Source organism: Trachypithecus francoisi, unplaced genomic scaffold, assembly GCF_009764315.1.
Source record: "Trachypithecus francoisi isolate TF-2019V2 unplaced genomic scaffold, Tfra_2.0 Lachesis_group17, whole genome shotgun sequence".
Classification (NCBI taxonomy): Eukaryota; Metazoa; Chordata; class Mammalia; order Primates; family Cercopithecidae; genus Trachypithecus; species Trachypithecus francoisi.
In genome coordinates, this window is record NW_022681462.1 from 20,464,041 (window position 1) to 20,524,988 (window position 60,948).

The 60,948-nt window shown below is 45.0% G+C and overlaps 2 protein-coding genes and 1 long non-coding RNA gene across 13 annotated transcripts; 2 read left to right on the forward strand and 1 right to left on the reverse strand.

Annotated features, from left to right (window-relative positions):
- Positions 1-18,086: 18,086 nt before the first annotated feature.
- Positions 18,087-58,364, reverse strand: LOC117099799. 11 transcript variants are annotated; one of them, XR_004444008.1, is made up of 6 exons: positions 56,945-58,364; positions 54,931-55,111; positions 28,767-28,843; positions 28,506-28,542; positions 19,436-19,538; positions 18,087-18,147 (listed from the first exon to the last, which is right to left on the reverse strand). It is a non-coding gene; the product is annotated as an uncharacterized LOC117099799 (long non-coding RNA). The 11 variants fall into 11 exon arrangements; XR_004444011.1 differs by lacking the exons at positions 28,506-28,542; positions 28,767-28,843 and having other exon boundaries at positions 54,962-55,111; positions 56,945-57,026; positions 57,212-58,364; XR_004444013.1 differs by lacking the exons at positions 28,506-28,542; positions 28,767-28,843 and having other exon boundaries at positions 56,945-57,026; positions 57,212-58,364.
- On the forward strand, positions 31,744-32,271 carry LOC117099798 (protein S100-A11). The gene has a single exon (XM_033239330.1). The coding sequence runs from the start codon at positions 31,797-31,799 to the stop codon at positions 32,112-32,114; it is 318 nt and encodes a 105-aa protein (XP_033095221.1). The 5' UTR covers positions 31,744-31,796; the 3' UTR covers positions 32,115-32,271.
- Positions 58,365-58,854: 490 nt separating the features above from the next.
- PCBP1 (poly(rC) binding protein 1) lies at positions 58,855-60,593 on the forward strand. The gene is given in 3 exon segments (XM_033239329.1): positions 58,855-59,171; positions 59,174-59,227; positions 59,230-60,593. Coding segments are annotated over 3 exon segments (1,065 nt in total). The 5' UTR covers positions 58,855-59,140; the 3' UTR covers positions 60,210-60,593.
- Positions 60,594-60,948: the final 355 nt, after the last annotated feature.

Sequence of the window (60,948 nt, forward strand, 5' to 3'; positions counted from 1 at the left end):
AGTGCTAGATTATAGGCGTGAGCCACCACACCCAGCCAATAATTTTTAATACTATGAATGATAATAGATTCTCCTTTGTATTAATGCTACCTCTGACCACAGTATAAGCAAAACTGTTTAAAGTGTTCTTTAAAACAATCCTGTTTTCACAAAACTCACCTAGCTCTCTCAATTTAAAAGCTGGAAACAATCTCTCCTCCCTCTGAATTCCCACAGATTAATCTGTATCTGTCACATCCTAACACTCTATCTACAATTAAAATTATTTTTATACTGAACAAAAGTTCCTCAAAAGCAGGCTCAATTCAAGTTATCACAGAACTCTCTGCAGTTAAAAAACATTTGAGGCCGGGCACGGTGGCTCAAGCCTGTAATCCCAGCACTTTGGGAGGCCGAGACGGGCGGATCACGAGGTCAGGAGATCGAGTCCATCCTGGCTAACACGGTGAAACCCCGTCTCTACTAAAAATACAAAAAACTAGCCGGGCGAGGTGGCGGGCGCCTGTAGTCCCAGCTACGTGGGAGGCTGAGGCCGGAGAATGGCGTGAACCCAGGAGGCGGAGCTTGCAGTAAGCTGAGATCTGGCCACTGTACTCCAGCCTGGGTGGCAGAGCGAGACTCCGTCTCAAAAAAAAAAAAAAAAAAAAAAAAAAAAAAAAAAACATTTGAAAATGAATAAATGGACTTTATAAACACCTGTTACAGAAGGGCTAATTTTAATTATAAATCAGTCTAATCAACTCATTAAATCAGGCCACCTGAAAAACCTCCACTGTCATTTTGCTAACTTAATGTTAGTTTTCCTTATGTATTGAAGCTAATAAAGTTGCATTCACTCATTCATATCCTATAATTTAGGCTTTCACTCATTGAAACATGCCTTGAAAAGTCTCAAACACTGACACTCATGATACTGTGTCATTTTGGTTTTAGTCTGGAATAACTAGGATAAGTCAGTGAGGTCAGCATTACCCAGCCTGAAAGGGATGAGCAGGGCATTCCTAGGGGAAGAATGCATTTGCCTCCTCCCTCACCCAAAAAATACCCTAGGAAATGCTCCCCCAGGAAAGACTGAGAATTACTCTCAGGCAGTGCCTGCTCCCGTCTGCTTCAATTCCTTTCATATAAGCTGAGTGGCAGCTCCTCATCATGGACGTGGCTTTGCCACTAGCTGGACCTTCCTAGGGTTGCTCATTTCTGAAACAATAAAATTTGCCTTGGGGACCTCAAGTGTTTTTTTGTTTCGTTTTGTTTTTAATAGAGATGGGGTCTATGTTGCTGGAGCTGGTCTCCAAGTTCTGGGCTCAAGTGAACCTCCTGCCTCAGCCTCTCAAAGTACTGGGATAATATAGGTATGAGCCACTACACCCAACCCCTCAAACTTTTTCATGCTGATATTCTGTGAATAATCATAAATTATTTACCCATTTGAAAATCAGATTTCAGGCTGGGCGCGGCAGCTCATGCCTATAATCCCAGCACTTTGGGGGGCCGAGGCAGGCAGAACACCTGAGGTCAGGAGTTCAAGACCAGCCTGGCCAACATGGTGAAACCCCTGTCTCTACTAAAAATACAAAAAGTTAGCCAGGCATGGTGGCGCGTGCCTGTAGTCCCAGCTATTCGGGAGGCTGAGGCAGGAGAATTGCTTGAACCTGGGAGGCGGAGGTTGCAGTGAGTGGAGATGGCGCCACTGCACTTGAGCCTGGGCGACAGAGCGAGACTTTGTCTCAAAAAAAAAAGAAAGAAAATCAGATTTTATTTTGAAAAGCAGGTCCAATACTTAAAGAACCTGATGGGAAATCCTTTCGTGATATGAATACCACTGCCCACAGACACCTCCAATATAACTGTTAGATCATCCATATGAGACCAACAATTCTCCCAAAGGCAGAATGTGGCAGTTGCTATCAGGAGCTTCTTCCAAACCACTGACATTCCCGCCCCCACAGACCCTCTGAAGAAGGTAGTTTCTTCTAATCCTTACCCAGGCAGAATTATGGGCTTGGAGTTGGTGTGTTAAGGGTAAAAAGGTGGCCAGGAATACTGAACAGGAAACACAGGCAGGCCAGGTGACAGGCCCCAGTCCCCAGTCCCTCTGGAGCCAGAACCAGCACCTCCCAGTTTGCTTTACCCTTGTAGAGAGTGTAATTTCCAGCAGGGCTAAAAATCACGAATGGCATACAGCCAGAGGGCAGGGCCAGGCTGTGTAAGCAAAAACCAGAGATGGGTCAGAGAGGTTCCGGATTTAGAATTCAAGCAATGAGAAGGAAGGGAGGTGAAGAGCCTCCTACAGCAGACCTATAAAGTAGGGGCCCTCTTTGGGCGAGATCCAGGTTGCCAGTAGGAAATCTCCTACCTCCATGACCCTCCTCAATTGTTCCAGGGACTCTCAGCAGCCTGATCTTCTAGGAGGAGAGATCCAATGACTGGGACTCAAGTGATACCAGCTTACCAGTTTTGAAAACACTCCTTCTTTGTGGAATTACCAGCTCATAGAGCAGAAAAGTCCTATGGTGCCTCCATGTCCTCCCTCTCACTATAAAATCTAAGCAACATGATTTGTCCCTAAACAACCCAGCAAAACTACAGTGTGAGGTTGTGGGAAGACTTTCACACAGCTCAACATGCCTCAAGGAGAAAGATTCCACTAGTTCTTCACTCACTCACTCATTTACTGGACCATCATTTTCTGACTGCCCACAATGCACCAAGCACTGAGGTGCAAGATGCCTTGCAGGATTCTTAGCAGACACCAGTCTAGCAACTGCAGGAGAATTTCTGTTAACACTGACCCTGTTGATTCTGAACTCCTCATAGGAGATAATTACATTCTGTATTTATGCTATCTGAATGAGTCAGTTAAATAATTTAATCCCATAAGTATGACTGCCAGTTGGAAAACTGAAGTGACTTAAGGGACTCCTGATTTTCTACTCATTAAAGCAGCTCCCCTCAGGATCTCTGTCAGCTAACGAATACACAAGTGGAGGTACCATGGAATTCCAAAAATAAACCTAATGATTTCACAAATTTTTTTTCTCATTTAACTAACTCAAAAAAGCCCTTCTGTCACTGGTCTAAGTCAAGATGCTTTTACTGTATTACTTTCAAAGAAATGAAGCCAGAATTCAATAAAGAAATGAGAAATGAACTTTGAGGCTGAATATCTGAGTTTGAATCCTAATTCTGCATTCTCAGATATATTCAGCCTCAAAGTTCATTTCTCATTTCTCCACTCCCTGTCTCTTAGAGATGAATTTTCCAAGGAGGGACAGACAGAGCAAAAGCTGCTGCCTGGAGCTAGGAGCAGTGAAGAGGTGGGCAGAAGAAGAGACAACTGTTACTTGAATGTGGTGGGTGAGCTGAAACCAGACAAAATTATTTTACCTTGGTGGGCTTGGTAATGAAGAGCCATTGTAGGCTCTTGAACAGACAGTGGTGATAAAAGCAGTGATCAGCGCAGGTTTTATGGTGTAGCATGCAAAACGAATGAAGCAGAAAATGAGATTAGAGAAACCAGTTAGTAAGCTATAATGGCAATACAAGTCTGAAATAATAAGGTAGCAACTAGGGTGGGCAGTGGGATTACAAATAAATGGATCAATCTTAAGACACTTTATAGAGTAAGCGCTGATTTGACAGTCTCTCAGGTAGGAAGAGAAGAACAGAGTAACAAATCACTGATAACACCAAGGTGTTTGTCTACACCAAAATTGGAAGGTTACCTATCAGTGTACATACAAACAAAAAACAAAAAAAAGCAATAATCCAAAATACACAGGATTCTGTTACCTAAGTCACTATAATGTCACATTGTAATTTTTATTTTTTTCTGAGACAGGGACTCACTCTGTCACCCAGGCTGGAGTGCAGTGGCACGATCATGGCTCACTGCAGCCTCGAACTCCTAGGCTCAAGGGATCCTCCCACCTCAGCCTCCCAAAGTGCTGGGATTACAGGCATAAGCCACTGTGCCCAGCCTAAAGTAATTTTTAAATGCTGTTGTGGCTGTTGTTTATGATTACTGCCCACTCCTACCTCTCCCCAGTCTCTACTCTTCAGGTTCTAATTGAGACCACACACTCCTCTCCAGTGTCTCTCAAGGAGACTTCCGGCAGGAAGGGAAGAACCAAAATACCACCTCCCCTCCAAGCCTGTCAAGGGTGCCAAATCTAGGGAGTCTCCACTCCCACCTACTGTTTCTACTTTAGAAGTAATTTTTTTCTCTAAATGGAAATCTCCAGCCTATAGAACATTTCCTCTTGGATGTACCTCTAGCTCTTCAAATTCAACCCCAGGAAACAAATCCATCTTCCCCTTCCAGAGGAGTGGCTCCCCTTTCCAGTTAGCCCCATTTCTATCACAACAGGTAACCTTCCAATTTTGGTGTAGACCAACACCTTGGCATTATCAGTGACTTGTTACTCTGCTCTCCTCAAACTCCTGAGCTCAAGCAATCTGCCTGCCTCAATCTCCCAAAGTGCTGGGATTACAGGAATGATGAGCCACTGCACCTAGCCTATTTCCTTTGGTTTTTTTTTTTTGAGACAGAGTCTTGCTCTGTCACCCAGGCTGGAGGGCAGTGGCGTGATCTCAGCTCACTACAACCTCCGCCTCCTGCGTTCAGGCCATTCTTGTGCCTCAGCCTCCTGAGCTACTGCTGGGACTACAGGTGTGCACTACCACTCCTGGCTAATTTATTTTTGTAGAAACCTCCCAAAGTGTTGGGATTACAGGCAGAAGCCACTGCGCCTGGCTGAAATAGCATTTTCTACATGCTTTGTTAGTCACATTTGATTTCATTCTTCTATGACTGTGGTCTATTTTTTTGTGGTATTTGCTTTTTTTCCTATTAATGTGTAAAAGCTCTGTGTACATTAGAGATATGTTGAAAATTGTTTTTAACCAGTTTGCCATCGACTTTTAATTTTGCTTATGCTGTTACTTTTTTTTAGCTATTTCATCACACATTTTCCTTTATAGTTTCTACCTTTAGTGCCATACTTTTAAAAAAATTATCTTCTAGTACATTTATTACTTTATTTTTTATGTAAAAACTTGTAATCCATCTAGAATTAATTTTGCTATATGGTGACAGAAATTTTTTTTCTTGTCAGCCAGTTGTCCTATATCATTTGTCCTAACACTATCCTTCCCTGCTGAAACCTAGGTCTGTTTCTGAACTTTCTAATCTATTCTGAGCTGTCCTCCTTGACACGAATCCTTCTTCCCAGTTGGACTAGTTTTTCATTTATCCACAACAGGTTTTATGAAGGTTGCTGCTTTTATTGTTGCCTTTACCTAGAATATCCTCCTATTTTTCCTCCATAGATCCTTCAATGTAAAACCATTATGAGGATAAGCAGTAAGTGCTATTCAAAACAAGAAATACCTTCAAAAGAGGGAAGATAATGGAAAAGTAAACATCAGAGGGTCTACAGATTATTCTTTGTGTAGCTAAAGAAATATTCATGAAGGCTGGACAGAGTGGCTCATGCTTGTATTCCCAACACTTTGGGAGGCCAAGGAAGTTGAACTGCTTGAGGCCAGTGGCCAGTTCGAGACCAGCCTGGGCAACATACCAAGACCCTGTCACTAAAAGACAAAAAAAAAATAGCCAGGTCTGGTGGTGAGCACCTGTAAGTGCTAGTTACTCAGGGGGCTAAGGTGGGAGGATTGCCTGAGGCCAGGAGTTTGAGGTTACAATGAGCTATGATCACATCATAGCACTTCACTCCAGCCTTGGCAACAGAACAAAACCATGTCTCAAAAAAAAAAAAAAAAAAAGCGTATGAAGCTCTTTATTCCCCTTGGTGGGCTCTGGACATACAGAAGTGAACCCAGAAGTGATTTTAGGATGAAGAGTTTGAGAGAGTTAAATTGCTTGCAAAATAGAATGAGAGAAGTATTTGGAGTTCTAGTGGTAATATGCTAAGGAGAGTTTGCAGAGGAAAGAAAGATAAGATTATAAAAGGCCAAAGGCCGGCAGGGTGAGGTGGCTCACGCCTGTAATCCCAGCACTTTGGGAAGCCGAGGTGGGCAGATCACCTGAGGCTGGGAGTTCGAGACGAGCCTGACCAACAGGGAGAAACCCTGTCTCTACCAAAAATACAAAAATTAGCCAGGCGTGGTAGCGCATGTCTGTAATCCCAGCTACTTGGGAGGCTGAGGTAGGAGAATCACTTGAACCTGGGAGGCAAAAGTTGCAGTGAGCCGAGAACGTGCCATTGCACTCCAGCCTGGGCAATAAGAGCAAAACTCCACCTCAGGAAAAAAAAACAAAAAAACAAAAAACACAAGGCCAACATATGTGGGTGATATGAGTAATGACAAATCCCTACTGGAGGGGTGGGCAAAAGTACTCTGAGGAACAGGAATAACCAGTATTAGAATTCAAGTTGCTTACTTTGTTGCTATGTTCAATGTTCAATTCTCTCCATTATCCCAAACCTTTGATAAAAGTCTGCAACACATATAAAGGCTTTAGCTGTGAGTTCTACATCTGTATCAATGTGGATGGAAACAAGGACAGTGTACTTGATCTAGTAAACTATCCATAATCTGAACAAATTCAGAGGAAGCAAGAGCTCAAAATCAGAGCACCTGGGAATTTGAAGAAATCTGAAGAAGGAATCAGGACAATTCCTGCTGTAAGTTGAAGAATGACATTTTAAGCCAAAACTTTAAGGAGAAGGATGACTCCAGCTAGCTGATGGGTTACACTAGGATGCTGAATCCTTAGACTCTTAAACCAAATTACATGAGGTTCCACAGTGATTTACAGAAACAGCCAGCAGGGGAGGTGCCAATTACTTTGCTTGCACAATAAACAAACTGAGGATCATACACCCCACCTCTTCTCCATTCTGCATGCTCCTAAAGAGGTCTTCTGGCCCCTACTGCACCTAAGGGTGGCCTTAGTCAACTCTCAAGTTTTCTCTCAAGGTTCTAGCCCTCAGATGCTTCCTCTCCAGGACTTCCATTTTACTTCAGAGTCTGAATCTCGGCTTAACCTTTAATTGTTCTTGAATAAGAAAAGAAAGAACCACATCCTAGACATCTTACATTACAACCGGAGCCTATTAAATTCCCAGTGGGGGAATGGAAGACAGTGATGTTAAAGCACGTTAAATGACCCTAGTCGGTGATGCTCCTAAATCAAGGAAATGAGGAGGAGGAGGAGGTTTGGAATGGGGAAAAAGAATGGTTTGATGAAGAATATAATTTGGCTTGAGACATGTTGAGTTTAAGATGCTTAAGAACTATCCAGGTTACAATGCCAATAGTGTTTGGCTATTATGAGTAAGAAGCTCAGAAGAGAGAGAAATCTAGGTGGGGGATGATAGTATTAAAGCACTTGATGTATTAGTGGTAGCTGAACCAATAAATATAGATGGCATCATCTAGAGACAGTACATAGAGGGAGTAGAAACAGTTGGGCATAGTGGCACCCACCTATGTAATCTCAGCTACTCAGGGAGGCTGAGACAGGAGGATTGCTTGAGCACAGGAGTTTGAGGCTGCAGGGAACTGTGATCACACCACTGCATTCTAGCCTGGGTAACAGAGCAAGACTTTGTCTCTTTATTCATTTTTAAAATTTTTATTTATTTATTTTGAGATGGAGTCTTGCTCTGTCGCCCAGGCCGGAGTGCAGTGGCATGATCTCAGCTCACTGCAACCTAAGACTTTCCCTAACAGCCTTCCTAAAGCTGCTAACAAGTTTTCCACAGTTGTAGGCCAATTAATACTTAGCAAATACCAGCTGGGCACAGTGGCTCATGCCCGTAATCCCAGCACTTTGGGAGGCCGAGGCGGGTGGATCATGAGGTCAAAAGTTCAAGACCAGCCTGGCCAAGATGGTGAAACCTCGTCTCTACTAAAAGGACAAAAATTAGCTGGGTGCATTGGCAGGCACTTGTAATCCCAGCTACTTGGGAGGCTGAAGCAGAAGAATCACTTGAACCCGGGAGGTGGAGGTTTCAGTGAGCCGAAATTGCGCCACTGCATTCCAGCCTGAGTGACAGAGTGAGACTCTGACTCAAAAACAAAATAAAATAAAATAACATGGCAAATACCTATAGACCAAAGAAACTACAAGCTCTATTTAAGATCTTTGAGGCTGGGTACGGTGGCTCAAGCCTGTAATCCCAGCACTTTGGGACGCCGAGATGGGCGGATCACGAGGTCAGGAGATCGAGACCATCCTGGCTAACGCAGTGAAACCCCATCTCTACTAAAAATACAAAAACTAGCCGGGCGAGGTGGTGGGCGCCTGTAGTCCCAGCTACTCGGGAGGCTGAGGCAGGAGAATGGCGTAAACCCGGGAGGCGGAGCTTGCAGTGAGCTGAGATCTGGCCACTGCACTCCAGTCCGGGCGACAGAGCGAGACTCCACCTCAAAAAAAAAAAAAAAAGATCTTTGAATGCCCATTTCAAGCCTTCTTCCCACTTTCCTATAAGCGAGCTGACTCCCTGGTCTTCAATTAAAACCATAGTCTTTCAGAAGAAGTGGCAAAAATAGACAAATGCCACAGGCTAAGGCCCCAAGGGTGGGGCTTGTATATGCAGAATGCTGCTTACTGGATATTCAAAGAATATACCTAAGGACATGGTCCATCCATATCTAATGTCATGGTCAAAGCTGAGCCTTCCATCTAGTTTGTCTTATGATTAGCTAAGCCAACTATTTGAGTTGAGATCAGCCAACTAATGATCTCACGACAATAAAGACACATACATGAGGGTCTCAAGAGGACCCAGTAATTTCTTTTTTTTTTTTTAAGAGACAGAGTCTCGCTCTGTCGCCCTGGCTGGAGGCGGTGGCCGCATCTCGGCTCACTGCAAGCTCCGCCTTTCAGGTTTACGCCATTCTCCTGCCTCAGCCTCCTGAGTAGCTGGGACTACAGGCGCCTGCCACCTCGCCCGGCTAGTTTTTTTGTATTTTTTAGTAGACATGGGGTTTCACCGGTTAGCCAGGATGGTCTCAATCTCCTGACCTTGTGATCGGCCCATTTCGGCCTCCCAAAGTGCTGGGATTACAGGCTTGAGCCACCGCGCCCGGCAGGACCCAGTAATTCATCAGAAGTCTTAGAGATTTCTTTCAGGTGATCTTTCCCTAGCTGTGCTGGTTAGGAATGGCATGCAGGGGAAGTAACTGGCTTGCTCTTTGGTTACTAGCTATGCCAGCTTCAATTCCTGGTACTTGGTCACCCACCCAGTCAGATTTAAATGGCAACCCACCTGTAACACCACCCTGCCCACAGAGCATGAGCTTATCTCCATTCAAGGATTGAAAAAAATATTATAGTCTAGACTGCCCACAAGATATAGAAGAGAAATTTAATAGGGAAGGTAGAAAATTTATGTCATATCCATTCCATAAAAATGAGCTACTTCCCATTTGGCACTGATCCCCATGTGTAACGTCAAAATCCTGAACTAGCATTAAGACTTGAGACTGATGCTGAGATCTATATAGTCCCAGAGCAGAAGGAAGTGTGCTCAGAAGTGCTCTAGAGAAATTCTGACGGAGGTCCAACCTAGGGAAGACAGCCTCAGAGAAGCCTTCCTATCTTGTATCCAGAAGCCAGTGATGGCCATGGCCATGATGGCACCATAGCATTTACCACTTCCTGTTTCCACTGGGATGGAGAAGAGGATTCAAAGTTGAAAAAAGAATGCAGAAGGCCGAGACGGGCGGATCACGAGGTCAGGAGATCGAGACCATCCTGGCTAACACGGTGAAACCCCGTCTCTACTAAAAAATACAAAAAACTAGCCGGGCGAGGTGGCGGGCGCCTGTAGTCCCAGCTACTCGGGAGGCTGAGGCAGGAGAATGGCGTAAACTCAGGAGGCGGAGCTTGCAGTGAGCTGAGATCCGGCCACTGGACTCCAGCCTGGGCGACAGAGCAAGACTCCGTCTCAAAAAAAAAAAAAAAAAAAAAAGAATGCAGAATTCTTCCTTCCTCCCCATTTCAGAGTACCACTGTGGATTAGAGCTATCTATCCTTTTGCAGACACACAGGAAATAGTGATTATTATCTTCATCTGGAATTTCAGATGAAGGTAATAGTAACATTATCTTCATCTGGAATTACTTTATTTGATATCCATTCCTTTGGAATAAAGATTCACTCTTTCCAAAACTGTATTCCACCAAACACATATTCTGTAAGATTTTAATAAATATTCCTTCAGGAAAAAAAAAATGGATCTCTAGTTAAATACGTTTGAAAAATGTTACATATTCTAATTCCCTTTTGGAGTTTTACAATGCATATTAAAAGCTCTTTTTGAGGTGGAGGCAGCTGGACAACTAACATGAAATCCAGGGCAAGAGCTCAACGAAGCTAAGAGCCTTGTTCCAGAAGGCAGCGGGACAGACTGGTATGACATCTAATTAGCCCAAAGAGTAGGTGGCAAAGTTCAAGGTGGTCAACACAGGGAGATCTGTGCATGGACAGAACTCTACCTACTAAAGCCTAGATGCAAGAAAAGGCTCTAGTATCAGATAAGTGACCTGGCCAGGGGAAGGGTGGAAAGTCCCTGGTGAGGGACTGACAGCAGGGCTTTAGTCCTGGACAGGGTTAGGAAGTCCAGGCAGAGAAACAAGACAACGCTTGTATTTCTAGGTAAAAGTCAAAATAAAGGTGAGATGGCAGGAAAGCAGAAACTAATAGGCAGAGAGCTGTCATTCAGGGCACAGAACACATGCCCAGTTCCTCCCTACTGGAGACACTGGTTCTAATATCCTAGTGATCAGCAGATCCTGCTTTCCACTAGACCTCATGTATGAGGCTGCAGGGGTTGAAAGGAGAGGAAATGGTGTGGGAGGTTCAGAAATTTCGAGTAGTGCTGATTCCATTAAGGTAGGAGGTACAGACCTTGCCAAACTTGAGGGATAGGGAGGAGAGGCCATTCCTAGGCTGCCCACTAGGGAAATGTGTCCAAAAAAATTAGCTACAACCCAAGAGTCCTCAGTAAAGCCAAAAGTCTGGATCATAAATAAAGTGCTCTAGACTTAGGATAGGAATATGGACAGTGAAATTGAACCTCGGGGTGGAGGCATCTATAAACCCAATTGTAAGGAGCTCAGAAAGGCACTGAGATTTGAGTTGCCTCTGCAAAATATGCCCTTAGGGGAGAAAATGCTGTGAGAATTCTAATCATAAAGACAGAGAGCACTGGTGAATGAAAGATGATGCCAAGTCAACTAGGAAGGGTCTCTCTTTGGCAGAACTCAGGCCAATAAAGTCGTATGCCTTCTTTGGGAGGCCAAGGTGGGTGTATCACCTGAGGCCAGGAGTTCAAGACCAGCCTGGCCAACAAGGTGAAACCCCATCTCTACTAAAAATACAAAAATTACCTGGGTGTGGTGGTGCGCACCTGTAATCCCAGCTACTTGGGATGCTAAGGAGAATCACTTGAACCCAGGAGGCGGAAGTTGCAGTGAGCCAAGATTGCTCTACTGCACTCCAGCCTGGGTGGCAGAGTGAGACTCTGTCTCAAAAAAAAAAAAAAAAGTTGTATGTCTTAATCACAGGGACTATCTTCACAGCTTCTGGATCAGCTATTTTGGCTCCACAAAATTAGTGCATGAGGAACCGTACCTTTGCATGGACACCTCAAGTGCTTTGTCATTGCTTTTCGCACGGCTTATTTTGCTTTCTGGTAAAGCTCTTAGCATAGCTCATTGGGAAATTGAGACCAGAAGTTGTCCGTGACCACCAGCCACGAAGGAAATGCCCTGCCCTTGTTGCCACTGGTGGCCTCTTTTGCGCCACCATTTTGCATCATTTCTCGGAAGCTGTGCCTCCCCACTTCTAAGATCTGTGACAGTCTTGTCTGAGGACATCACAGTAAACCACAGACCCAAAGGTCCAGCACTCCTGGTTACATTCTAGCTGTCAGCTGCTCTCCACACAACACTGTGCCTCCATCTGAACATGCTGGTGGGAAATCTACCCACCCAGCACACCCTGTTTGGGGGTCACGGGCCTCCATAATAACCATCCTCAGCTGCTTGTTTTTTCTCAGACAAAACTGCGAAGGAAACCAAGTATTTCTTTACGGACCCAGCATCTCTCTTCAAAGCCTTTATCTCAAACTCATTGACGTCTCCTTCCTGTCCCTACAACTAGGAGCACAGTGCCTTCTCCTCTCTATCCCTTCCTCAGTCTAGTTCTCAGAAATCAATCTTATAAACTCATTCACACTTCCACTTAACATGACCAAGATGTTTCACAATCAAAACTCTTCCTAGAGTCTCTTCATTTTTAACAGGGTCTCAAAGATTTAAATCAAGAAAAATAAATTTCAATTGTGGGATTCCAAACAATAGCAAACAGCTAGGGCAAGTTTTTGAGGGGCAAGACACATTCTTGGTGCCCTGAAATTATACTACTTGACAGACCAGCTCTTTGTATTCCATCACCTGACACCTTCAAGCCATCTCTTCTGCTAGCCCAGGGGCCAGGATCCCTGAATGTGTGCCAGCACCCACTGCTATCTGGTCTCCCTTGGAAAAGAAAAAAAGAGACACACATAATTTTTTGTTTGTTTGTTTTTTGAGATGGAGTTTCACTCTTGTTGCCCAGGCTAGAGTGCAATGACACGATCTCGGCTCACGGCAACCACTGCCTCCCAGGTTCAGGCGATTCTCCTGCCACAGCCTCCCAAGTGGCTAGGATTACAGACATGAGCCACCACGTCCAGCTAATTTTGTATTTTTAGTAGAGACAGAGTTTCTCCATGTCGGTCAGGCTCATCTCAAAGTACCGACATCAGGTAATCCGCCTGCCTCGACCTCCCAAAGTGCTGGGATTACAGGTGTGAGCCACGGCGCCTGGCCAAGACACCTCTTATTTACTCACTAATCATTCAGTGTTAATAGTCACACAACAGGTGCCACTAGCTCCAGTACATGCAATAACACACCACACCCTCACCTCTAGCCCCATCACAGCTGACTTTGTGAGCCACATCAACAGATTTTATGTAGATGATAGGACAGAGCCACTTTAGTAGTAAACCAATTACCAGTGGTGTTTTGACACGTGTGGCCTACACTGTGATGAAGAACAAAGACTTCTTGAAATCCTCACCTACAGCCAATTGGTATCTTTCCCACATACGTTGTTGCAGCATCTCTATATATAGAATCTAGGACTCTGTAAACAATGTTCTAGCTAAACACGTACCAACAAGTAAAATCGCGAGGTAGATAAAGATGGCATCTCATCTCCCTTCTTTCTCCCACCCTTTCAGAAAAGCTCTGTGAAAACAGCATGGGTTTTGGCGTTGTACAGACTTGAGGAGAAATAAATCCTAGCTCAGCCCTTTTATTTAGCTGTGTGACCTTGGACAAGCCATGTAACTTCTTTGACTTTTAGCTTGCTTATGTGCAAAAAATGGGAATACTTTATTGGTTTGTACTACAACTAAATTATATATGAAAGCATCTAATACATGCCTGGCTCTCAACGGACACAAGTTTCTGTTATCCATCTAAATTACCATGTTACCTGGTATCCTCAAGCTATCAAAGTCAACGTGTGTGCCCCACACACTTTCCTTTTCTTTCCTAAACCCTATTGAAGCTGCCATCCCCTATAAAGAGCTGATATAATCACACTGTTAAAAGGAATGTAATTCTGATGAAATGAATTCAAGTAAAACATAAACAACATTGCTGGGTTTCTATATTAACTCTGGGTTGGGGGATATTTCTGCATTTAAAAAAGAAGCCTGGTTGGGAGGCCAAGGCAGGTGGATCAATTGAGGTCAGGAGTTCGAGACAAGCCTGTCCAACATGGTGAAACCCCATCTCTACTAAAAAAACAATTAGCCAGGCATGATGGCACGCACCTATAATTTCAGCTACTTGGGAGGCTGAGGTGAGAGAATCACTTAAACCCAGAGGCAGAGGTTGCAGTGAGCCAAGATTACAACACTGCACTCCAAGCTGGGCGAGAGAGCAAGACTCTAAAAAAGAAGCCTGGAAATTCAAATGAGAGGCAGGATGTGTAATGGTGAGGCTCTCCTAAAGGACAAGAGACCAGTATTCACCTTTTCCACTGCAAGCACAGCCTCTTTTCACTCTCTCTGTGGAAGATGAGAAACCAATCCGAGCTACAGAACATCAGCTCAGATTGCTGAATGTCACACCTCAAATCAACAGCAGGTCCAGAATAGAACTTGGAGCCTTGGCTACCCCTCCTGCTCTAGTCAGCACATGTCACTTCCTTACCCAGGAAGTTATGGTGTTGTTGTTTTTTTGTTTTCCCTAGGAGGTTTCCAACACTATTTTAAACTCTTTGGACTCAAGCAACAAGATTTGACTATGGTCACAGCCTTGAAACAGTGTGTGGGAGGCCTGGACCTTCTAGCATCACACCTTTTTTAAATGGTCTCAACAAGGCCCAGATTAATACAGGTGGTACAATGAACCTATGTCTTGACTTGTCTCTTAGTGATCCAGGAAGGAGGATCACAGAGAAATTTCTAGGTTTTCCACATACAGGATCACAGAAGCAGATTATTCGGGCTAAAATCAGCCTAAGTATAATCACCTGACACATGTGCTATGCTGACTATAAATCACAATTCAGCATGGGAATTCTCATTATTAGGTACTCTTTGGCAGTATGTATGTTCTCCTTTGACTTTCCTGGCAAGACCCTAGTAAGCCAACGGCACTAGCTCAGGCTAGGGTCTGAGAAGCCAAACACCCCTGGGGGAGGGAGGGTGGTGGAAAAGGCTGGCTGGCAGCTTCAGCAGGTGGTATAAAGGGGAACTGAAGGTGAAGTCTAGGGTAAGGGGAACTGAAGGTGAAGTCTAGGGTGAGAGAAGGACTGGTCCAGGCAGGATTACTCAACAGCATGTGCTCAGGGAACTGGCAAAACAAGTACAACAACAACAAATATTTTAAGTTATTTTGTATTTATCAAAGTGGTAACCATGGTAAAAATCAGAATTTTGCTGCATTTTCTTTACATTTTGCTAGGTTTCTTTATACTTATTTTGCACTTACAGAGTTTTTAAAATACATACTGAGGGGTGAAAGTATGAGGGACATCATAATTTTTCTATTGCTTAAGACTGTTAAACAAATTCTTAATCTGGCCTCTAACTTTAGGAACAAGAAAGGAAAACCAAGAGTTTGAACTTTCCAGGTCAATATTCATCTCTTCATTCAATAAATATTTCTTGAGGGATTAGTAAGTATCAGGCCTTTGCTCAGTCCTGGGATGCAGCAGCAAACAAAAGAGATGTGGTTCCTGGAGTTCAGTTTAGTGAGAGTGGGTAAGAACAAGAACAGAATCTAAAGCCAAAAGTCTTATTGGAAAAGAGGCAAGATTCCACAGCCAGCAATGAAATGCCAACAGAAAAGCCCAGGGGCAGGCAAGAAGCTATTCAGGGAGATGAGCTGGTTCAGAAAATGCTCTCATCCCCTCACTCACTTTGACAGGGGAGACAGCCACTGTGCTGGGTTGAATTCATCAATGTAAGTGCCCTCACAGCCAATGCCACCATGAAACTGCCCCTTCTCTGTTCACAGCCATGTAACTATAAGCTATGTGCAAGATCCTGAAAGCTCCAAAGAAAAACACAAGATTTGAACTGTCTACTGACAGAAATTCTAGAAGGTATACCACGCCAGAAGTGGGAAGTATAAAACCAACTGCCAGAGGCAACTGGGGGATCCTCCCTGGACATTGTCACTACACTTCTCTGACACTGCACGAAAAGTAAAAATAAAGACAGAATAGGAAAGGGAAAATAAAGGGGAGCGGGTAAGAGGGATCGAAGAAGAGATCGGGTGAGATGGTCAGGCTACAGTCAGAAGCCTCCTGAGAGGAGTTTCTGATTTACAGTATGAAGCAGGCAAGACATGAAGAAAGGCTATGGCCTGATGTTAGAAAAATGAGTCACGGGCCAGGTGTGGTGGCTCATGCCTGTAATCCCAGCACTTTGGGAGGCCGAGGCAGGTGGATCACAAGGTCAAGAGATCGAGACCATCCTGGCCAATACAGTGAAATGCCATCTCTACTAAAAATACAAAACTTAGGTGGGCATGGCGGCGTGTGCCTGTAATCCCAGCTACTCAAGAGGCTGAGTCAGGAGAATTGCTTAAACCCGGGAGGCGGAGGTTGCAGTGAGCCGAGATTGCACCACAGCACTCCAGCCTGGTGACAGAACGAGACTCTATCTCCAAAAAAAAAAGGGGGCTGAGCAGGGTTGCTCATCCCTGTAATCCCAGCACTTTGGGAGGCCGAGGTGGGTGGATCACGAAGTCAGGAGATTGGGACCACCCTGGCTAACACGTTGAAACCCCATCTCCACTAAAAAAGCCAGGCGTGGTGGCAGGCGCCTGTAGTCCCATCGGGAGGCCGAGGCAGGAGAATGGCGTGAACCCAGGAGGCAGAGGTTGCAGTGAGCTGAGATAGTGCCACTGCACTCCAGCCTGGGCAACAGTGCGAAACTCTGTCTCAAAAAAAAAAAGAAAAGAAAAAAGAAAAACGAGTCATTCCGGCAGCTCAGCTACAGCACGGTCAGAAGGTGATGGCCATGGTAAAGGTGGAGAGCCAACAACAGCAACAGCAGGAGGTACAGAATCTATGCACAGCCAGCACAGTAGGGGCCTACAGAGATCTCAAAGTATTTGACTTCTCTGGGCCTCAGTTTCCTCTATCTGAAAATGAAGATGGTAACAGTGTACATTAATTACCTAGGACTGCCATAACAAAATTACCACAAACTACATGGCTTAAAACAACAGAAATTTATTCTCTCACAGTTCAGGAAGCTACAAGTCTGAAATCCAGGTGTCAGTAGGGCCATGTTCCCTCTGAAGGCCCTAGGGAAGAATCCTTCCTTGTCTCTTCTAGTTTCTGGTGGTCGCTGGCAATCCTTAGAGGGCTGCAGCCATTCCTTAGTTGGCAGCAACATAACTGCAATCTCTGCCTCCATCTTCATGTGGCCATCTTCCTCTGTGTCTCTCTCTTCTTATGACAACACCAGTCACTAGACTAGGACTTTCCAGTTAAACTTCATCTCAACTTGAGTATATGTGCAAGGACCATATTTCTAAGTAAGATCACATTCATAGGTTCTGGAGCAACATGAATTTTGGGGGATACTATTCAATTCGGTACAGAGCACCAACCTTATAAGAAGTTTATACATGTAAGGTATTATACTTAGGACCATGACTGGCACACAATATGTGCTGTGTAAAGGTTGGCTACTCTTCTTCAACATCTCTGGCAAGTAGCTGTTGCCAAAAGGGTATGTGGGTGTGTTCTGTTATGTTAAGAATCACCCTCCCTCCATTTTGAGTCAGAGGCAAGAAACTGAATGAAACTAGAGTTCTGAAATAAGCCGATTAGGGCAGAGCTAGAGCATATGTTTATTACCATTCAGTACCCCTTATCAATATCCTAGCAATATTCTCAGGTTGGAGTGAAAAAAATACCCGCTACAAGCACTTGTTTTTTGAACAACATAGACTTTATCATTCCAAATGAACAATGGCCCTTCAAAGCAGTCCCCTTGTTAAGATCTGCCTTGGAAGAGCCTTCAGAGCCAGCCAAGAAGCTGCAGCAGAGAGACAGCAGTCTCGTCACTTACAATTCAGACTGTGAGTTCTGATCCCAAACTGTTTTACATGGTATATTCACCCTATGGTTTGGTAATGAAATGACCTTTGGCTGTATCCAAACATTAAATCCATTCTCTGAGATGGAGATTTGCTATTTCTGAGGATGTGATATTCAAAATAACAAGCCACTTTCAAATTAGGGAAGAGAAGAACAGATTAAAGGCTACTGCTCTTGCTTCTCCTTCTTTAATGAATGAATTTGGGACAGCTACCCAACTGAAAAAAAAATACAAGGCGGGGCGCGGTGGCTCACGCCTGTAATCCCAGCACTTTCCGAGGCCAAGGCGGGCAGATCAGAAGGTCAGAAGTTCGAGACCAGCCTAGCCAACATAGTGAAACCCAGTCTCTACTAAAAATACAAAAGTTAGCCTGGAATGGTGGCATGTGCCTGTAGTCCCAGGTACTTGGAAGGCTGAGGCAGGAGAATCGCTTGAACCCAGGAAGCAGAGGTGGTGAGCTGAGAACACGTCATTGCACTCCAGCCTAGGCAACAGTGAGTGAGATTTCGTCAAAAAAAAAAGAAAAGAAAAAAGAAATACAGCCAGATCCCAACCACTCTGTTCATATCAAAATAAATCCCAGATGGATCAAAGATTTAAATTTAAAGATAAAAGACTTAAACACACACAGTACTCAAAAAGAACAAGTAACTATTTTTATAATTTTGAGGTGGGGAAGCATGCTTTTTCTAAACATTAGTCTAGTAGCAGAAAAAATTATAAGGGAAGAGATTTTCTGACTACCTAAAAACGTAAAATTTGCATACAGAAAAAAAGCTGCATAAACAAAGTTGAAAGGAAATGACAAAATGGGAACAATTATGTATTATATATGATAGTTGACAAGTTAAGTCTTACAAATAAAAAAAAATGGCCGGGCGCGGTGGCTCAAGCCTGTAATCCCAGCACTTTGGGAGGCCGAGACGGGCGGATCACGAGGTCAGGAGATCGAGACCATCCTGGCTAACATGGTGAAACCCTGTCTCTACTAAAAATACAAAAACTAGCCGGGCGAGGTGGCGGGCGCCTGTAGTCCCAGCTACTCGGGAGGCTGAGGCAGGAGAATGGCGTAAACCCGGGAGGCGGAGCTTGCAGTGAGCTGAGATCCGGCCACTGCACTCCAGTCCGGGCGACAGAGTGAGACTCCGCCTCAAAAAAAAAAAAAAAAAAAAAATTATTGGAAAAAATGTGCAGGCAAGGTGCAATGCTTTACACCTGTAACCCCCAATGCTTTGGGAGGCCAAGGCGGGAGGAGCACTTCAGTCTAAAGTTCAAGATCAGTCTGGGCTGCAAGAACCCATCTCTAAAAAAAATAAAAAATTAGCTGGGTGTGGCAGCAGGCACCTGTAGTCCCAGCTACTCACGAGGCTGAGGCAGGAGGATCTCTTGAGCCCAGGAGTTCAAGGCTACAGTGAGCTATGATTGCACCACTGCACTCCAGCCTAGACAACAAACCAAGACCCTGTCTCTAAGAGAGAAAAAAAAAAAATTCAAGAGTCATGAATAACTGATTTAAAGAAAAAATAGAAAGGTCCAAAATACATCTGAAAATTCAACCTTTAATATTCAAATAAATGAAAATTAAATCATACTTATTGAGTGCTATGTTTCAGTTACTATTTATTCTAAGCATTTTACTTGGATTTATTCCTCACAATAACCCTATAAAATAAGTGCTATCATTACCTCACAATAACCCTATAAAATAGGTGCTATCATTATGCCTACTTTACCACAATGAAATTGAAGGACAGAGAAGGTAAATGACTTACCTAAGGTCACCCAGTTAGTAAATGGCTGAGTCAGAATTCATCCCTTAGCAGGCTGGCTCCAAAGTCACATTCTTAACCACTGTGTTACAAGACCATGTCTCACCTGTTAGATGAAGAAGACAAAAAATACAACACCCAACGTTATCAAAAGCATGGGAAAACAGGCAATCTCATGTGCTGCTAATATAAGTTTACATTCTTAAGGGTAGTTTGGCTCCATGACTTGACATTTTAAATATGCATACCTTTTAACTCGGCAGGTGAATTTCTTGGAATTTATCCTGAAGAGATAGTGCACAAGCATGCAAAGATGTATGTATCAAGTGTTTACCACAGAATGCTCACAATAATCAAAATATTGCAAATAAAAAGCCAGTAAGTATACCAAATGTCCAACAAATTCATTCACTCAACAAATATTTATTGAGCATCAATGATGTACCAGGAACTGTTCTCAATACCAGGTACAGAGCATGGATAAAAGAAAAAAGGGCCAGGCATGATGGTTGACGCCTGTAATCCCAGCACTTTGAGAGGCTGAGGAGGGAGGATTGCCTGAACCTAGGAGTTTGAGACCAGCCTGGGCAACAGAGTGAGACCCCTATCATTAGAAAACATTTTTTAAAATAGCTGGGTGAAGCAGCACATGCCTGTAGTCCCAATTACTTGAGAGGCTGAGGTAAGAGGATCACTTAAGCTCAGGAGATGGAAGTTGCACTGAGTCGAGATCATGCCACTGCACTCTGGCGTGGGTGAGAGTGAGACCCTGTTTCCAAAAAAAGGGGGAGAAACACTCATTCTATGATACAGAATGGGATGCTGCCTGATTCTAGCATAATAAAACAATCTTTAAAAGAAAAATCCCCATCTTCATGGAGCTTATATTCTAATGGAGGGAAGTTAGGCAATAAGCAAATAAATGAGAAGAGTATATATCAGGTGATGCTAAATGCTATAGAGAAAAATACAGAAGGGAAGAGAGATAGGGAAGAAAGGGGGATTGTTATCTTGTTAAGGGAGTCAAAGAAGACCCCATTGATAACAGATAAAATAAATGGATTAAATATTAGAGAATAGCAGTATGATATATCCACTCACTGAACTATAATTCAGCCCTTTATTCTGTATTTATTGACATGAAAATGTCCTCAATCAAGTGAAATCAAGTGAAAAAAGATGATAAAACAGTAACAAGGCATGACTCCACTGATATAAAATTACACGTATATATATGCTCATATTCCAACTGGGAGAGTGGACCAACATCTAACAAGATTAATACTGAGTAAGGGTCCAGGCTGAGTGCCAGGCAACAGGATAAGCAGTATGTTTGTTCACACACCCATTCACTGATCCTCCTCCCAATACCTATACCTTGCTCCAGAAAGAATTTAAGGACAGCATAATCCCAGCACTTTAGGAAGCCAAGCAGCAGGATCATTTGAGCCCAGGAGTCCAAGGCTGCAGTGAGCTGTGAGCATACCCCTGCACTCCAGCCTGTGTGAAAGAGCCAGACCCTGTCCCAAAAAAACAATAAAAACCAAAACTTGGCCCTTGTGAACCCTCCCTTCCCCCCTCCCCCCCAAAAAAAGAAAACAACAAAACACAAAAAATAAACGTTTGTTCCAGGGCAATCTGGAAAAAAAAAAAAAAAAAGAATTTAAGGACAGCAAATCTACACACCTCCTCAAGTTCTTTATTTCTCTCATCCTTTCTCTCTTCTTCCCAGAAGCCAAGCCAGTGACAGTGTGAAAAAGGTACATAAAAAGGATGGAAGGAAACCTCTACAGAATCTGAATGGGATTTCTCTTATTTCAACACATAGGAAACAGGTCCTGGGAAGCACAACTCCTCCCTGCACACCTGCAGGATTTGAAGCAAGGCTACCTGACTCAGACTCCCTATTTTATCCCCTCCCTACTAAACCCAAGATGCCCTGCAGGGACAGATGGGAGCAATCCTGGCTCATCATATGGAGGTGACAGGCCACAGGAGGCCAGAGCTCTACCTTTGGTACACAAGGCCTGTATCTTTCTATGAGCAGAAATGACAGAGTCAAACCGTTTTTGGCCCCTACCCTGTCCTCTTATCCATGCCTGTACTCATAAGCTATCCTGGCTAAGTTAATTCATGCTCAACCCCCCCATATCCACCGCCTTGCCCAGTTACCCCAGAGATTCACAGATTTCCCCAGTAAGAGACTAAGTCCCTACCAAGAAAGCTGCCTAGAGTGACCAGACATGTTAGTTTGATTCAAACATTTCCAGTCTCGGGTGAGGGTAGCCAGGGTTCAGATCTATCTGCTCTTAGATATGTAGGAGCAGACTACACTTCTTGTTTGACCATAAAGCCACAAACAAGGAACTGGAAACTTCCCAAAGGTGAAATCCACATTGTTGTTGCCTGTATCTTTAGCCTGGGGTGGGGGGTATAGGCTCATGAGTGGAGGCAGGGCACTCAGGGAGAGACTCAACTACTTCAAAACATTTCTCACATACTCTCTGTCACCTTTTGGACACCAACTATAAGTCAGGCACTGTGTTAAGTGCTTTCATATACTACTGACAAAAAAAGCAAAATCACTTTTATCAAATATTCCTACTATGTGCTACTGAATTTAAGACGCCAAAAGCACATTCAGGTCCAGCTGCCCTGCTGATAGTTAAATATTCAGACTTGATGTTAAGCAGAGGATAGAAACCTGAGATTCTCTCCTCAGGGTTATCACAGAAGTGTACATACTATCAAGTCAGATTCTTCAGGCTCCAATCTGGCTTCGGCTCTCTTACCTGTGCTTTCAGCAGGAAACATCACAAACACTCATGTACACATCTCAAGTCCCCAACACACTTGGTCTGCAAGTGGAAGAAATTCCCTGCTAGAAATGGGTACCACATGAGGTAGAAAAAACCAAAAGTAGGCCGGGCGCGGTGGCTCAAGCCTGTAATCCCAGCACTTTGGGAGGCCGAGACGGGCGGATCACGAGGTCAGGAGATCGAGACCATCCTGGCTAACATGGTGAAACCCCATCTCTACTAAAAAATACAAAAAACTAGCCGGGCGACATGGCGGGCGCCTGTAGTCCCAGCTGCTTGGGAGGCTGAGGCAGGAGAATGGCGTAAACCCAGGAGGCGGAGCTTGCAGTGAGCTGAGACCCGGCCACTGCACTCCAGCCTGGGCGGCAGAGCGAGACTCCGTCTCAAAAAAAAAAAAAAAAAAAAAAAAAGAAAAAACCAAAAGTAATCACACTTCTTCAGCAGAGGAACCTCTTTCTCTCTCCACTTCCATCTTTGCCAAATACGTATTTATTAAATAACTCATATTGTGCTCATCACTACAGGATATAAGAGATGCCTCCTGCCTTCAAAAATTTACTCCATTAGGGAAAACAAAATCAACACATAGGAAGCACGTTATAAAAATAAGAGGACTCACCGGGCACAGTGGCTCATGCCTGTAATCCCAGCACTTTGGGAAGCTGAGGCGGCTGGATCACAAGGTCAGGAGTTCAAGATCAGCCTGGCCAAAATGGTGAAACCTCATCTCTACTAAATATACAAAAATTAGCCAGGCATGGTGGCAGGCACCTGTAATCCCAGCTACTCAGGAGGCTGAGGCAGGAGAATCGCTTGAACCTGGGAGATGGAGGTTGCAGTGAGCCGATATCGTGCCACTGCACTACAGCCTGGGTGACAGAGTGAGACGTCGTCTCAAAAAAATAAATAAAAAAAATAAGAGGGCTCAGGATTTCTAGTGCATGGAACAGGAAAAAAGAGATGCTGGTAAAACAAATGGAAAAGTATGTAAAGTAAGACAAATGGTGGGATGTCCTGGTATATATAGCTATCTTCAATTTCAAATAACCATATCTCCCCTTTTTGGTTCCATTCCTAGTAGAGTGATATTTTACTTCAAGAAAAATCTCCAATACAAACATCTGAGACATAAAGTTGGGGATCATTCACAAGGCAAAAAGGAGTCTCCTCTTTGCTGTAAAGTTAACTAAGATATGATTTAACCACCCCTCAAACTATCCCTGTATCATACATACATACATATACATACAATGTTTATACCCAACTTTTCAGGATCACATTTATAAGGTGAAGCAAAGTAGTTTTAAAAAGTATTGAGGACAGGCGAGGTGGCTCACGCCTATAATCCCAGCACTTTGGGAGGCCGAGACAGGTGGATCATCTGAGGTCAGGAGTTTGAGACCAGCCTGGCCAACATGGTGAAACCCTGTCTCTATTAAAAATATGAAAATTAGCCAGGCATGGTGGCGCACGCCTGTAATTCCAGCTACTCAGGAGGCTGAGGCAGGAGAATCACTGCAACCTGGGAGGCAGAGACTGCAGTGAGCAGAGATCACACCACTGAACCCTGAATGCCACTGGGCAACAGAGCAAGACTACGTCTCAAAAAAAAGAAAAAGACACATGCACACGTATGTTTACTGCAGCACTATTTACAATAGCAAAGACATGGAACCAACACAAATACCCATCAATGATAGACTGGATAAAGAAAATATGGTACATATACACCATGGAATACTATGCAGCCATAAAAAGGAATGAGATCATGTCCTTTGCAGGGGCATGGATGAAGTTGGAAGTCATCATCCTCAGCAAACTAACACAAGAACATAATACCAAACACCGCATGTTCTCACTCATAAGTGGGAGCTGAACATTGAGAACACATGGACACAGAGAGGGGAGTAACACACACCAGGGCTCTTGGGGGGTGGGAGGTGGGGGGTGAAGGGAGGGAACTTAGAGGACAGGTCAATAGGTGCAGCAAACCACCATGGCACACATACACCTATGTAACAAACCTGCACGTTCTGCACATGTATCCAGTTTTGTTTTTTTTGTTTTTTAGAATAAAGAAAAAAAATTTTGGCTGGGCGTGGTGGCTCACGCCTGTAATCCCAGCACTTTGGGAGGCCGAGACGGGTGGATCCTGAGGTCAGGAGATTGAGACCATCCTGGCTAACACAGTGAAACCCCGTCTCTACTAAAACTACATTTAAAAACAATGAGCCGGGCACGGTGGCACGCGCCTATAGTCCCAGCTACATGGGAGGCTGAGGCAGGAGAATGGTGTGAACCTGGGAAGCGGAGCTTGCAGTGAGTGGAGATCGCGCCACTGCACTCCAGCCTGGGTGACAGAGCAAGACTCCATCTCAAGAAAAAAAAAAAAAAAAAGAAAAAAAATTTTATAAAGGCAATGTATCAGGTTGGGTGTGATAGCACATGCCTATAATCCTGACACTTGGGAGGCCAAGATGGGAGGATTGCTTGAGGCGAGGAGTTCAAGACCAGCCTGGGCAACATAGCAAGAAGATTCTGTCTCTACAAAAAAATTAAAAATTAAAAAATAAAATATTTAAAAAGGCAATGTATTGATGAAGAATGGCTAAACTATGATGCATACATAAAACGGAATATTATTCAGCCTTAAACTGGAAAGAAATTCTATCACATGCTACAACATGGATGAACTCTAACACACTATGCTAAGTAAAATAAGCCCATCACACACACAAAAATACTGTATGACTCTATTTATATGAGGTAGTGAAGTATTCAAATTCATAGAAACAGAAAGTAGAATGGTGGTACCAGAGAGAAAGGAGGGGCAGGGCAAGTAGAGTTGCTGTTTAATGGGTACAGAGTTTCAGTTTTGCAAGATGAAGAAGTTCTGGAGATCTGTTGCACAAAATGTGAATATACCTAAGACTACTAAAACGTAAAGACTTAAAAATGGTTAAAATGGCAAATTTTATGTTTGTTTTTTACAATTTCTCATACACTTAAAAATGGTTAGATGGTAAATTTTATGTGTGTTTTTTACCACAACTGCTTTTTTTTTTTTTTTTTTTTATTGAGATGGAGTCTTGCTCTGTCACACAGGCTGGAGTGCAGTGGCGCGATCTCAGCTCCCTGCCACTGCAACCTTCACCTCCTGGGTTCAAGTGATTCTCCTGTCTCAGCCTCCCAAGTAGCTGGGATTATAGGTGTGTGCCACCTCACCCAACTAATTTTTTTTGTATTTTTAGTAGCAACTGGGTTTTGTCATGTTGGGCAGGCTGGTCTCGAACTCCTGACAAGGTGATCCACCCGCCTCAGCCTCCCAAAGTGCTAGGATTACAGGCATAAGCCATCGCGCCCAGCTCACAATTACTCTTTTTAAAAAGGTAATGTTCATATGGTGAAAAAAAAAATTCAGCAACAGAGAAGGATATTAAAAAACAAAAAGGCCAGGCATGGTTGCTCATGCCTATAATCCAAGCACTTTGGGAGGACAAGACAGGTGGATTGCTTGAGTTCACGTGTTCTAGACCAGCCTGGGCAACATGGCGAAACCCCGTATCTATTGAAAAAAAAAAAAAAAGAAAGAAGGAAAAAGAAAACTTTCAGAAACAGTATGGGTATATAACATGTATACAGAGTTTCTCCTCTTTTTACATACAAATGCTAACACTAGTACACTAGCCATAAAAACTATTCTGCACATTAGTTTTCTCTTAATGACAGATCTTGGAGATCGTTCCATACCAGTGTGTTTGTGTATATCTGTGCAATTTTTCTTTTTCCTGCAACCAACCATCCATCCTTTTTTTTTTTTTTGAGACAGGATCTTGCTCTGTTGCCCGGGCTGGAGTGCAATGGGATGATCTTGGCTCACTGCAACCTCCGCCTCCCAGGTTCCAGCAACTCTCTTGCTTCAGCCTCCCAAGTAGCTGGGATTACAGGCATGCACCACCACGTCGAGCTAATTACCGTATTTTTAGTAGAGATGGGGTTTCACCATGTTGGCCAGGCTGGTCTTGAACTCCTGACCTCAAGTGATTCACCAGCCTTGGCCTCCCAAAATGTTGGGATTATAGGCATGAGCCACTGCACCCAGCCAGTAAAAAGGTTTTTTTTTTGTTTTTGTTTTTTGTTTTTAGAGGGAGTCCCACTCTGTGACCAGGCTGAAGTGCAGTGGCACAATCTTGGCTCACTGCAACCTCTGCCTCAAGTTCAAGCAATTCTCCTGCCTCAGCCTCCCGAGTAGCTGGGACTACAGGTGAGTGCCACCACACCCAGCTAATTTTTTGTATTTTTAGTAGAGACAGGGTTTCACCATGTTGGCCAGGATGGTCTTGACCTCTTGACCTCGTGATCTGCCCGCCTCAGCCTCCAAAAGTGCTGTGATTACAGGCGTGAGCCACCATGGCCGGCTAGTAAAATGTATTTTTAAAGCAAAACATATGAAGGACTTTGCAGATCAATTTTGCACAGCTTTTCCCTCAACAAATATGTTCAGGCCAGGCATGGTGGCTCATGCCTGTAATCCCAGCACTCTGAGAGACCGAGGCGAGAGGACTGCTTGAGCCCAGTTCAAGACCAACGTGGGCAACATAGATCCCACCTCTGCAAAAAAAGAAATTAGCCAGGCATGGTGGCTCAAGCCTGCAGTCCTAGCAACATGGGAGGGTGAGGTGGGAGGATTACTGCCGCTTGGGAGGTTGAGGCTGCAGTGAGTGGAGACTGCACCACTGCACTCCAGCCTGGGTGACAGTGCTAGCTAGACCCTGACTCAAAAAAAAAAAAAGTTCAGATTTCACTCTTTATATATCCTCCAGGAAAACTGAGTTAATGATTGATATTTTCTTTGGTTTGACTTGAGTAACATTTTCACCTCGGCTCATTTCTTTTTTTTTTTTTCCTTCTTTTGAGACGGGGTCTCGCTCTGTCGTCCAGCCTGGAGTACAGTGGTACCACCTCTGCTGTCCTGGTATCCCAAAGTGCTGGGATTACAGGTATCAGCCAACGCACCTGGCCAAGCTTATTTCTACTAGGCTGTATGTGTTGGCTTTATCAGTACCACAAGGAATCAGGGATACGATCAAGGAAATACATGAAATACACATCATCCTCTCAATGCTATGGTCACCCTTTACACTCTGCTGTCTTTATCAATGGCTTGTCAAAAGTATTCATTTTATTGTGTTTAGCTCTGAGGAAATTGAGTCTCACTCTGTCACCCACGCTGCAGTTAACCTTCACCTCTTGGGTTCAAGCAACCTTTACCTCCCAGGTTCAAGCAATTCTCCTGCCTCAGCCTCCCAAGTAGCTGGGACTACAGGCACGTGGCACTGCACCCAGCTAATTTTTGTATTTTTTGTAGAGAGAGTGTTTTGCCATGTGGGCCAGGCTGGTCTGGAACTCTTGGCCTCAAGTGATCGCCTGTGTCAGCCTACCAAAGTGCTACAATTACAGGTGTAAGCCACTGTGCCCGGACTCTGCAGAAATTTTTTTTTGAGACAAAGTCTTGCTCTTGTCTCCCAGGCTGGAGTGCAGTGGCATGATCTTGGCTCATTGCAACCTCCACCTCCCAGGTTCAAGTGATTCTCCTGCCTCAGCCTCCTGAGTAGCTGGGATTACAGGCGCCTGCCACCATGCCCGGCTAATTTTTGTATTTGTAGTAGAGACGGGGTTTCACCATGTTGGCCAGGCTGGTCTTGAATTCCTGACCCCAGGTGATCTGCCCGCCTCGGCCTCCCAAAATGCTGGGATTACAGGCATGAGCCACCACACCTGACTAGAAATTTTTTTTTAAGTTTTATTACCCAACTAATTTTTTTTTAAAGCACCTCTTCACTTCAGTATCTCTCAGTCTGCTGACTGGTTTTCTCTTTTTTTTATGGTAAATTGAATTTTTTTCTTTTTAAATTATACTTTAAGTTCTGGGATACATGTGCAGAACATGCAGGTTTGTTGCCTAGGTACACACGCTGGTTTTCTTAGAGGGAGCATAGTGAGGTAGAAATGAGGGCTCCTTAGATACACTGGGGTTCAAATATCAGTTCTGCCATTTCCAAGTTAATTAATCTCTTAAGAGTAGCCATCCCCAACCTTTTTGGCATCAGGAACCCATTTCACGAAAGACAATTTTTCCATGGACAAAGGGGAGGGAATGGTCTTAGGATGATTCAAATACATTACATTTATTGTGCACTTTATCTCTATTATTATTATGTTGTAATATGTAACAAAATAATTATACAACTCACCATAATGTACAACCAGTGGGGGCCCTGAGCTTGTTTTCTTGCAATTAGATGAGATGGGAGACAGTGACAGATCATCAGGCATTAGATTCTCATAAGGAGCATGCAACCTAGATCCCTCACTTCCTCAGGTCACAATAGAGTTCCCGCTCCTAAGAGAATCTAACACTGCCACTGATCTGACAGGAGGCAGAGCTCTGGCAGCAATGCGAGTGATGATTGTAAAAATACAGACGAAGCTTTGCTCACTTGCCCACCACTTACCTCCTGCTGTGCAACCTGTTCCTAATGAGCCACAGACTAGGGTTGGGGACCCCTTTCTTAGAGCCTCTGGTTGTCACCTGTAAAAGAGAGGCACTACCATCTATCTCTTACACAGGTGAAATCACAACATATGGCTGAAAAGCCTATTAGAATGCTAGGTGTGCTGGCTCATGACTGTAATCCCAGCACTTTGGAAGGCCAAAGCAGGTGGATCACCTGAGCTCAGGAAATCGAGACCAGCCTGGCCAACATGGTAAAACCCATGTTCACTAAAAATACAAAAATTAGCCAGGTGTGGTGGCACACATCTGTAATTCCAGCTACTTGGGAGGCTGAGGCATGAGAACTGCTTGAACTCAGGAGGTGAAGGTTGCAGTAAGCCAAGATCACACCACCGTGCTCCAGCCTGGGCAACAGAGTGAGACTACCAAAAAAAAAAAAAAAGCCTATTAAAGAGGAAACAGTGCTGTGTCTGTTGAACCAGCACTGTCTCAGAAGTCAAAGAAATGCTTAAAGAAGTAGTAAAGGACAAGAAGGAATCTGCCAAGTTGACATGAGAAAGGGTGTTTCTGGAAGAGGCAACAATACATACAAAGGGCAAGAGTTGGGCAGAGCCACCAGGCACAGTGGCTCACACCTGTAATCCCAGCACTTTGGGAGGCCAAGGCAGGTGGATCACCTGAGGTCAGGAGTTTGAGACCAGTCTGACCATCATTGTGAAACCCCGTCTCTACTAAAAAAATACAAAATTAACCAGGTGTGGTGGCACACACCTGTAATCCCAGCTACTTGGGAGGCTGAGGCAGGAAAATTGCTTGAACCTGTGAGGCGGAGGTTGCAGTGAGCCGAGATTGCTTCACTGCGCTCCAGCCTAGGCAACAACAGCTAAACTCTGTCTCAATTTAAAAAAGAGTTGTGCAGAGCCACAATCCAACAACACAGATACTAACAAGAAGATAAAAATGTGGATTAGTCAACAAGTAGTTATTGAGTGCCTCTACATAATAAGCACTGAAGATACACGACCAGGAACAAGCTCCCTGCCCTCACAGAGCTTCAAACCCACCAGGAGAGTAAGACAGTTAAGTGGTCTTATGTAAACAAATGAAGTGCTAACAGTTTCTTTATATACAGCGCCAAAAAAACCCTTCAAGAGGAGATAATGCTTACTTGACAATTAAAGGCAAGGGACAGGCTGGGCGCGGTGGCTCACGCCTGTAATCTCAACACTTTGGGAGGCCAAGGCGGGTGAATCACTTGAGGTCAGGAGTTCAAGACCAGCCTGGCCAACATGGAGAACCCCGTCTCTACTAAAAAAATACAAAATTAACCAGGTGTGGTGGCACACACCTGTAATCCCAGCTACTTGGGAGGCTGAGGCAGGAAAATTGCTTGAACCTGTGAGGCGGAGGTTGCAGTGAGCCGAGATTGCTTCACTGCGCTCCAGCCTAGGCAACAACAGCTAAACTCTGTCTCATTTAAAAAAGAGTTGTGCAGAGCCACAATCCAACAACACAGATACTAACAAGAAGATAAAAATGTGGATTAGTCAACAAGTAGTTATTGAGTGCCTCTACATAATAAGCACTGAAGATACACGACCAGGAACAAGCTCCCTGCCCTCACAGAGCTTCAAACCCACCAGGAGAGTAAGACAGTTAAGTGGTCTTATGTAAACAAATGAAGTGCTAACAGTTTCTTTATATACAGCGCCAAAAAAACCCTTCAAGAGGAGATAATGCTTACTTGACAATTAAGGCAAGGGACAGGCTGGGCGCGGTGGCTCACGCCTGTAATCTCAACACTTTGGGAGGCCAAGGCGGGTGAATCACTTGAGGTCAGGAGTTCAAGACCAGCCTGGCCAACATGGAGAAACCCCGTCTCTACTAAAAATACAAAAATTAGCCAGGCATGGTGGTGCATGCCTGTAGTCCCAGCTACTCGAGAAGCTGAGACAGGAGAATCGCTTGAACTCGGGAGGTGGAGGTTGTAGTGAGCTGAGATAATGCCACTACACTCCAGCCTGGGTGACAGAGTGAGATTCCGTCTCAAAAAAAAGCAAGGGATAGTTAATTGAGGCAAAATGCACAGTAAAGACTGTTCCAGGCAGAGGCTATACAGCATTGCAAAGGCTCTCAGGCCAGAAACCGCTGGAGAAGGGGTCAACGAACTGTGAGCAGATGAGGGTGCCAGGAGTAGGGAAGGAGGGGCCTGGGATGAGACTTGAGAAACATGCAGGGACCAGATACTACAGGATCCAAGTAAAGAACTCAAATCTCTTCCATGCCCCTTCAAGGGTAGAGAAGTGGCAGAGTCCTGTAAGTCAAAATATCTCTAAATATGGTCTGGAGGACTGGGTGCAGTGGCTCACACCCGTAATCCCAGCACTTTGGGAGGCGGGTGGATCACCTGAGGTCAGGAGTTCAAGACCAGCCTGGTCAACATGACAAAACCCCGTCTCTACTAAAAATACAAAAAAAAAAAAAATTTAGCTGGGTGTGGTGGTGGATGCCTGCATTCCCAGCTACTCTGGAGGCTGAGGCAGAAGAATCTCTTGAACCCAGGAGGTAGAGGCTGCAGTGAGCCAAGATCACTCCATTGCACTGCAGCCTGGGTGACAAGAGCGAAACTCCGTCTCCAAAAAAAAAAAAAAAAAAGGAGAAAATAGATATCTTTGGCTAGGTGCAGTGGCTCATACCTATAATCCCAGCACTTTGGGAGGCTGAGGCAGGTGGACTGCCTGAGGTCAGGAGTTTGAGACCAGCCTAGCCAACATAGTGAAACCCCGTCTGTACTGAAAATACAAAAAATTAGCTGGGCATGGTGGCAGGTGCCTGTAATCCCAGCTACTCAGGAGGTTGAGGCAGGAGAATTGCTTGAACCCGGGAGGCAGAAGTTGCAGTGAGCCAAGATCACGCCATTGCACTCCAGCCTGGGCAACAAGAGCGAAACTCCATCTCAAAAAAATATATATGAGAGCTCTCAGCGCCGTTCCCAGCCACAGCCTCCCGCGCCTCGCTCAGCTCCAACATGGCGAAAGTCTCCAGCCCTACAGAAACTGAGCGGTGCATCGAGTCCCTGATTGCTGTTTTCCAGAAGTATGCTGGAAAGGATGGTTATAACTACACTCTCTCCAAGACGGAGTTCCTAAGCTTCATGAATACAGAACTGGCTGCCTTCACAAAGAACCAGAAGGACCCCGGTGTCCTTGACCGCATGATGAAGAGACTGGATACCAACAGTGATGGACAGCTAGATTTCTCAGAATTTCTTAATCTGATTGGTGGCCTAGCTATGGCTTGCCATGACTCCTTCCTCAAGGCTGTCCCTTCCCAGAAGCGGATCTGAGGACCCCTTGGGCCTGGCCTTCAAACCCATCCCCTTTCCTTCCAGCCTTTCTGTCATCATCTCCATAGCCCACACATCCCCTGAGCCCAGCATACCACCACCTCATGCAGGCCCCACCTGCCAATAGTAATAAAACAATGTCACTTTTTTAAAACACAAAAAAAAAAAAAAAAAAAAAAAAAATATATATATATATACGATCTGGAGATGATGACTAGTGTCAGAATCACCTGGGAGGCTGATCAAGCTGCAGATTCCTGGTCACCACCCCAAACTTACTGAATTAGAGTATCTAGCAGTTAACACCAGGAATCTGCATTTTAAACAAATATCCAGCGCCCCCTCCCTCACCCTCATGGGTAATTCTGATACACTAAAGCTTCAAAACCATAACTGTAGGAACAAGGATAATGAAGAAAGGCCCTTACTTGAAGCTGGCTGTCAATGTCATAATTAGAGTACTTGTAAAGCCAGAGTCAAGCTGGGCATTAAGTAAGACAGAGCAGTCTGGGCTAGGTGTGAAGGCGCACACCTATATCCCAGCTACTTGGGTGGCTGAGGCAGAAGGATCATTCGAGCTCAAGTTCAATGCTGTAGTGTGCTATGATCATGCCGGTGAACGGCCACTACACTCTAGCTTGGGCAACATAGTGAGACCTTGTCTCTAGAAAGAGAATCTGAATGAATTATGGAATTTGGAGGTCCTAAAGCAGAAAACAGAAGGCAGGACACTACAGCCATGGGACTTAAGAGAACAGAAGGAGCAAGTAAAGACAGTGAGTAGTCTCAAAGAAATCACTAACAACAGTCATGATCTGCAGCTCTCTTAGGTTGGTTTTCCCAGCACGGCCCTAGGAAGGGAATGCAGGTGCCTCACCTCACAGAGACTAGATGACCAGGCCATAGACTGCCCAGTCTGTGCACATAACCATCCAACCTTCAAAAGAGAACACACCCTTCCTCAGTAAGTACTCTATCTTCACGAATCCCCATCAGCCTGCAAAAGAGCTCTGAGCTACATACAAAAACATTCAAAACACCTCTAAGGGCCAGGGACTAGCACTACCCCTCAAGACTCTCTACTTGGCACATCAGTACCCCCAGCCCTGTCAAAATTTAAGAGCCAGGTCAGAAACCTTGATGCCCACTCCTACATACCTTCAGATCCCACCATTCATGCACATCCAGCCAGTCTTCCACTACTTTTTGCTATGCCTCACGGACAGAGTCCCATACTATATTCTACAGAATACTTGCTCCCCAAAATTCAGAGAGAAATTCCACAGATTCATGTTAAACAGAGTCCTGAACTCCTAAGGCTGCTGAGGCCAGCTCCTATGCCTGGTTCAGTGGGAGGAGGTAGCCTGAAGACAGTTCACTCCCTTCAGCCTATCTGAAGGAAGCTCCAGCACTACTGCAGGCTTCTGTACACGTAACTTGTTTCAAAGATAAGGGAGTTGAACCTGATATATTTAAAAGTATGGATGATAGGCTCTTGGCAGCAGAAATTGAGGTGGGGGAAAAGTTAAGGTAGGATTTCTGGGGATTTCATTTTAAAGTAAAGAGCCCGGCCGGGCGCGGTGGCTCAAGCCTGTAATCCCAGCACTTGGGGAGGCCGAGACGGGTGGATCACGAGGTCAGGAGATCGAGACCATCCTGGCTAACACGGTGAAACCCCGTCTCTACTAAAAAAAATACAAAAAACTAGCCGGGCGAGGTGGCGGGCACCTGTAGTCCCAGCTACTCGGGAGGCTGAGGCAGGAGAATGGCGTAAAACCTGGGAGGCGGAGCTTGCAGTGAGCTGAGATCCAGCCATTGCACTCCAGCCTGGGCGACAGAGCGAGACTCCGTCTCAAAAAAAAAAAAAAAAAAAAAAAAAGTAGAGCCCATAAAATACAAAGAAAGTAATATACACTCTCACTCAAATCCTTGTATGTCAACTAACTGATCCTTTCTATAATCCAAAAGCTGGTTCCAAACTAAAGAGGTAAGAATGCTAAAAGATGATTTAAGTAATCCCCAAGATTATTTATGACCCTAATCCTGAACTGCTTGCCCTGTTCCTTCTTACACTCTACTCACTATCCAAGTGTTCCAGGTTTATGCCTTAATGATTCAGCTTCCTGCTTCAACCTTGTCTCATCCTTCAGGCCTTTTGCTTCCTTCCTTGCTTAGAATTCTACTCCACTGTCAGTTATTCCGCCCTCAGCTACCTGAAGTTAATAATATGCCTACCCAGATTCTCAACCTTTATCCTCAGGACACATGCTGCCTTCATGAGCAAGTCTTTTGTGTCAGGCTTACCCTGGTTTCATGGATATGACCCAATCATTTTAGATGGTTCATCCAGCCAAGTAAGGGGATCAAAAAAGATGGACAAAATAGGAAGAATGACAATGAACCAAGGGCCAGTGTTTAAAACTCACCCTGACATCCTAAAGTACACCTTCCTAGACTTCAGGTGCTGCCCCTGATACTCTATCCCCCTCCCACAAAGGTCGTACTAGCCACTGCTGATAAGCTTTGACTAGGAATTCATGGTGAGCACAACATAAGCTTATAGTCTAGAGAAGGACACAGACAACAAAAGAATTACAATACATATGATAATTAATGGCAAAGTATGCAGAGTTGCATGATCGAGGCTAATCAGGTGAAGTTATACCTAAGCTGTAACTTGGATGATGAACAGGAGCTATCCAGGCAGTGGCAGAGCACTCTAGGCAGTGCCTAGAATGATGTGTTCTAGGTACAGTGAAGAGCACATGCAAAGGCCCTGCAGCAAGAAAGCACATCTAAAGACATGTCATGAGCTGGAGGATGGGAAGGTCAAGATAGGGGACTGATACAGATGATGCTGGAGAGGCCAAAAGGGCCTAATAGGACAAAGGAAGTTGTTCTACTATTCACTTCACAAGTATTTATTGTCAATAATGTGTCAGACATTGTCCTAGATGCTAGGAATACAACAATGAATTAAACAAACAATACCAACTAGGCACAGCGGCTCACACCTGTAATCGCAGCACTCTGAGAGGCCAAGGTGGGCGGATCATTTGAGGTCAGGAGCTCAAGACCAGCCTGGTCAACATGGTGAAATCTTGTTCCTACTAAAAATACAAAAATTAGCCAGGCATGGTGGCACACGCCTGTAATCCCAGCTACTGAGGAAGCTGAGGCACGAGAATTGCTCAAACCCGGGAGACAGAGGTTGCAGTAAGCCAAAACAGAACCACTGCACTCCAGCCTGAGCAAAAGAGTGAGACTCCAACTAAAAAAAAAAAAAAAAAGGCCAGGTGCGGTGGCTCACGCCTGTAATCCCAGCACTTTGGGAGGCCGAGGCAGGCAGATCACGAGGTCAGGAGATCGAGACCATCCTGGCTAACACGGTGAAACCCCATCTCCACTAAAAGTATAAAAAATTAGCCGGGCATGGTGGCGGGCACCTGTAGTCCCAGCTGCTCGGGAGGCTGAGGTAGGAAAATGGCATGAACCCGGGAGACGGAGCTTGCAGTGAGCCGAGATCGCACCACTGCACTCCAGCCTGGGCAACGGGGCAAGACTCCGTCTCAAGAAAAAAAAAAAAAACCAGACAATATCCCTCTTCTCTTCTAATTAGAGAAGACTATAAACAAATATGTAAATAAACCAGAAAATTATCAGATATTGATAAGTGCGATCACAGTATTAAAATAAGGTGATACAATAAAAGCATATGGGTAGACACTTTAGAATCATTAGATAGTCAGGGGAAGACCTGTCTGAAGAGATGGCATTTAAAAGCAGGGGCAGGGTGCAGTGGCACAGAGACGAGCTGTGAGACCTCGTTTCTACAAAAAAATTTTTTAAAAACTAGCCAGGCGGCCGGGCATGGTGGCTCAAGCCTGTAATCCCAGCACTTTGGGAGGCCGAGACGGGTGGATCACGAGGTCAGGAGATCGAGACCATCCTGGCGAACACGGTGAAACCCCGTCTCTACTAAAAAATACAAAAAACTAGCCGGGCGAGGTGGCGGGCGCCTGTAGTCCCAGCTACTCGGGAGGCTGAGGCAGGAGAATGGCGTAAACCCAGGAGGCGGAGCTTGCAGTGAGCTGAGATCCGGCCACTGCACTCCAGCCTGGGCGGCAGAGCGAGACTCCCTCTCAAAAAAAAAAAAAACTAGCCAGGCATGGTGGCGCATGCCTTTAGTCCCAGCTACTGGTCAGGTTGAGGCAGGAAGATCCCTTCTGCACTAGGAAGATCCCACTGCACTACAGCCTGGGTTACAGAATGAGGATTTTGACTAAAAAACAAAACAAAACAAAACAAAAACACAAAAAGAACAGAAAAGAAAGGAAGGAAAGAAAGGAAAAATCAGGTATCTCAATAAAAGGATGTCATTAAAAGCTCAATGGAGGCTGGGTGCAGTGGCTCACGCCTGTAATCTTAGAATTTTAGGAGGCTGAGGTGGGTGGATCACTTGAGGCCAGGAGTTCAAGACCAGCCTAACCAACATGGTGAAACCCCATCTCTACTAAAAATACAAAAATTAGCTGGGCATGGTGGCGCACACCTGTAATCCCAGCACTTTGGGAGGCCGAGGCAGGACAATCGCTTGAAACCAGGAGGCAGAGGTTGCAGTGGGCCAAAATCACACTACTGCACTCAAGCCCAGGAGACAGAGAACACAAAGTAGTTGAATGGAAATATCACTAATATCTAACTTTTTTTTTTTTTTTTTTTTGGAGACAGAGTTTTGCTCTTGTTGCCCAGGCTGGAGTGCAATGGTGCAAACTCAGCTCACTGCAACCTCCACCTCCCAGGTTCAAGTGATTCTCCTACCTCAGCCTCCTGAGTGGCTGGGATTACAGGCCCCCACCACCACGCCCAGCTAATTTTTGTATTTTTAGTAGAGATGGGGTTTCACCATGTTGGCCAGACGGTCTCGAACTCCTGACCTCAGGTGATCCACCTGCCTTGGCCTCCCAAAGCACCAGGATTACAGGCGTGAGCCACCGCGTCCGGCCTCACTGACATCTTTTTAAGCAGGGGAATTATCATTTAAGCAATCATTCTTACATTTTTATTTTTTTTGAGACAAGGTCTCGCTCTGTCACCAAGGTTGGAGTGCAGTGGCATCACTACAACTCACTGCAGCTTCAACCTCCCAAGCTCAGCCTCCCAAGTATCTGGGACCACAGGTGTGCACCAGCACCACACGTGGCTAATTTGTTATTTTTTATAGAGACAGGGTCTCACTATGTTGCCTTGAACTCCTGGGCTCAAGTGATCCTCCCATCTTGGCCTCTCAAATTGCTAGGATTACAGGCATAAGCCACCATGCCTGGCCCATTCTTCCATTTTATAAAGACCACTCTGGCTGTAGTGTGGAGAACGGAATGGAGGTAGGGGCGAATAAAATTAAGACTGGAGGCAGTGATAGATAACGGATTATATAAACTAAGATAATGATGATAATAACAACTAACATTCATATAGCAATTAGTAGGTGCCAATTTATTATTCTAAGTATTTTACATATATTAATTCACTTAATCCTCACAAGTACTCTTTTATAAATTTAAAAACTAAGGTACAGGGTAGTAGCAATGGAGAGAAAAAGAGATTACATTCAAGAAATATTGAGGAGGTAGGGAGGACAAGTCCTAGTGACTGGTTGTCAGATGTGGGAAGGGAAGGAAGGAATGATTAATCATTGCTATGTCTGGGGCTTTAGCTACTGCATGCTGTCTATAATGTATATGATTGGGCACTGGAGAAGGAGCAAGTGAGAACAAGCAGGGGGCTACAAGACATCCCAGTGGAGTTGTAAGCAGTTGGATAATCTGGTCTAGAGATCTAGGCTGGAGATTTGGGAACCATCCACATGTAGATGGTAACTGAAGCCGCCAAAGAGGCTGAGATCACCCAAAAACTGGAAATACCTTAATGTCTTAACAGAAAAATAGCCAACTAAAATACAGCATATCCATTCTATGAAATACTATCCAGCACCAAAAAGAATGAGATATGCCTTTTTGTATTAACATGGAATACTGTCAAAGTATGTTGTTAAATCAAAGAATACCAGAACGATACATAAAATGTTATATCACTTGTATAGAGAATTAAATAAAATACAAAATAATACTTTAAATTTTTTCTGGGTTCATACATATGTAAGTAAACACACAGGAAAAAGTATGGCAGGTACATTCCAAACCACCAACACGTTACCTCTAATGAATACACAAATAACTGAAATAGGGAGATAGGAATAGTCAAAATATGCTCTATGTTTTGATATTTTAAAAATATAATTTATTATATTCTCTGTAAATTAAATAATTTTTCAAAAAGAATGCACAGAAGAAGGAGCTTACAAAGGAAATCTTTTGCTTCAGATACTAAATTCTCTCTGTCCTTCCCATCCTCCACTGGCCTTGAAGTTCACGTATTCTGGTTTCTCATCCGCCTACCTCTGAAATGTTAACACCAAGCCCCCTAATTCCATATTCTATCCCAAATCCTTGGCTCCAGGCAAGGCCTGGCCACCAATCCCTGAGCCTGGGCTATAGCCCTAGGAGGGGAGATCAGACACCAAAGTCTCAGCAAACACAGGGGAAATGGGTATAGATGCCAGCTTCAAGGACGGTGATCAAGTGGCCTTGCTGGCCAGCAGAAATTTCAAACAGAAAAAGGTATTTGAAAGTATCTGGCCATTTGGAAGCAGCTCTGGAGTGCTGAGGAATGGGGCTGAGCAACAGTCAGGCAAAGTCAGGGGTGAAGTAGTAAGGGGTGGGTTGAAGAAAGAGCTAGTTTCATTTGTGAAGATTCCAAGTGAAGTGCTGCAATCTTATGGAAACCAGGTTTACAGAAAAAGGAGGAGGCAAGCTGCATTCTGTGAGTCTGGTTGGAGAACGGGGGTTTCTAGGGGTATCTAGAGGAGTCAATTCCAAAGCAGCAATTCCAAAAGGCACATTATGTAAAGGTTTAGTAGCTAGAGCAGCAGAACGAAGCTACAGATGTAAATAGAAAGGAGGTAAGGAAGATCTACAAATGAGACAAGATGAAAGCAAATTAAAGCCTTTCCTTCGGCCAGGCACAGTGGCTCATGCCTGTAATCCCAACACTCTGGGAGGCCGAGGCGGGTGGATCACCTGACTGAGGTCGGGAGTTCGAGACCAACCTGACCAAAATGGAGAAAACCCGTCTCTACTAAAAAAAAACACAAAATTAGCCAGTCATGGTGGCGCATGCCTGTAATCCCAGCTACTCGGGAGGCTGAGACAGGAGAATCGCTTGAACCCAGGAGGTGGAGGTTGCAGTGAGTAGAGACTGTGCCATTGTACTCCAGCCTGAGCAACAAGAGCAAAACTCTGTCTCCAAAAAAAAAAAAAAAAAAAACCTTTCCTTCGTCAGTAGACCAAAGGCAGAGATGATCATGGGCAGCTTTCTGGTGACTGCACCCTTAAGTTTCAACTTTCTGTAGGTGAAAGACAATGTATTTGGTCATGTTTTCCTGGTTACCCAAAAAATGACACAGCCCAGACCTTACCCAACAGCTGATTCACCATCAATTAATCTATATCACAGCCTGCTGGTCCTGACACCTCACACAGTCACATACTAGACAGCTCTCAGGAAAAAAAACAACCCAAGGTGAGCTGTCAAAGTCCTCTTCATACCTGACCTCGCCCTCTGGAGTAGGTTTCATTTCAAAACTGAAAGGGACTAAAGGGCTGGGGAAATCCAAAGATCAACAGAGCCAGGAACAGGTGGTTCCCAGCAGAAGCGTACCAGGTTGGAACTCAAAACAGAAACCAGACCACTGATAAGACATGGTTTATGATGTCTGTCTCCAAGCCTTCAGATGCCATTTATGTTTTCTGATATTTACAATAGGGCATGACCACATTTATCCAACTCCTGACTACTAAAAATCTAATTCTCCAAGTGCTCAAGCAACTTCCTGGTTTTATTACATTTTAGAGCTTTGGGGTAGCTCCAGTAACTGGGACACAGGGTGCGAATTATTTAGCCCTTCAAATGGGCCACACATAATGAATTTTATCCCTTCCTCCTCCTTCATCTCCCCACAAAGCCTTGAAAATTCCTGTCTCACTAAAAAGTTTCCAAGTTGTTCATAATGGCCCTCTCAGTGGAGCAATATTCAATACACAAAAGTCTAGTTCATCAAAGGAGTCAGGTTATTTGCTTGAGGTTCATCTGTAACTAGCTATATGACCTTGGACAAGTCACTTCACCTTTCTGAGCTCAATTTCAATTTTCTCATCTATAAAGTAAAGAGGCTGGAAACAAAAGAAAGGGAAGCAATAAAACAACCTTGAAATGAAAAAAGACTTTAAGTTCTTAAGTCTAAAAGGCTCATCGAGTGCCAACAAGGGTTATTTTTAAAAGGCATACACCTCAGCCTGGCCAACATGGCGAAACCTCATCTCTATTAAAAATACAAAAATTAGCCAGGCGTGGTGGCACGCATCTGTAATCCCAGCTACTCAGGAGGCTGAGGCAGAAGAATCGCTTGAACCCAGGAGGCAGAGGTTGCAAAGAGCTGGGATCGTGCCATTGCACTCCAGACTGGGCGACATGAACAAGAATCCATCTCAAAAAAAAAAAAAAAAAGACATACAGGAAGCATACCACAGGAAACTCCAAGCATAAATAAAAATTCACAAACTTCCAGAACAAGAGAACAGATTATTACTTACAAGGAAAAAAAATCCCACTGGACTTCTCATCTGTATCACCAGAAACTCAAAACACTGGAAAGCTACTTAGACTCTGTCGAGACTAGGACCAGTATTCCAAGAATTCTAAACCTAACCACAATATCATTCATACACAAAGGTTAAAAAGAAATTGGACATTAAAAGACTTTGAAAGTACCACCCATGCCCCACTTCTAAGAAAATCACTCAAAGAAATGTCCTACTTGACTGGGACCGGTGGCTCACGCCTATAATCCCACCACTTTGGGAGGCCAAGGTGGACGATCACGAAGTCAGTAGCTCAAGACCAGCCTAACATGGCGAAATCCTGTCTCTACTAAAAAAATAAAATACAAAAATTAGCTGGGCACGGTGGTGTACGCCTGTAGGAGGCTGAGGCAGGAGAATCACTTGAACTCGAGAGGCGGAGGTTGCAGTGAGGAGTGCACACCAGCCTAGGTGACGGAGTGAGACTCCGTATCAAAAAAAAAAAAAAAGTCCCAGCCAATTAATATTTAACTGTAACAAAGCTAGGAAAGACAAACTATAGAAAAAACATATGTTTCCCCTCTCCAACAAAAACCTTTTAATGAGTTTGGACCAGATAACTTCGAATGGCCTTTCCAAGTATAAGCAGAAACTGCCCTGTATACCACAGTCCTTGGCAGTCTGGGTTTGTGAGTTGTTCATCACCTAGTGGCCTGATGAAGTAAATGCAGTTTGTCAAGTGCCCGGATAAACTTCCAGCCATTTTGTGAGCTCTGATGGTGTATGCAGCAGGGCAGTAGCCTGACCTCCTAATGATTACAAGAATAGGAGACTGTAAACCCTCCAAACTCATAGACAATTGTAAACTTAGGTCAACACTTATTCATTCTTCAAGGAGGAAGGAACAGCATACCCACCTTCTAACTAAATAATCCTAAGTGAAGCACAAATTTGTCAGGCTGCATTTACAAAGTAGGGAGAGGTAGAAATTCCTTTTGTGCAGACTGATCTGAATTGAAAGAAAGTTTAGATATTAGGATAAACTGCAAATATGTCTTATACATAGGAAGACTGTCTTCAAAGGTTCACAAGTTGGCATGCGGAAGATGTATTACATTTATTCTGTATAGTTCTGGGGTACTGGTCTAAAATTAGGCCAGGCACAGTGGTTCACGCCTGTAATCCCAGCACTTTGGGAGGCTGAGGTGGGAGGATCACCTGAGGTGAGGAGTTCAGGACCAGCCTGGCCAACATGGTGAAATCCCGTCTCTACTAAAAATACAAAAATTAGCCAGGCGTGGTGGCACACACCTGTAATCCCAACTACTCAGGAGGCCAAGGCAGGAGAATAACTTGAACCCAGGAGGTGGAGGCTGCAGTGAGCCAATATCATGCCACTGCACTCCAGCCTGGGCGACAGAGTGGGACTCCGTCTCAAACATAAATAAAAATAAAAATTAATGAGAAGTCTCGATTAGATTTCAATTCAAAATAAGAAATAATTTTCAGCAGGGCGCAGTGGCTCATGTCTGTAATCCCGGAACTTTGGGAGGCCAAGGCAGGAGGACTGATTGAGGTCAGGAGTCCAAGACCAACCCAGGCAACATAGCAAGACCTAGTCTCTAAAGAAATTTTTCTTTTTTTTTTTTTATAAGAAAGAGTCTCGCTCTGTTGCCCAGACTGGAGTGCAGTGGCACGAACTCAGCTCACTGCTACCTCTGCCTCCTGGGTTCAAGCAATTCTCGCGTCTCGGCCTCCCAAGTAGGTAGGATTACAGATGTGAACCACCATGCCCAGTGAACTTTCTTATTTTTAGTAGAGACGGGGTTTCGCCACATTGGCCAGTCTGATCTCAGACTCCTGGACTCAAGTGATCCACCCACCTCGGCCTCCCAAAGTGCTAGGATTACAGGCATGAGCCACTGCACCTAGCCTCTACAGAAAATTTTTAGAATTAGCCTGGTGTGGTGGCACACGGTAGTCCCAGCTACTCAGAAGACTGAGGCAGGAGGATCACTTGAGCCCAGGAGTTCAAGGCTACAGTAAGCTATGATCACACCACTGCACTTTGGCCTGGGTGAAATAGCAAGACCCTCTCTCTTAAAAACAGAAAAAGGCCAGGTGGCCGGGCACAGTGGCTTACGCCAGTAATCCCAGCACTTTGGGAGGCAGAGGCAGGAGGATCACTTGAGGTCAGGAGTTTGAGACCAACCTAGTCAACATGGTGAAACCCTGTCCCTACTGAAAATTAAAAAATTAGCCAGGCATGATGTCAGGTGCCTGTACTCCCAGCTACTGGGGAGGCTGAGGCAGGAGAATCACTTGAACTCGGGAGGCAGAGGTTGCAGTGAGCCAAGATTGTGCCACTGCACTCCATCCTGGGTAACAGAGCGAGATTCTGTCTCAAAAATAAAATAAAAATAAAATAAAAAATAATTTTTGCTGGGCATGGTGGCTCATGCCTATAATCCCAGCACTTTAGGAGGTCAAGGCAGAAGGATCACTTGACCCCAGGAATTTGAGACCAGTCTGAACAATATAGTGAAACCCTGTCTCTACAAACAACTAAAAAAGAAAAAAAAAGAAAACAGCTGGGCATGGTGGCATGTGCCTGTATTCCCAGCTACTCGGGAGAAGCTGAGGGGGAGGATCACTTGTGCCAGGGAGGTTGAGGCTTCAGTGAGCTGTAATCCAACACTGCACTCTGGCCTGTGAGACAGAGCAAGACCCTGTCTCAAAAAAGTATTATTATATTTCTACCAATGAGAGCTTTTCAACAATAATGTCCTCAAGAAGTGATGAGCTCCCCTATTAATGGAGGTATTCAAAGAGAATTTGAAAGATCATTTGTCAGTAGAATGATAGAAAGCATTCCTGTAACTGGATGGCAGGCTGGAGACAAGAAGACTGCATTAAATTACTTCAAAGGCTCTTTTCAGCTCCAAGAGTTTTTATTCTAAATAAAAAAAAAACACTAATAAATAAAAAGTCCTCCTTCTATTTAAAGATCCAACCAGGTAGTACAACTTAGTAGCTAAAAGTACAGGTTTGATACTACTTTCTCTTGAGTAAATCTGGACAAATTACTTAACTCTACTTGCCTCTAGTTTAGAATAGCAATACCTATTTCGTAAGATTACTGTGAAGATTAAATGATACGATACTTAATGTTAAGTACTTAAAACAGTGTCTGACACATGAATGTGTTTAAAACTAGCAGCTTAAAAAGGAAAGAAAAAGGAAAGGTGGAAATGGGAGAAAGGCAAGGAATGAAACCTAAATGTGCGGCTTGTTTTCATTATGTGTACCCAAGCCTCAACCAAAGCATTCCTGGCTGTTGCTGGCCAGAGGCGGGGTTCCATTGGCAACCAGCCTCAAAAAAGAACCTAGATCTACCTTCTTCAGGGAGACGGTTCATCCCTTGCCCTAGAATCTGGCATCTTCCCTGCACAAGGCAGACTCTCTAAGAACTCACAGCTGGGCGTGGTGACTCACGCCTGTAATCCCAGCACTCTGGGAGGCTGAGACAGGCGGATCACGAGGTCAGGAGATCAAGACCATCCTGGCTAACACGGTGAAACCCCGTCTCTACTAAAAATACAAAAAAATTAGCCGGGCGTGGTGGTGGGCACCTGTAGTCCCAGCTACTCAGGAGGCTAAGGCAGAATGGCGTGAACCCAGGAGGTGGAGCTTGCAGTGAGCCGAGATCGTGCCACTGCACTCCAGCCTGGGCGACAGAAACTCTGTCTCAAAAAAAAAAAAAGAACTCACAAATACCACTGCCCCAAACTCAAGGAGCTAAGCACGTGTTACTCTTACTTCCTATGATCAATTACAGGACATCAGAGTTCAAAGAGACCTCAGAGGCCATCTAGAGCAACCGTTTTGTTTTCGCTTTTTGTTTTTGTTTTTCTTGGGGACAGAGTCTTGCTCTGTCGCCCAGGCTGGAGTGCAGTGGCACAATCTTGACTCACTGCAACCTCCACCTCCTGGTTTCACGTGATTTTCCTGCCTCAGCGTCCTGAGTAGCTGGGACTACAGGCGCACGCCACCACACCTGGCCTTTTTTTTGTATTTTTAGTAGAGACAGGGTTTCACCATATTGGCCAGGCTGGTCTGAAACTCCTGACTTCGTGATCCACCCACCTCAGCCTCCCAAAGTACTGGGATTACAGGCATGAGCTACCGCGCCTGGTCGCAACCCCTTTGTTTAATAAATTAGCACCATAAAACTAAAAAAAGTGAAATCCTAAATATGGCAAGTTGGTGGCAGGGGCAAGACAAGATCACAGTCCTCGTTATTCCTAGTCCAGTGGTCAAAATCTTCCCATTTTTCATATGAGAAAAACAGAACTGGCCCTACTACTCTTAAACCACACAGTCCACACTACCTACTTAACAAAGGTAAGAAAAGACTACAAGCAGTAGAGTGCAGAGGTTAGAGCATGAACTCGGGGCTGGACGCAGTGCCTCTCGCCTGTAATCCTAGCACTTTGGGAGGCGGAGGGGGGTGGATCACGAGGTCGAGAGATCGAGCATCCTGGCCAACATGGTGAAGCCCCATCTCTACTAAAAAATACAAAAATTAGCTGGGCATGCTGGCACGTGCCTGTAGTCCCAGCTACATAGGAGACTGAGGCAGAACAATCGCTTGAACCCAGGAGACGGAGGTAGTTGCAGTGAGTCAAGATTGCACCACTGCACTCCAGCCTGGCCACAGAGCAAGACTCCATCTTAACAAAAAAACGCAAGCATGAACTCAGGGCGGACTGCCTTATTTAAATCCCTGTTCTACTACTTATTAACTGCGCAACTTGAAGCAAGTTTTCTAACCTCTGTTCAACTCTGTAAAACAGGGATAAGAGTCACCATGAGGTTATTTTTAAGGATTAAATGAGATAATTCGTGTACATAGCATGTAGAAAATTCTCAATGTGTGGCCGTAATCCTGTAATCCCAGCACTTTGGGAGGGTGAGGCAGGCGGATCACCTGAGGCCAGGAGTTCAAGACTGGCCTGAGGCACATCGAGAAACCCCGTCTCTAGTAAAAACACAAAATTAGCCGGGCATGGTGTCACATGCCTGTAATCTCAGCTACTTGGGATGCTGAGGCAGGAGAATTGCCTGAACCTGGGAGGCGGAGATTGCGGTGAGCCAATATCACGTCATTGCACTCCAGCCTGGGCAACAAGAGCGAAACTCCGTCTCAAAGAAAAAAAACAAAAAGAGAATTCTCAATGTGTACGCTGTTCTACTTCTCATCATTACCAGTCATGTGAGAAAATAAACAAGCATAATAGCAAGAGAGGCTGGACAAGCTCTTACTTCTGGTCCAAAAAGCACTGAGACATAGGTGTTTGTTAAGCTCCATTTCCTGGCCCAGAAAACACCCAAACCCTCAGCAGGAGAATATAACTAACCTATCATTCATGTCTTTGGATCTAGGGAAGAATCAATTCAGAGAATAATCAAGGCACATGCTACACTGATAAGATCCTTAAGATCACAACGCAGGTTAGGTAAGTCAGAACTCAAGCCTGACCTTTACCCCTACACTCAAGTTTGACAAGATGCAGTTTTTGCCCAGTCTTCCTCTCAACCTACTAAGGTGATGCAGTGTAATGGTTAATAGCAAAAGCTCTGGAGTTTGACTGCCTGGATGCAAACTAGTTCCATCATTTATATGCTGTGTGACTTGGGTAAATTACTTTATTTACCTTATTTCTCTAAGCCTTTGTTCATCCATCTTTTAAATGAGAATAACAACTATTTTAATTTTTATGGTAACAGCTGACATTTGATAAGCACTTTCTATGTGCCAAGCACTATGCTAAGCACTTTACATAGTTTATGTCATTTAACTGTCACCACCATCTTAGGAGGTAGGTATTACCATTATCCTCACTGTACAGATACAGATGCTCCTTGACTTATGATGAGTTACATCCTGAATACCGTAAGTCAAAAACACAATTAACATACTTAGCCTACCAAACATCATAGCTTAGCCGAGTCTTCTTAAATATGCTCAGAACACTTACATTCATTAGCCTCTAGCTCGGCAAAATTATCTAATACAATGCCTATTATAAACCTGAATGTCTCATGTAATTTATTAAACACAGTACGGTGTGCAGTATTGGTTGCCTTCATGATTGCATGGCTGACTGGGAGCTGCAGCTTGTTGCTGCAGCCCAGCATCATGACAACATATCATACCATGTGTCACCAGGCCAGGAAAAGATCAAAATTCAGAATTTCAAGTGCAGTTTCTAATTAACGTATATGGCTTTTGCACCATCGTAAAGTTGAAAATTGTAAGTTGAACCACTATAAGTCAGGGGCTATCTGTACAAATGAGGCATAGTTTTCCTGTTCAAGGCCACACAATCAGTTACTGGCAAAACTTAGGTGTCGTAGCAGGAGGTCCGACTCCAAAGTCTATGCTCCTTACTCCTACTACACTGGCTCTACTTCTCATAGTACAACAATCATATGGTTGTTAGAAGATGGCAACCAATATAAAGTGCTTAGCACAGTGCCTGGTTCATCAAAAATGGCCATTACCATTATTTTTTATCATCATTATCAATCCCTTTAAGCCTCTCCCAAAGATTACTACCTCCTAAGTTCCACTTTCATCTAAAAGGAAAGGGTTGTTTTCTTCCCTAGCTACCACCTCACTGAGTAGCTGGGAGTGGGGCTATAGTCTTTTTGTTTCATTTCCCTCACGTAATACAGGATAAGTAACTGGATGGAGAAAAAGGGAAATATTTATTAGAAACATGTTACTCTATAAAAAGCAATACTCTAAAGTCTTTGTTTTTAAAAATAAAACCTTTATTACTCTCGTTGGAAAAAAAAACCATACACTTATTATAAAACTTTTTTTTGTTTTTCAAAATAAAGCAGAGATAAATAGTATTTACTTTAAAAAGAAACTGTCAGCCAGGCACAGTGGCTCACGCCTGTAATCCCAGCACTTCGGGAGACCGAGGAGGGTAGATTACCCAAGGTCAGCAGTTCAAGACCAGCCCGGCCGTGATGCAACCCTGTCTCTACTACTAAAAATACAAAATATTAGCTAGGCATGGTGGTGTCTGCCTGTTGTCCCAGCTACATGGGAGGCTGAGGCAGGAGACTCACTTGTAGCCAGGAGGCAGAGGTTGCAGTGAGCTGAGATGATGCCATTGCACTCCAGCCTGGGCAACAAGAGTGAAACTCTGTCTCAAAAAATGAAAAATTGGCCGGGCGTGGTGGCTCAAGCCTGTAATCCCAGCACTTTGGGAGGCCGAGACGGGCGGATCACGAGGTCAGGAGATCGAGACCATCCTGGCTAACACGGTGAAACCCCGTCTCTACTAAAAAGTACAAAAAACTAGCCGGGCGAGGTGGCGGGCGCCTGTAGTCCCAGCTACTCGGGAGGCTGAGGCAGGAGAATGGCATGAACCCGGGAGGCGGAGCTTGCAGTGAGCTGAGATCTGGCCACTGTACTCCAGCTTGGGCGACAGAGCGAGACTCCGTCTCAAAAATAAAAATAAAAATAAAAATAAAAATAAAATAAAATAAAAAATAAAAATTAAATAAATTAGCCGAGCGCGGTGGCTCACACCTGTAATCCCAGCAGTTTGGGAGGCCAAGGTGGGCGGATCACGAGGTCAGGAGTTTGAGACCAGCCTGACCAACATAGTGAAACCCCGTCTCTATTAAAAATACAAAAATTAGCCGGGTGTGGTGGCACACGCCTGTAATCCCAGCTACTCAGGAGGCTGAGGCAGGAGAATCACTTGAACCTGGGAGGTGGAAGTGGCAGTGAACCGAGATCACGCCACTGCACTCCAGCCTGGGGGACAGAACGAGACTCCGTCTCAAAAAAAAAAATTAAATAAATTTATTCATTCAGCTCCTATGTCAAAGACACTGTTCTAGGAGTAGGGCTATAGCAATGAGCAAAACAAAGTCCTAACCATCATGAAATTTACATTCTAGTGGGTGGTGACATGTAATAAACTATGGTAGAGAGTCCCTAGAACACAATGCCTGGCACGCAGCAGACAGCACTCAATAAGTATTTGCTAAATAATGAACAATGAATGAATGAACAGTATGTCAAATAGCAAGCACTATGCAGAAAAGTAAAACAGGGAAGGGGAGCAGAGAAAGCAGAATGCAGACAGATAGCTTTTATTTTAAATAAGGCAGTTAAAGTATATTTCACTGGTTAAATGACAGTTGAGTAGAAACCTGAAGGAGATAAGGAAGAAGGCCATACTGACATCTGGAAAAATGATGTTCCTGGCAGAAAAAACAACTACAAAGGCCCCAAGGCATGGCATGCTGGAGCAACTGCAAAGGAGACCAGTGTGGCTATAGCACAAGGGGAAGTGGTATGAAGTCAGAGCACTGGGAAACAGTAGTGTGGATCCTATATGGTCTTATAGACCATGATAGGGACACTACCTTTTAATCCAGGTGGGATTTTAATCTGGGCACCCAGATGACAGTTTTCAGCAAAGCAGTGACTTGATCTGATATATACTTAAAAGAATTATTCTGGTCACTGTTAAAATTAGATTTAGGGGGCAAAGAGCAAAAGGAGAAAGATCATTTAGAAAGCTATTCCAGTAGCAGTAGGGCAGGTGGTGGGAAGTGTTTAAATACTGGATATATTTTAAGGTGAAGTTGACAGGACCTGCTGGTGAAATGGATGAGGAGAATGAAAAAACAAGAGTTAAGGGAGACTCTCTATATATTCAATACACAGATGAAGAGCAACTCTGAGATGGGGAGGACCTTCCAGAGATGCAGATTTGAGAGGAGATGTTCTGAAGTTTTTTAATAAGCTCAATAGACTATTAGACACCCAAGTGGAGATATCCAGTGAACAGCTGGATATAAGTCTTGAGTTCAGGGAAAGACATTCAAGCTAATAATGTAAACTCACGAATTGTCAGGGAATAACGGCATTTAAAGTCTTAATCAAGTCCAGCCTGAGCAACATAGTGAGACCCTGTCTCTACAAAAAAATAATAAATTAGCCAGGCATGGTGATGGGTACCTGTAGTACTAGCGACTGAGGAGGGGTGGGAGGATTTCTTGAGACCAGGAATCAAAGGCTACAGTCAACTATGATCATATCACTGCACTCCAGCCTGGGCAACAGAGTTAGAATCTGTCTCTAAAAAATAAAGTCTTGAAAGAGAGCACCTAGAAAAAGAGCGTAGACAGAGAAGGAATCCAAGGATTGCTCTGAATACTTCATAAATGGAGGCTAAGGAGATGAAGAACAAGAAAAAAAAAAGTTGAGAAGGAGGAACCAGTGAGGCAGGAACAGCAACAAGGGAGTGACATCCTGGAAGACAAGTGAAGCTAGGGCGCAACAGACTGTCAAATGCTACTGAGACATCAAGAATAAAAATGGGTGAGAAATGACCACTAACTCTACATACATTTTCTAAGCTTGTTCTTTCCTATTCCACACATAACACTTTTCTTCTCTTTTAATCCACATAAAAATCCCAGTACTATCCAACGAACACACAGAAGGTTTCTATTTAATTCAGCTATATCCGTGTCTCAGAAATACAAAAAGCAAAAATCAATGCTCTTAATTGGGACACAACAAATATTACACAGTGAATAATGTTGAACAAATGCTTTGCCTGGTTGAAGTAACTCTCTGAAACAAAATCCCTAAGTCTTGCTTGTGCTTAGTAAGTGGGATCAGAGAAACAAGTTATCTAGATGTATTTTTTTGTTGTTGTTCTGCATAAAGTAGCAATCATTCTTGAACTCCTTTCTCTCCTCCCTAACTCAAACCTCCTAACCAGCTTAACAAAGACCCTAAATTTCCACACATACCCCTCCTCAAACACAAAGCAAAACACAGTGAGATTCAAAAGTTAGATGAGAAAGGAGTAGACTGTGCACTGTGCCCTGCCTTTTTTTTTTTTTTTTTGAGACAGAGTTTCACTCTTTTGCCTAGGCTGGAGTGCAATGGCATGATCAACCTCTGCCTTCCGGGTTCAATGATTGTTCTGCCTCAGCCCCCTAAGTAGCTGGGATTACAGGCATGTGCCACCACACCCAGATAATTTTTGTATTTTTAGTAGAGACGGAGTTTCACCATGTTGGCCAGGCTGATCTTGAACTCCTGACCTCAGGTGATCTGCCCACTTTGGCCTCCCAAAGCGCTGGGATTACGTGAGCCATGGTGCTCGGCCTACCCCTTCTTTCTTTTATGGGACAGGGAGTTATCCATCATTTGCTAACTCAAAGGTTAAGTTTAATTTACATTTTCTCCTTAGAAGCTCTAGATAGATGGCCAGGCATGGTGGCTCACACCTGTAATCTCAGCACTTTGGGAGGCCCAGGCGGGTGGATCACGAGGTCAGATCGAGACCATCCTAGCTAACACAGAGAAACCTTGTTTCTACTAAAAATACAAAACATTAGCTGGGCGTGGTGGTGGATGCCTGTAGTCCCAGCTACTCAGGAGGCTGACGCAGGAGAATGGCATGAGCCCAGGAGGTGGAGCTGGCAGTGAGTTGAGATCTTGCCACTGCACTCCAACCTGGGTGACAGAGCGAGAAACTATCTCAGGAAAAAAAAAAGAGAATCTCTAGACCGTAAGTATAATTTCTGATGTCTTCGCCTTAAAAGAGAATTATTGCTATAAAATAAGGCCTTTAACTTTCTGTGCTCTAGCAAGTATAGTCAAATCTCAATAATCTACACTACCGAAGTAGCAAAACAATAATCACCAAAAACTGGATAATGCAAACATCCTTCATTCATATCTTCCTGAAATGACTACAACTTCAGGCCTTTGTTTCCTCTGCCTGGAATTACCCTTCTCTGTCCTCTACCTCGCAGTCTGCTAGTTGGAAACTCCTTGCCTCAACCTGCCTAGTAGCTGGGATAATTATTTTGGTAGAGACAGGGTCTCCTTATGTTGCCCAGGCTGGTCTTGAATTCATAGGCTCAAACAATCCTCCTGCCTCAGATGCCCAAAGTGCAGGGATTACAGGTGTGAACCACCACACCCAGCTATACCAACCCGAACACATTTCTTACATTTCTCAGAGAACCAAGAAGTGATCTCCTAATAGCAGTGCAGGGTCACCAGCACATGAGGTCAAACTGTTACTATCTACAAAATGGGTAAGACATATTGCTTGGAAGTGCCTGTTTCTGGCTTCTGGCTGGAGGCTACACTTCCCAGCCTGGCATTTATTTATGAGAAATAAAGCACACCTTTCCATATAAAAAAATTTTCCATCCTGGCTAACATGGTGAAACCCCATCTCTACTAAAAATACAAAAATTAGCCAGGCATGGTGGCACACACCTGTAGTCCCACTACTTGGGAGAATGAGGCAGGAGAATCACTTGAACCCGGGAAGCAGAGGCTGCAGTGAGCCAAGACTGCGCCACTGCACTCCATCCTGGCAACAGAGCAAGACTCTGCCTTAAAAAAAAAAAAAAGGGGCCAGGCACGGTGGCTCATGCCTGTAATCCCAGCACTTTGGGAGGCCGAGGCGGGCAGATCATGATGTCAGGAGATCAAGACCATCCTAACACAGTGAAACCCTGTCTCTACTAAAACTTCAAAAAATTAGCCAGGCACGGTGGTGGGCGCCTGTAGTCCCAGGTACTCGGGAGGCTGAGGCAGGAGTATGGTGTGAACCCGGGAGGCGGAGCTTGGAGTGAGTGGAGATCACACCACTGCATTCCAGCCTGGGCGACAGAGCAGGACTCCGTCTCAAAAAAAAAAAAAAAAAAAAAGGCCGGGCGCGGTGGCTCAAGCCTGTAATCCTAGCACTCTGGGAGGCCAGGACGGGTGGATCACGAGGTCAGGCGATCGAGACCATCCTGGCTAACATGGTGAAACCCCGTATCTACTTAAAAAAATACAAAAAACTAGCCGGGCGAGGTGGTGGGCGCCTGTAGTCCCAGCTACTCGGGAGGCTGAGGCAGGAGAATGGCGTAAACCCAGGAGGCGGAGCTTGCAGTGAGCTGAGATCCGGCCACTGCACTCCAGCCTGGGCGACAGAGCGAGACTCCGTTTCAAAAAAAAAAATTTTTTAAGAAGATGTATTTTTAGCTGTAGTAACCTAGAAAGTAACAGGGCAAAGGCTTTCTCAATTTACTCTTATTTTCTTTTTTTTAGATAGGGTCTCACTCTGTTGTTCAGACTGGAGTGCAGCTACATGATCATGGCTCACTGCAGCCTCTGACTCGTAGGCTCAAGTGATTCTCCCACCTCAGCCTTGCAAGTAGCTGGGACCATAGATGCACGCAATCACACCCAATTAGTTTTTTTATTTTTTTGTAGAGACAGGGTCTCACCATGTTGCCCAGGCTGGTCTCCAACACTTGGACTCAAGTGATCCTCCTGCCTCAGCCTCCCAAAATGCTGCGATTACAGGTGTGAACCACCATGTCCAGACTGCTACTACTTTAAAAAAAAAAAGAAATAGAAAGATAAATCTTAACGGGGACAGAAAAGGAAACCACTTAAAACAAACAAAAAAAGCTACATGTTAGTAGGGCAAAATTTTTTTTTTTTTTTTGAGAGTCTCCCTCTTTCGCCCAGGCTGGAGTACAGTGGCACCATCTCAGCTCACTGCAACCTCTACCTCCCAGGTTCACATTCACATGCCTCAGCCTCCCAAGTAGTTGGGATTACAGGCACATACCACCACACTCAGCTAATTTTTTTTTTTTCTGTATTTTTAGTAGAGACACGGTTTTACCATGTTGGCCAGGCTGGTCTTGAACTCCTGACCTCAGGCAGTCTACCTGCCTCACCACCTCATCCACAGCACTTAGCCAGTACGGACCAGTACGGCGACTTTAAATGGCTATAGGCCAGGCATGGTGACTCACACAGGAAATCCCAGGACTTTGGGAGGCTGAGGTAGAAGTATCACTTGAGCTCAGGAATTCAAAGCCAACCTGAGCAACATGGCAAGACCTCTACTAAAAATAAAAATTAAAAAATTAAGCCGGGCGTGGTGGCTCATGCCTGTAATCCCAAAACTTTGGGAGGCCGAGGTGGGTGGATCACCTGAGGTCAGGAGTTCGAGGCCAGCCTGACCAACAAGGAGAAACCCTGTCTCTACTAAAAATACAAAATTAGCCGGGCGTGGAGGTACATGCCTGTAATCCCAGCTACTCAAGAGGCTGACGCAGGAGAATCGCTTGAACCTGGGAGGCAGAGATTGCAGTGAGCCAGGATCGTGCCACTGCACTCCAGCCTGGGCAACAAGAGCGAAACTCCGTCTCAAAAATAAATACATACATAAATTAATGTAATCTAATTTAATTTAATTTAAAAATTAGCCGGCATGGTGGGTACACACCTGTAGTCCCAGTTACTGAGGAGGTCGAGGTGGGAGGATTGCTTTGCTACAGCCCGGGGGACAGAGGTGGAAGTGAGCTATGATGGAGCCACTACACTCCAGCCTGGGTGACAGAGCAAGAGCTTGTCTCAAAAAATAAATAAAAATTAAAAATAAAAAAAATTAAATAACCATAGTATGCTTGCTGAATCAGGTAGGTTAGAGAAAATAAATGTGGTCCCTGCTCCCAGAAAACTTAAGAGTCTTATTGAGGAATCTTTCTCACCCCTTCCAAACTCATAAATGTATAAACATCAGGGAAAAGAGGGAAGAGATTTTCTAAAACAAGAGTTAGGAACTTAAGGTAAATGCATTGGCTCTTTGGGAACAGAAAAATAATGACTGGCTGGAAAGCCTTTTGAGTTTAAGGTAAAGCTATCCTACACATCAAAGTCCGTATGACAAGCATCAGAAGCCATGGAAAGGTATAATCTATAACTAGGAGTCAAGAGGCTCAGCTCAGGTTCTAACAGGCTGTGTAACCTTGGGCAAGTCACTTCACTCCTCTAATCCCAAAATGGCTCTTCTGTAAAATGGGCATAATAAGACCCTACTGGTAAAGTTGTCTGTGATGATTAAACGAGTAACACGAAACCACTTTGAAAAGTTTTACGTGACATACCCACTTAACATTGAGAGGAAGCAACAATCATTCCTCTGAATGTAGCATAAATCCTGTGGTTCAACTTCCAAAGTATAAACCTGACTCACCTTCTTAGCCTTGTTAAACCCCTCAACCAACCTGTGGTCACTGAGTGAGAGGAGACGAGTCATGTGTGAGGCTCCAGGGGTGTGGCAGTGACTACTCAGTCAGTTGCTCCATGTCTCAGTGGCTTCATCTATAAAATGGGTGGTGTGTAATTCACTCAGGTATCCACAAGATAATGCAGGTCTGAGGAAGGGAGTGGAAATTTTAGCAAAAGTGCAGAAAATATTTACATAACCTCCCGCCCCCCAAAGATAAATAACCAAGGTCATCAAATATCATCCTTCCCTGAACGTAAGTAGAAAGACCCTTAGAGATCATTTAATCTCTTGCTTTATAAAAGGGAGAACTGAAACCCTGACACAAGAGTTGTAGAAGTCTCGAGCTAGTCAGGGGCAGAGCTAGGACTAGGGCCCAGAGCCACAGATTCCAAGGTCCAGTGACCTCTTTGCCAGATCACAGCATCACCCAAGGTTCCTATATGACATGTTATCAACCTCAAGACACATTACAATTTAACCAATGGCCAACCGTGGGCTACCGAAGGGAGAAACTATAAGACTCTGGGGGAAGGAGGGAGGCTCAGAGCTGGGGAAGTTGGGAAAAGGAAGGCTTCTCTGAGGAGGTGCACTAAGTCCCAGGAGTACATAACAGGAAATTATGGAAATATTTCAGTAGGTAGACTTGGGAAGAAAGACCTGATGGATAAAATTTTCTCTAGGGAAGAGAAATAAGTTAGATTTACAAGACCAGAAGGCTTTGGTTGAACATTCCTTGATTATATGCAATTTAGTCCTTTTGTTGTCACCTGAGTTTCTAACACTTGGTAATATTTTTAATTCTCTCATCTATTCCGTCTCCCTATGAGACAGGACATTTTGCAGAGACCACATCCAGTTTAGTGGTTAAGTATGGAGTCTCTGGACTCAGATTGCCTAAATTCAAATCCTTGCTTTACCACTTAATAGCTGTGTGACCTTGGATAAATTCCTTCACCAATCTGCACCTCTGTACCACCCATTTCAGGAGGTTTTGTGAGGATTAAATGTGTATAAGCGATCACAACTTACTAACGGGTTTTTAATCACTTTATAGCATGTCCTTTTTATATATAAAGAATAGAAATTACCCAAGTATACTGCATGTAGCAACAAGTATTGTTTTGCAAAAATTTTGTTATATATGTGTGCAGAAATGTCTTAAGTCAAAATGTAAAATTTGTTTCTTACAGTGTTTTCTTTAAAAATGTGAGACATTGAAGACATAAAATAAGGCTTAGAACAATGCCTAGCATACAGTAAGCACCTAGTACTATAACTGTCATCGTTGCTGTTATGTACCTATTAAATGTGTTTGTAGAGTTATATAAGCCTACATGAAACCACTCTGGAAAATATATCTGATAGTAACGCAAGGTAAAGGCAAAGCCTTTCTCTTTGCCTCTCATATCCGCACAATCAGAGCCCTGCTCAGGCACCCGTTTGTTGCTTGGTCCACTAGCTACGTATTGCACTCAACTGAAGAGTCCATAGACTCACCTAACACACTGTCATGCTCTGTCCATCTCGGCAGAGAAAGGAGGCTTCGTGCCAGAGTGAATTTATTTTTACCTGGTTGGGGTGCTGGGGTCGGGGAGGCAAGAGTCAAGCCCATGGGGAGCTGAGGGAAGCAAGTGAGTCATACAGAAAACTGTTTGCTCCCCCAGAGCCAGGTAGACTCAAATGTGCCACAGACAAGGCCGGACCGACAGATACCTGAGCCTCTGAGCGGGCTGAATCATTTCCCCCTCCCTATCCTCATCAGACACTGCATAAGACAGCATTTCAGCCCGCCTGCCTGTTACAGGTGTAGCTCTTATCAGGAAAAGCTGGGAGTCGCCAAACAGACACAAAAGGGAGCTGACTACACAACAAAGGTTACCTCAAGGGCTCATTTAAATGACAAGCTCACCTAAACGTTTAAAATAGCATTTAAATTCCAAAACCCTGATTTACAGAAAAATCCGGAAAATGTGCTCACCAGTAAGGAAATCTGGAGGTCCATCCCCGACATTGTGTGACCTTGAATTAGGCACTTCATCTTTATGTTTAAGTGTCTTCCTCTGTTTAAAAAAGAGAGAAAGAGATAAGAACACCTACCTCAGAGGATCATGGTAAAAATTAAAGATAGAATACGGTGAAATGCCTTGCATCGGATGTGCTGGCACTGGCCAATGCACAATAAACGCCTGTCCCTTCTAGACTAAGAGTGAACACTGAATTGTGGTAAACTATTAGTAAGATTCACCGGCCAACCGTCCTATGAAAAAGTCAGAGGCATTCTGGTCTCTTCGTATTTCTCGTTCTCTCCAGCACAACGGCCCATGCTAGGCAGTCTAGAAAAGCAGTAATTTATCTCATTCCTTGAATTAAGCAGGTTTCTAAATGCTTTGGTACTGTGGGGACCCAAATTATCCCTTGATACTGCCCCCTATTATTCATCGTTAAGCTTTCAAAAGGCGAGAGATTAAATATTGTGCCTACATTTTAGTTATTCGCGTTCCCATTTCAAATTAAAGGGAGGAAAACGCGTTAAAATTAGGCTTCCGACCTTCAGACCAGCCTGTGGGGTTTTCTAGGTCATAAAACTCGCGGGGCGGGAAAGGCCCCGGGGAGGAACGGGGGTACATTCTAGAGCTTTCGGGCCGACCCCAATTTCTCGTTGGCGACGAATGCTAGCCACGTGTCGCCATTTTGTGTTCAGGCAACATGGCGGCCGCCCCACGGGGAAGGAACGGGGAAGGCGGAGTAGCGCCACGTTAGCCGCTTTCCCTGAGGGATTCTGAAGCACGTTGCGCACGGGGCCCTTTCTGGTCTGGCTTAGCCCAAGGAGGAAGGGTAAAGGGCAGAAATCACAACTCATATGCCAGCGTCTTAGGCGACACTTCCTCAGCTGGAGGAACCTGCAAAAAAGGCCTTCCAAGATGGCGGGTCCTGACGGGGCCGCCCCCGGAGAGGCGGGTGCGGTGGCTGCGCCCATGGGCCCGAAAGGCAGCCGCGGGAGCCCAGGCCGCGCGGGAAAAGCCGCAGAAACGTCCTGAAGCCCTGGCCGGCAGCCCCTGAATAAACAAGGCCTCCACAGGCGCACACTATTGTTTCTAATGTCGGAAAACGGTGCCGCGGTGGAAACGACACAAGGGCAAGAGGTGGGGTTTCTGTGGCTTTAACCGAAAAAAACTTGCGAAACGCAAACAAAGCATTATGTAAATGGACGCCATTCTTTCTAGGACCACGTTTCTAGCACGCCCCGCAAACAGCAGAGCCGCGATTCGAGAGGCGGCCGTGAGTGGGTTTCGGTCTTTTTCTGCCCACCGGCCGCCGCCGGGGGGCAGGGGCCGGGGTGAGGGTCGATGCAGCGCGCCCGGACGCCGGGGACGAAAAAGCCCCACGTGCCCGCCCGCGCGCACCCGCTCGGCAGGCCTCGCCTCGCCGCCCCTCCCCCGCCGGAAGACGGCGTTTGCCCCCCCATCCCCCCACACCCTCGCGCACGCGCCCTGGTCACCTCGCGCGCATGTTTTAAACCCGCGGCGTCCCGGCTTGTGCCTGCAGTTTCCGCCTGGGCTGCCCGTGTCGTTCCTCGCACGAGCCCCCCTTATGTAGGGCAGGAAAATAATGTCTGTCCCCCATACACAACACTAGTATTTTCAGTCACCCGCCAGTGCCGTTAGAGTTAATAAAATACATAATCATTTTAAAACTTTGCCGGACTCACAGTTTCCGCCCATAATGCGCTTGATTTTCACTACTGCAGTGTCAGAAGGGTTTTTTTTTTTAAGGACCATGTGAGGGTTGGCGCAATCTTGTGACCTAAAAAAGACGGGTCCTCATTTTTTTTCAAGGGGTCCTGCGCAGCAAGCACTTCCGGGGTCAGAGGGTACGCGGGGTTGAAAGCGGGCTTCCCGCCCCGCCCAGACCGCCGAGGCTGCCGCCGGAGTCGCCACCGCCGCGCCCTCGCCCACCCGCCCGCCCGCCGCTCCCGGCCCCGCTCGCCCCCTCCGCCGCCGCCGCCCGCCCCTGCGACTACGCTGCGGCCTCCCGCCCGCTCCCGCTCGCTCCCGCGGCCCTCGCTCGCCTCGCGCCGGCAGTTTTGGGCCTACACCTCCCCTCCCCCCGCCAGCCGCGAAAGACTTGACCACGTAACGAGCCCAACTCCCCCGAACGCCGCCCGCCGCTCGCCATGGATGCCGGTGTGACTGAAAGTGGACTAAATTGACTCTCACCATTCGGCTTCTTATGCACGGAAAGGAAGTAGGAAGCATCATTGGAAGAAAGGGGAGTCGGTTAAGAGGATCCGCGAGGAGAGTGGCGCGCGGATCAACATCTCGGAGGGGAATTGTCCAGAGAGAATCATCACTCTGACCGGCCCCACCAATGCCATCTTTAAGGCTTTCGCTATGATCATCGACAAGCTGGAGGAAGATATCAACAGCTCCATGACCAACAGCACCGCGGCCAGCAGGCCCCCGGTCACCCTGAGGCTGGTGGTGCCGGCCACCCAGTGCGGCTCCCTGATTGGGAAAGGCGGGTGTAAGATCAAAGAGATCCGCGAGAGTACGGGGGCGCAGGTCCAGGTGGCGGGGGATATGCTGCCCAACTCCACCGAGCGGGCCATCACCATCGCTGGCGTGCCGCAGTCTGTCACCGAGTGTGTCAAGCAGATCTGCCTGGTCATGCTGGAGACGCTCTCCCAGTCTCCGCAAGGGAGAGTCATGACCATTCCGTACCAGCCCATGCCGGCCAGCTCCCCAGTCATCTGCGCGGGCGGCCAAGATCGGTGCAGCGACGCTGCGGGCTACCCCCATGCCACCCATGACCTGGAGGGACCACCTCTAGATGCCTACTCGATTCAAGGACAACACACCATTTCTCCGCTCGATCTGGCCAAGCTGAACCAGGTGGCAAGACAACAGTCTCACTTTGCCATGATGCACGGCGGGACCGGATTCGCCGGAATTGACTCCAGCTCTCCAGAGGTGAAAGGCTATTGGGCAAGTTTGGATGCATCTACTCAAACCACCCATGAACTCACCATTCCAAATAACTTAATTGGCTGCATAATCGGGCGCCAAGGCGCCAACATTAATGAGATCCGCCAGATGTCCGGGGCCCAGATTAAAATTGCCAACCCAGTGGAAGGCTCCTCTGGTAGGCAGGTTACTATCACTGGCTCTGCTGCCAGTATTAGTCTGGCCCAGTATCTAATCAATGCCAGGCTTTCCTCTGAGAAGGGCATGGGGTGCAGCTAGAACAGTGTAGGTTCCCTCAATAACCCCTTTCTGCTGTTTTCCCATGATCCAACTGTGTAATTTCTGGTCAGTGATTCCAGGTTTTAAATAATTTGTAAGTGTTCAGTTTCTACACAACTTTATCCGCTAAGAGTTTAAAAATCACATTCTCTGTTCAGCTGTTAATGCTGGGATCCATATTTAGTTTTATAAGCTTTTCCCTGTTTTTAGTTTTGTTTTGGGTTTTTTGGCTCATGAATTTTATTTCTGTTTGTCGATAAGAAATGTAAGAGTGGAATGTTAATAAATTTCAGTTTAGTTCTGTAATGTCAAGAATTTAAGAATTAAAACGAATTGGTTAAAAAATGCTTCATATTTGAAAAAGCTGGGAATTGCTGTCTTAAACTCTTTGTTGGTGCCTTTTTTTCCCTCCCCTTTTAGCCTGAGGTGTTTGGAGGGAGGAGGGAGAAGGGTGGGCCCGTCCTTGGTATTCTCTGAAGCTCTTCTCACCTTATCGGTAAGATTCCATTCCCTCTGTGCCCCAACAAAGGAACATAGCAGGCTGGGCCTGCTTTGGGATGTTTCCAGGGACAGAGGGGTTCAAGTTCCAGAGAGAGGCCTCATGCCCATTTCTCTGGTAGAAACAAGGTTTTCTCGAGGGGAAAAGGTGTGCCCACTCAGTAGGACCTCTGAATGGCAGAGCGTCCTCTCCATCTAACCAGTTCCCCCCACCCCCACCTCACAGGATAAACTTAGGAAC

What these genes read in the sequence shown, in the direction of transcription:
- LOC117099798 (XM_033239330.1), top strand. Translation starts at nt 31,797, where the DNA reads ATGGCGAAAGTCTCCAGCCCTACAGAAACTGAGCGGTGCATCGAGTCC.